Source organism: Arachis hypogaea, chromosome 13 (assembly GCF_003086295.3).
Source record: "Arachis hypogaea cultivar Tifrunner chromosome 13, arahy.Tifrunner.gnm2.J5K5, whole genome shotgun sequence".
NCBI classification, from domain to species: domain Eukaryota; kingdom Viridiplantae; phylum Streptophyta; class Magnoliopsida; order Fabales; family Fabaceae; genus Arachis; species Arachis hypogaea.
Genome location: NC_092048.1, coordinates 88,676,717 through 88,735,872, shown reverse-complemented (window position 1 = coordinate 88,735,872; position 59,156 = coordinate 88,676,717). Strand labels below are relative to the sequence as shown.

Here is a 59,156-nt window from a genome sequence, read left to right as displayed (position 1 = left end):
TAGCCCAGCATCAGCACAACTCTCTGGACGAAGTATGGGCTGGGGCCAGCCGCTGAGGGACGCATACGCGCAATGCGTGCATCCGCGTGCTTGGCCATCTGGTCTAGGTGCGCGCGGGCGCGATGTACGCGCTCGCATGTTTCCCCTCAACATTGCAGGGACGCGCACACGTACCGTGCGCATCCGCGTGGGTTGAGTTGGGCTAAAGGCTCAACGTTAGCACAAGAGGGGCCCAACTCTTTGGAAAATCTATGGGGTTGTATCCGCTCATGGACGCGTGCGCGCCCTTCGCCCCCCCCCCCCCCTTTTTTTTTTGAAAAACAGGGCACTCCCCTAATCTATAAGCATTCTAAAACAATTAAAAATCAAATTTAACAAAAATTTTTAAGTTTTTGAAAAATTTTCAAAGACAAAACAAACAAAACTTGTACTTTAAGTAACCTACTTTAACAACACTCTAAACTAATCAAAACTCACTACAACAACCTATCAATCAAAACAAAATGTATAAGAGTATAGAAAAGAAGAAAACTAGCTATAATGGCAACTCAAATCACTTATTAAGTATATATACAAGAGAATGGAAAGAGTTTACCATGGTGGGGTGTCTCCCACCTAGCACTTTTAGTTTAAGTCCTTAAGTTGGACATTTGGGAAGCTCTTTGTCATGGTGGCTTATGCTTGTACTCATCCTTGAATCTCCAAGGATCATTGTTTTTCAAATGGTTGACAGAAATTCCAACCAAATTCACCATGCTTGGGCAAAGTTCTACCCAAGATATGAGCTCCCATAGTTGGTCTACATGCTTCGCTCCGGGATCCCATATCTTGTTTTCACACCCATCTTCTAGTTGATTGTCATGATTCTTCCATCTGGGTGGTTGATACATAGAATTCTCTTGAGCACACCAAGTCTTCTTCCTAGACCCATGTAAAGTAGCATTCATCCGATCATAGTCCCTATACTTTGAGGTTTTGACCTTGATGAGTCTAATTCCAAACCTCCAACCACTACACAACTCCCTTTTACTCTTAATTCCACAAAGAGCTCTAAGTTGACCATCTTTTTCAATTAAACCATATTCAAGTGAGAAAGTAAAGCTTAGGGATAAGAATTTTACCCACTTGAATGTTGTGTTGGATGGTGACTTAGGGAGGGAGACCTTCCCACACTTAGACAATGCGAGGTCTACTTCTTTGGGCTCTTCTTTAGTTGTTTCCACATCTTCGCAAGCTTCTTCAATTTCAACATTTTTCCTTTTATCACTTGGCTTGGTGTTGTCTTCAAGAACTTCAATTTCTTTCTCAATAAGAGGTGATTCAATTTTGGATAGGAATTCATTGATGAATGAATCTATCTCTTGCTCAACCTTTTCATATTCTTCAATCTTGATATACACTATGCCAACTTTTTCTTCTTGGTAGCTCTCTTCCGATTCACTCTCTTCTTCATTGCTCACCAAAGGTATGAGAGGTTGTGCACATTCTTCTACAATTTCAACATCATGTCCAATGGGAGAGGATTCCATTGTAGATAGGTATTCATCCATGATTGAATCCATCTCTTGATAAGCCTCTTCCAAGTCTCCAACTATGATATGCCTTGGAGGTTGTGCACCTTCCTCAACATCAATATCAAGCTTCTTGGAAGAGTGCTCCATGATGCTACGTTCCCTTGGACTTTCAACATCTCCTAAATCTTCAACCACTTCTTCCTTTTCTTCAATGATCATAGGTTCCTCCAATTGCTCTAATACAAAATAACATTCTTCATTTTCCACTGGAGTTTCCAATCTCTCCTTCATGCTATGCTCTTCAACTGATTCCTCACATATAGCTATGGGAGCACCTTTAGTGTTCAAGCATTGGTAGGCTAAAGTATGCACTACCTTAGTCAAATTAGTCACAAACTCTAGGGTGTTCCTTTGCATATCTGCTTTTCCTTGAAGTAGCAAGGTGAGAGAGTCATCTATTGGGGCTTGGGGTGGATAGAAGGGTTCATCATTTTGGAGAGAGGGTTCATAGTAGGAAGGTGGTTCTTCTTGGCAAGGGTATGGAGATGGTGTGCATTAAGGTGGTTCTTGGTGGTAATCTTGATAGGGTTGTGGTGGCTCTAAAGGTTCTTGCTCATAATGGTCATAAGGATATGGTATGGGTGATTGGTCATGTGATGGGTATAGATCATAGGAAGGTGTTTGGTAATGAGAGGCTTGTGAGAATGGTTGAGGTTCATGTTGAGGATAAGAGTCATAGTCATATGATGGCGGTAATTGATTATCATAAAAGGATTTACCATAGCTGTTAAATTGACATGCATTAGGATGGAAATTATACCTATACGCATCCGGAGGTTGTTGCCAATAGGAGTGATCAATTCCTTGAGGCTCCTCCCATCTTGAAGTGTTCCATCTTTGGTACACATTGTCATTAAAGTCCACATTTCTTACAACACAATTAGAACCAAACTCATAGCCAAAGTGAGAATTCATGATAGCAAGAGGTAATGAAAATAAAATCAAATAAGAAACAAAGGAAACCAAATCCTAAAACTAGCAAGAACTAACAAAGAAGCAAAAGGCAAACATATTCACAATATTCACATATATACAATAACCAATAACACAACACCATTGCAATTCCCCGGTAACAGCGCCATTTTGATGATTTGGACTTTTGTGTGGCCTAGAATTCACAATTCAAATCTCGTTGCAAGTATAGTTTCTAAACCAATCAATAGTCCTTTCATACAAAAGATTGTTTGTCACAAGTAACAAACCCCTAAATTTATAAACCGAAGTATTGAACCTCGGGTCGTTCTCCCTAGGAATCACAATAAAGTGTCTTGTTATTGGTTATGAGTTATATTTTGGGGTTTTGAGGTTTTAGACTAGAAACATAAATGGAAATGAAAGTAAACTAATAACTATGAAAGCTCTTGGTAAGGTTGTGAGAATTAGAAGTCCTATCCTAGTTATCCTCCTCAATTGTGACCACAAATTATCCATTACTACCACTTAGTTAACCTCTAACCATGGAGAAAAGTCAAGTGGATGAATTAATTTGATTCCACAAGTCCTAGCCAACTCCCAAGGGAAAGACTAGCTTTAGTGGTATCCAAATCAATTAGCAACTTCTAATTATCAATCAAAAAGGGAATTAGATAACTCAAGCATCACTAATTACTCTACCATAGCCAAGAGGAACAAAATCTACACTAAAATCCAACCAAACATTTCATCAAACACTTGGAAGGCATAAAAATAAAGCAAAGTAAACTGATAACAACAATGAAATCTAACAACTACTTATTGCAAGGAATTAATAACAACAATCAAAGAAAACAAGATCTACATGAATTACCTCAAATTACATTAAAAGAAAATAGAATGAACAAGAGTGGATCTATAAACAAAATAGAAGAAAGAAATAACAACAAGAGAAGAATGATGAATGTAACAACATAGAATTGAAAGGTAGAAGAAGAAGAAAGCATGAATTGAAACCTAGATCTAAATTATTGAACTAAACCTAATCCTAATTCTAATCCTAGAGAGAAGTGAGAGCTTCTCTCTCTAAAACTAAAACTAAACTAGCCTAATGTGTCTTGTGTTAGATGCTCCCCCTCCCCCTTCATTCCTTGGTCTTTTTAGTCTCTTTCCCGCCAAAAACTCAGCTCCAAATGGGGCTGGAAACCCTCTAAAATCGCCAAGCACGTTTTCCTCTTTAAAAATCACGTGTGGTCATCGGCGCGTGCGCGCACAGTTCTGTGCGCGTGCGCCCCTGAAGAATTTCGTGATCTGCGCGTAAGCGCATAGTGCGCGTGCGCGCCCATGGGGTTTTCCAAACTTTTGGCTTTTCATGATTTCTCCATTTTGTATGCTTTCCTTTCACTCCTTTGATCTCTTCCTAGCCCTTTTCAACCTGAAATCACTAGCAAACACATTAAGGCATCTAGTGGAATCAAAGACAAATCAAAATTATCAAATTAAAGGTCTAAAAAGCATATTTTCACATCTAAGCACAAGTATGGAGACAATCACAAAACCATGCTATTTCATTGGATAAATATGAGGAAAGGTTATCAAAATGCTCTAAATGCAACACAAGATAAACCCTACAAAGGAGGTTTATCAAACATCCTTCTCCTTTAAAATTCAAAAAGTTTCCAAAACCAGTTACCTTCAACAACAATAGTTCTCCTTTTTACCATCTTCTTCGACTGTCATTATCACGAAGAACTCCAAGCTTCAACTTTTACTAATCTTCTGCATTTTTCTAGTATGTTCTTCTTCGTCTCATTCTCATGTTACCATTAGACACTTTTACCACCTTCACTAGTTTTCTTTAAACTTCTTATTCATAAAAAACCTAATCTTTATTCAAACTGACCAATTATTTTAGGGCTCACACATTATCAAGTGATTTTCCTTTCTCATTCTAATCAAATTTAGAAAACTAGTAATTAAATCCATCTCTATTCAAACTGTACAAAAATGGATGCCTCAACTTCCTTGACAGCATCTTCGGTGAACGCCAAAGAGAAACAACCCGCAGAACATAAAGAAGAACAAGAAACCATAAAATCTTTTAAGCAATTAAGCTTGAAATTCCTTTCAACTAAAGCAGACACCATTATCGAGGATCCAGAAGATACCACCAACGACAAAAAGACATTATTCCCTTTTTCTATCGAAATTGAACTTCAATGCTTCCTCAGTCCCTAAAATCCCTGGAACAAGCGAAAAGGGTTTTTCACTTTTTTTAGTAGCAAAAACCAAGACTTACTGATTAAACAAGACCTTTTTGTAGCCCCCTTTGTTGATCATGCTCGTTCATTTCAAATCAACCCCATAATTTCTTTAAAAAATACAAATTTTATGACTTGGTTAAAAGGCTGGAACCTTTTGAGACGAATAAATGGAAGTTTTGAGGAATCTATGATCTTGTTAGACTCTCACGCTTCCAACCATCAACACACCATTGTATCTGCTTTGTGCTTTTGGAACAAAACTACCAAGAATTTTCATCTACCATGTGGCATGGTCAGACCTACGCTTTTCAACATAGCAGCTATCATAGGGCTTCCATCAATTGGTCCTGTAATCACTTTTGACATGAAACCTTAGTACAAATACAACATTGTCGAGAAGAACTCTTATGGAGAATTCATCAGGCATAACATAGGAGAGCAAGACACACCAGTCACAGATGATGAGCATGTGGCCTTCCTATACTACTGGTTGAATACTATAGTTTTTTGTTCGAGAAGTATTTCGATGCAAAAAATATACATTCCTCTTGCTTCTCTCATTCATGAAAAGAAAAACTCAATCTGGCCACGCTACTTTTGGGAAACCTATATGATAAATTAGGACAAATGGTTGACAACCTTCGTACTAGATCATCAGTCAGTACTGGAAGGCCACTTTGGTTATTGAAACTTTGGCTCAATGCATCAATTTTTGAGAAACACATGAAGCACAAAGGGGGAATACCTCCTTTTGAAAGGCAAAGTACTGAAGGCGTTCAATTGATTACCTTGTAGCCAAACTTCATCCATTCATATTCCACCACTAAATTTTTCTGGGAAGTTTTTCGAAACTACACTTGAGCAAATATTTTAAGAATGAAGAATTAAATTTTGCTCCATTTGTTGATCGTAAATCTAGGCCAACTTGGTTTCGACGTTCAATAGTTTTAAAAAATAACGATGAAGATGCAGAACGTTGAGCGATGAAATATGGTCTTACTTCCTCACCATTCAAGTGATACCAACATGTATACCTCAGTATAAGAAAAACCAATTTCGAGTTACTCTTCATGCTCCCCATTATGTTGCAAGACAAATGGGCTTTTCTTAGGCTATCCCTATCCCATTTCCGAACAAAACTCCTCCTCTCTGCCAAATAAATCTTGATAGAAAAAAGAAATCGAAAAGTGCCTTGAGCAAAATGAAAAGTGTTGAAAACATTACTTCCCTCTTTCCTTCATTTGCAGCAGTTATGTTACCAAATCTTTTATTGAATGGTGAAATTACTATTCACACTATGATCGACCACTAGAATACATCTTCCAACGTCTCATCAAATCTTCTATAGACACCCTCAACATGCCAACTTCTAAAACTTCAAAAAGAAAAGTTGAGCCATCGCAGCATTGGAAAAGGAAGAAGGTACAAAAAGTTTCACCAAAAGTCGTCCAAAGCAGCAAGGTAAGTCGATAAACTTCTATTCCATTTTCTTATATAAATTTTCATATTTCTTTCTTTTGATTAATTATATGTTTCTTTTAACAAAAAACTCCAATCTAGGAGGATTCTTCCATTCAAGAAAACACTGATAAATCCACCAACTTGCCCATAGAAGAAACTCCCAACAATTCTAATAACTCTTCTGCTTCTTCCAGCACTTCGAGCTCTAACAATACTGCCACAAGTTTTACACACTCTTCTAGCTCACAACCTCGAGAGATCGAGGTATTTCAATAATCTTTATCTATTCCATTTAACAAAATCATACTATCATATCTTAACACTATTTTTTGATACTTATAATCTGATCACTACAGGTCGAAAAACCCACTCAAGAGCCACTTTCAGTTTCGAACGTAACACCAATCAGAACTAAATCTCCTGACAAGAAGGAGAAGGAGCCTTCATCGTCTTCCTCATCAAGTGCCCTTATTTTGTCGCATTATTTGCATGAAAAAAAAGAAGTTAATCAACCTGTCAAGAAATTTGACTCCAAAGATCAACAAGAAAAAGGAAACCCTTTGAAAACTCAGACCATCGAGAAAGAACTTTCTCCTAAAAAGATTGATGTCGATCTTACAATTCCTTCTTCTCCTTCCGTGGAAAATATCCAATTAAAAAATGAGAGGAAGACACAAAACCTATATCCAATGCTAATTCGCAAATTAATGAGACATCAAATCTTGTCGAGAGAGCTAGTCCTAGTATCAATCCACAACAAGAATGCAAACAATTACTACACTTCTGGTAGTTAGCAGCGGTTCTGAAGTAATATTGCGGCGGATAAGGAACCGCCAAAAAATAAGGTGCGGGTAAACAGTTAGAGGTGACTTATGTTAACCACTAGAATAATCACCGCGAAATAGCATTTAGTTTTGTGGTGGTTATACCCGTTGCCATAGTTGGTAACATAAATGTCTATCATTTTAGCAAACCGCCGCTAAATAGCATGTAGGCAAAAAAATTACAGTCGCTTTACAATGGCTAAGAACTGCCGCCAAATACATTTTTCCAATTTTTTTAATCATTTTATGTCAATTTCTACATGTGTTGCCTCTTTTATTTCGTTTGTTTTTTGTTAGTTTAATTTATTAGAAATTAATTAAATAAAAAACTTTTAAGCAAATTAAAAAACAAAATACTATAACCAAATATATATATATATATATATATATATATATATATATATATATACACGCAAATATAATATATATAATAAAATTATCATAAGTGCATCATTATTCCTTATAAATTAAAATGAGGTAATGTCAAGAAAATAAACATTAAATACTAAAACAAATTAAATTCAATACCATCTATTTCAGTTGACTCAAACTCATTATTTTTATTGCAGGTCATGATTGCTAGAAAAAGATGGCCTTGCGTGCGATGAAGTTAGTGCACTCCCCAAAGAATCCAACTCTGTAGCAACATCAGGTGGCAAATTGTCTCCTTGTTGTTGGATTAGATATCTCAAAAGATTTTCCATCACCTATCTCTTTTTCTTATCTTCTGTTGCCTCAACCTTTAATTCTGCAATCTATAACGATCCGCATTTTTGAAAAATCTAAATATAAATAATTTATAATTTATTTTATTAATTGGAGCTCCTTATTTTTAGAAACTAATTTACTAAGAATAATTAAATTGATTTTTATGATTATTAAAGTTTAACTTAATTATGATTTGTTCTATTAATTTGAACTATTTTTAAATATCAGTACTCAATTTAACTTAAATATCTATTAATTATGATTTATTCTACTAATTTACTATTTTTAAAGTTTAACTTAAATATCGGTACTCTTCGATGAATTTAGCTTTGTTAATATTTAATCGTATATTTTTTATCATTATGTTACTAATGTCATTTATATTAGTAACTCATCATATATATATATATATATATATATATATATATATATATATATTATTTGTGTTTTAATATATCCAATTTTTATAATTATCCGTTTAAAATATTTATAACTTGAATCGTTGACTCAGCAGTTTAAACGAGTGACACGTGGCCTTAATGCACTTGCCGCTTTATTAATCTTATCATATCAGCATCTTCCTTCTTTCTTTCTTTTCTTTTCAACGGAACCAAGATAAAAAAAAATGGAGGGAGCCATGAGTGAGAGAGAATGAGAAGCCATGGAAGCCATAACCTTCAGCATTTGATTTCTTGACTTCTGTAATTTTGATAAAAAATATAATCTGATTAAAGTGTTCGTATCTTTCTCCTCTTCCTGTTGACGTTACTTTTATTCAGGAGAAGTCGCCGAAGAGAGCCACTGAAACTTCCATATCCGCGGCTAAGAGGAGCATCGCCGTTGAGTTGCCATGAGAACAGTCAGACAAGATAGAGAGAGAACATGATGGAGAAGAGGGGAAGGTGTGGTGGTTTCCTTCACTACCGTTGCAGCCACCGAAGTCGTCGGGAGCCGTCGCTGTTGCTGTTTGAGGCTGACTGGAAGAGTGGAGGTGATGGTGGCACGACTGTATGTGACAACAAGGGTTTGCGTTGCTGCCGAAGCTCTCTGCCACTATTGCTGGTCAAGAGAAATAAAATTTTTAGACTTGTTTGGTTTTATGGGTTTGACTATTTGAGGTAGGGGCGCTTTTCTTAAACTTATTTTACTTTTAAGAATTGTTACAAGTTGTTATTAATGCAATAAATATATTTTTATGATTTTTGTAAGTCTTAAAGATTGAATTGAATTATTTTGGAAGGGTGTGATTATTTATCTGATTGATTTATTGAATTATTGAGGATGCCGGTCATTTTGATTTGTCGATTTAGTTTGTTGAGTTGGTTATTGTTGAACTTTTTCTTGAATTTGGTTTCTGAATTATAATAGAATGACTTGAGAAAATTGGAGTTGATTTTGTTTGATTTGTCGAAAATGAATTTGAGAATTGGAATTGATTTGGAATGAGTTTGAGAAAGGGTTTGGTTGGGACCCGAGAAGGGTGACAAAGTCCAAGTTTTAGAGGAGATGCTGCCGACATTTTTATAAAACTCTGAAATTTTGTTTGAAGCGTTATTTAAAAGAAACTTTAGTTTAAGAATCATAGTATTTAATTTTGATTTATTATGAAAAGATGATTTATTAGGAAGTTGATTTGAGACTTTTGTTCTGGTGAAAAGGAGTTTTATAAAAGAGAAATGGATCTGAATTGTTCTTAAAAAAGAGATTTTGATATTTGAAACACTTGGGCAATACGCAAGGATTATAGCTTAGTTCCACTTGTTCCGGGTCAAGATTTTTTAAGAAAATTGTGGTGTTGAATGTAAGTTTTGATCTGCCAAAGATCGTAGTGGTGTACTGCTCTTAAATGGTGGGGATCATGGTTATTTACTGCCCACGGGTGTGTGATTTCCAATTGAAAATCTTGTGAGGATCGTGGTGATGTACCGCTCGCAATGGTGGGGATCGTGGTGGTGTACTGCCTACCGATTTTCAAGAGGACGATATCCGAATTAGCTACCGGATATGTCAGGTTCTGGCAAAGTAACCGACACGTGAGCTCACGGCCTGTAGGATAGGCATGCAGCATGTTGCATTTGTTTGCCTTGTTTGGGTGTTTAAGTGTTTTGGTTTGCCTATTTGATGACACTACAAAAATAATCACTTTTAGCGGCCATTTATTTTACTTTTAGCGGCAATAAAAATAGCCGCTAATACATTTACCGGCAATTAGACATTAGCCGTCTTATGCTTTGCCGCTAAAAGATTTTAGCGGCAATTATAACATTTGCCGGTAAAGACCTTTTTAATGGCCGCAAAAAGTATATAACTTTTTGCAGCTATTTTTTTGGCAATTTATATGGCCACAAAAAGTATTCTAAGATTGCAATGTTATTCAATTTTTAGTGGCCATTACTATTGCCGCCAAAACCCATTTTACCGGCTATTTATATGGCCACTAAAAATAATTCTAAAATTGTAATGTTGTTCATTTTTAGTTTCCATTACTATTGCCACTAAAATATTAAAACTTTAGTTATGTTCACTCTTTTAGAAATGACAACCTATCATTTTTTTAAAATTTCAAATTATTTTTACCAACAATTATTATTATTGTACGTAATATAAATATACTAAAATTAATTAATACAAAATAAAATATTTCATTAAATTCAAAATATTTATACACAAATTTCTCTTGAAAAGTAATAAAGCATAATACAAATTTAAACAACACAAATATTACAAAAAAAAAAAGAATTTAAAAGTAAATCTACATTATATATTTAGAAAATAAAGTGGACTTTGTCCCAACATGTTTAGACCAAAATGCCAAAGTGTGTACTCCATTTGCCTGACCAAGTCTTTTATTGGTGTTGTGCCAAAGACAAGATCCTGGTTCAACAGAATAGCTGCCTCTGCTACAATAATAACCATATATCATTAACACAAGTATGTAAAATCATCAAGGGATCACTAGTCAGAACGTTAAGACATGCTAAACCAGGTATCTGATAACAAAACAAAATTAGTGAGATTTTAGAACATTAAGACATGCTGAAACACTAGTCAGTGATATCAGTTAAACCTATCAACAGTTCAGTGCGGTTAGAAATCACACCAGAACTATCTCCCAAGAAAAATGACCAGCATTTTGAGCAGCTATTCCTCTCTCAAAGCTTTGAATGGCATACGAGTCCTAACAGATATACATAGAAAAAAAGAATAGCAAGATAAATACTTGATTCAACTAAGATTTTCAATGAGTTGAAATAATATATTCCAAGGGATAGAGTAATGTTATTTGGCAAGGTAAAAAAGTGCTTACATGAGCTCAAGGACAAGTGCAGATGCTCCGCCTCCGCCATTGCAGATGCCAGCAACGCCATATCTCCCATTCTTCTGTCTCAATACCTAAAACAGTCGAACCCAAGTTGGTTCATATACATGCGAAAGTATGTAAGGGTGAAGGAATAAGATGCTTAGAGTAACCAAGATTGCAATTTACCCCTATTAATGTAACTAGGATTCGAGCCCCGCTACAACCCAGTGGATGGTCTAATGATACAGCTCCACCATGTACATTAAGTTTGTCCTGCATTTAATAAGAAATGCATGAATTATATACAATATTTAGTCATGTAATAGGGCAGAATGAAGGAATCAAATTGGAGAAGCAGCCATGCTAGCCAAAAGAAAATGTCAGATTAATGTTCAAAGAACTAGTTTAGTCACATGAACACTCACAGGACTAAGACGAAGAAGCTTCTGATTTGCAAGAGGCACAACCTGTATAGAAGAAATTAGAAGAACAAAAGATAAAGGAAATAAGAATGAATGAGTAAAGGGTGCTGTATTCCTTACAGAAAAAGCTTCATTTATTTCATAATAATCAATTTGAGAAGCCTCTAGACCAGCATTTGATATAGCTTTTGGTATTGCAAGGGCAGGAGCAGTTGTAAATAATTCAGGTTCCTGTAAGAATCATTTTGATTCAGCTCTACATGATCATATTTATCAAGATCAAAACAGTTTAGAATAATCAGTCACAAGACCTGAGCCACATCCGCGAATCCTCTTATCTTTGCTATTACATGCAATCCGAGCTCACGTGCTTTCTCTTCACTCACTAGCACTATCGCAGCAGCTCCATCACTAGTCAAATCCATAAACCAGTTCATTATCAATAAAAGGGCATGCACTTCACAACCTTGTGATTACTATATCACAGTTTTCTAGAGTGGTATGATTAAAACTAATCGAATTTCTTGCAATGTTTCATGGAACCATTCCCATGAATTCACATAAGAATAAAGAATGCACTCTAGATTTTAGAGACGGACCTTATGCTAGAAGCATTGCCAGCAGTCACAGTACCACCATTCGGCTTGAAGTTTGCTCTAAGCTTCTTTAACTTTGCAGCATCAAACTAGCCACAAGAACAATAATATAGATATCAATCAAAATGCACAAGTTTCCACCATAATCCAATGCCAAGCAAGTCAGAAAGACCATAAATCAAGTAAACTGTGAACTGTAAAAAGTCAGAAGAACTTTCGAACTAAATAACAGAAGTAATCACACCAATATTAACCATTGTATGATACCATATAAACAGAGCTTAATTTTAGGGTGTTCAAAAAAACCTTAACCTTGGCGGTACCAAAAGGCTAAATGCTGAGATAACACTGAAAACACAAATAACAAGAACGTTGAATCAATAATTACACCATTAACATCCTTTAAACACAAGAATAATAACCCCTTATAAGTTACTAGTACTATATTAATTCAAATAAATAATAAATGGTAGGGGGTTCCACATAGTACATAAGAAATGATAAAGAGTGCTCTAACACTAATGATCATTGTCATTATGCGAATAATAAAGGTGCATGAGCTAATACAGATATAAGTAGTAATATAATATATCCATAAAAAAAGATATAATAATAATATAATCGGTAGTAACTGAAAGTACACTTGTGGATAATTAAAGAATTTTCTACTAGGCCTTTAGGTTAGAGTATTTAATTTATTATTTTAATATGATGTATTGTAATTGTTTGACAAGTATCCTAATGCATTATGAGAAAATTATAATAGTAACTGAAAACTTAATTTTAGGGTATTGCATTAGTGTCTTTGTTGCTTATTTGTCTTCTTCTTCCAATCAACTCTCTGGACAAGTTTTCATCATCTTGTCGTATATAGGTGGCTACTTAACGCTCAGTAACCCGAATCAACTAAACTTGAGAAAATTGAATGAGAATTCTAAATTTTCTACTATTATAAAAACCACATGAAAGTTATATTAATGCTAAATTGTTCTGTCAAAAGACTATGGATGAAATGCCACTTTTGTTTTAGCCAGGGATGCAACCTACAGCAATCGACCTCATCCTCTCTTACAGAATCCATAACAATCAACTTCTCTTTATTTGATAAAAAAGATATAGATGTTCTACGTGATTCGCATCACATTCTATATCAATATTTCATATTGCAAAAACCCAGTAACCAAAATGAAGACCAGAATTCAATAAAAGGGAATATAAATCTAGAATGTTTGTGGGAGCAGGACATAAAAAGTTAAGCATAGGAAATAGAGTTACCTGAACCATTTCAGGGGGGGCCCTCATCCTTTGCAAAGCACCCACTTTGTAAGATATATAGACACAAGGAAGTTGAGAATACAAATAGAGATGACAAAGACAATGATGGGAGATGTACTGGCTCCCATGTAAAAGATAGTCCCAAATCCGAGGAGCAAAAGAATGAATAGAACACGGATATTTATTCCCAGGAGAATACGAAATATCTGCAGAAAGATGGGAGTGAGAAAATGGTTGAAATTAGATGATGAAGGAAGCAGTGGTAGTGGAGTTCATTTACCAGTGGGGTGTAAGGTTTGGTGCGCATGTTGGGGATAGTTCTTGGCCTGTCGTGGTAAGGCCCTAAAGAACCAGCCTCCTTGTCGTCATCAATCATCATGCCGTGGCTGGAATTGACCCTGCGCGGCGCGCGATAAGGGTTGTACTCACCACCAAATTGGGGCAAGTCACCGCCTGACCCCAGTTGCTGAATTTTGAATTCCCTTTTTTAATCCCACACTCACTCTCCACAAACTCTTACTCAGCATGCAATGCAACGCACTTGCTTTTTGGATTCCTCCCTTGTTCGCTTCACTATTTCATAAAATAAAAAAAAGTAAATAATAAACGCTCTATGCCATTTGATTGCCATTCTAATTACAAGAAATTAGATAGAATATGCAGAAATAGATCTGAAGGGATCGGCAACACGATCTATGCCTAAGGGAGTGAGTGAAACCATTAATCGTAACTGAAATAGAAATTGGAAAAGATCTAATACTTACGGGTGTCAAGAGTGGTGAATCCCAATTGACCTTCAGCTTCCTTCCTTCCTTCCTTCCATTATATTCAGAGTCCTCCAGAATGGGAACCACACCATCTCTCAACCAATTAAGAATGTGATGGAAGTGTTTACCATCCCTGTCAACAAAGACATATTCCTGCAACCAGTCATTGCAATTTTAACCAAATCAATAAACAAAGCCAAACGTGCATAATTGAGGAAACCATATACAAGTATAAACAAAGAAACAAAGAAAGACAAAATTTGACATTGCCTTATCAGAATCTAGGAAGAGAGTATGGCGACCATTGAACATAGCAGCCAGCATTGAATCAGGCTCCCGCTGAGTTAACGTATCAGTGGTGGTGCAGAATTTCTTGCCCTCTGCGAAAAATTTTCACGAGTAAGGACCAAAATACATAATTATGACAGATATTCATCTTTCCTCAACCAAGAATTGAACGGTCCAAACTTCAAAATAATAAATTCGCAATTACATAAAATCCCTAATTCTAGAGAATTGGGGAAAAAAGGATTGGAATGAATGAGAGAGATAAGAAACATACTGATGTGAGGTGAACGACAGAAGGCAAATGAGATTCGGAGTCCTTCATTGTAAGCAGAGAAAGAAGGAGAATGAAGAGTATCGCAGTCGCAGGACTCACACCAAAACTACGAGCTCAAGCTTCCATGGCACAACACTGACACTATTTTTTGGTTTTCCGATTTGGATCAAAAGAATCAGGAATTTACAACGCAGATCTGAGGTGGAGGAATAGAGATGCGATTCGAAGTGTAGGATGATGGACGGGGGCTGTCAGCGGTGGCAAGGCCTATGGCGGTGATGGTCGATGATGGAGGGAAGTGAGTTCCATTAAGGTAGTGACGGAGGGAAGTGAGTCTTCTGAAGAACCAAACCCCCAACACAAGAACAATTTTTTTTCTTTTTCTTTTTCAATCAATTTAGTTTAAGAAAATAGGAATATGCTTACTAGCAATAATAACAATGGCCGTTATTAATTTGAAAAAATAAATATTAAAGTAAAAGAAGTAATAATTTAGTGACAATAATAATAATTACCATTATAACATATATTAATAATGGCAAATGTATAATGGCTACAAAAATATAAGTTAAATAAAGGAAATAGTAGCCATTGTATTATTGCTGCTAAAAGTTTGTCGCTAAAAATAAATTTTGTTGTAGTGTGAATTTTGTTTAACTGGTAACTGTGATAATTGCTGTAACTGTTCTTTAAATGTGTTTGCCTTGTATTTGTTTGTGCTTATGATTGATTTCTATTTTGAGTATTTGGTGGTAGATTGATGATAGCAGTGATGGATTTTGTTGGGCCGGAGGCCGAGATTTGATTTAATTTGGGCCAGAAGCCATGATTGGTTGGATCAATGGTAAGTTTTGGTTAAATGTTTTCTTAGTAAGCGGTGAAATGTGTGGAATGTTATTTTTCTTGAAATTTTTTTTAAGAAAAATGAGTTTTAGATTTGGATAATGAACTGACGATCACTGCGATTGAAAATACTTTTTTTTAAATATCTTCTTATAACAATTCTTAAACCCTCTATTGAGAACTAGCAAGGACGATGTTCTCACCCCCTACAGAATTCTTTTTTCAGGACCGACGAGGAAGCTTGCGGAGTTTTTTGTTAAGTTCTTAGATACGCTACTTCTGTTTGTATATATATGTTATAGATTTTCCTCACCTTTATTATTATAATCTTGTAAGAGGGACAGGAGTTGTATGTTTCGTATGTATATTATATTTATAGGCTACTTGTGTAAGAAGTTTTGTATATATGTATATGTATGTTTGTATTAGTGAAAAAGAGCTTTCGGTTTTTCAAAAAAAAAAAAACGATACGGTCTTGAGTAAAAGTCTCTTATTTTATTATTAAATATATGAAGTCGTCGTAATACTTCTTGCTATCAGAGTGGTGCAGTCGGAAATATGACAGTCTAATAGTAAGGGTGTTACATAATCATCCTCTAATACTCTTCAATTTGCACATCAGAATCCGATTGTTTTGTAGTAGTATTACCAGAAAGTTGAGTGGGACATGGTCCAACACCTAAGGTATGAACTCGTCCTGGGTGATCCTTTCCAAGAACTTGTCCAAGCGAATTATTTTGTGAAAGCTGCTTGGAGGATTCATCTTGGCTTTCAATATTCGCAGTTGCTTCCTACAGATATACTAGAATTAGGGTTATAATGATTTAAAATTAGCACAATAAATATAATAAGAGAAGTAAAAAATTTTAAAACATTCCTTACACCAACAACAGGCACATCGTCATGGATATACGAGTCACTTTTTTTTTTATGAATTATGGTCCATAACTCTCCTCTATGAATGGGCTTTCTTTGTAGTTTCTCCTATAATATTGATGTCGACACAATTATATAAATAACAACACTATATTTAGGAAAATGAAGCAAACTCTGAAACACAATAATTATTTGTTACCTCTTCGTCTTTTCATCTTGTCAATGTTTTGGAGCCACCAGTATGTGTGTGAATTTGCATTGATTGATTTAAAGAATTTTATTTACACTTTTTCTATGAACAAATAACAAAACAAATACAAATGAGACTGGACTAAATATTATAAATTTATCTTTTACGTAGACATATATATTTTAGGGGAAATAAATATAAAATACCATTTGTTGCCTTTGTTTCTTCCTTCAAGCGATATACAAGAAATCATTTCCAGTGATTTTCATCTATTCCTGATGGGAGATGCTTAACATTTTTTTAAAGAGTCTTTGTTTCATCGTAAAACTTATGATACAAGTTGTGTCTTGTATCCTTCTAGTTTTTTCATATCCTTTGCATAATTCCCTACTTTATTTTTCCTCCGGTGTCGTTCTCGTAGTGAAAGACCTGCTACAATTATTTGCCATTGTTAGTAACCAAAACCAATCAATAAGCATAAGACTATGGTAATGTGAAGAATATCAATAACAAAAAAAAGGCTAGTTTAAAATGAAAAAGTATAAGAATATAAGAATCTAGATGGCATTTAGTCGTTATTACATATAAGATAGAAATGCTGATTTAAACATATGAAACACAAAATATGAAAATTTAACCAGCAATATAATTTATCCATGTCGAAGTTTTCACACAAAAAAAATGATAACTAAATTGCCTTAATATGTCGAAATTAAAAGATCTACCTTAACTATGTTGTATGCGTGTTCCTTGATAGCTTTGTTCACTGTCTTCCAACTCTCTTCACAGATGAGAAACTAGGAATAGTCAATACCCAATTGGTTGCAACTCTTTGTTAAATAGGAGTATGATCTTTCTATTTAGAGGAAGTGCTATAGCCTCATTGACGCTCATCTTCATCCCTTTTGTCAAGCCATCCTCTAAGAATTGTTTAAAAAAATTGCAAGATAATCGTTGCACAAAAGAGAAATAGAAGTAAAGGACTTTAAAAATTAATATTAACAAAAATAGGAGGAAGAAAATTTACCAATGATAGTAACTTTCCAATTGTAACGACCCAATTAAACGTTATCAAAAGGCAGAACAATATCTACTACTCTTCTGCATGATCATACGTTGTCATAGGACGTCTCACTGGTATTTCATCAAGTAGCCTCATTACAGGAGCCTCGTAGAAAGGATTTAGGTTAAAGTTCGTATTTAAAACCAGTCTCTCAGTATTTACATATAAACAGAGAACGGAGTTTATCCTAGACTCAGAACACTACCTAGAACAGAATCCTCTTTGCGGAACGATCACTCGCAAGTCACGGAAGAGTACTCCTGCCTCCATTTGAAGGGGGGAGAGAATGGATAAGAACAGGAAAGTTCTTAGTAGAGTCGGGCTAATTAGTCAAGTTAATCACTTCCGTCGTGCTTATTAGTCAGTAATATATTTTCTAGTAAACAGAAGAAAACATAGAGAATAGATAAATAGAGAAAACGGAAAAATAGAATACAAATATAGAAATACAAGATAATAGCACATAGTAAATACAGAGAATAAAATACAAACAAAGAAAGTATATATCCATACAACAATCATAACAAAAAAATGTGCAACCAAGTATGATGCATGTCTGTCCTATGCAGGTCATGAGCTCACGTGTCGGTTTACACCCTACAGCCCGACATTACCTAGGAACAAATCTTAGATATAGTTTTTTATTGTGTCCTTCGTGCATACATGTCGGTGGTTAAGAATACCACTCTTTCGTGACTACCGGCAGTCGACACAAAGCTCGCTACGATAATATACACACAAAGGGAAATAACAGTCCTCAGTTTGTGTGCATCTTAGAGATCAACACACAACAAAATAGCGATCCTCAATTTGTGGGCTATCCCCAAGATCAACACACAATAAAACAGCGATCCTCAGTTTGTGGACTATCCCGAGATCAACACACACAACAGTTTGTGGGTTATTCTTGTAATTAATGATTATTAATTCGTGGGTTTTCCCACATTTTAACATTTTTCATTATCCTTTCTAAATCTCAACAATTCATATAATACCTAGCCCTAAACGCAATCAAGCACTAACTATGTTGCTCCTAGATCACTTTCCTAATCGACATTTATCGTTGCATTTAAAGCTTTACTTACTTTTTCTTCTTTCTTTTATCTTTTCTTCAACTTTTTATCTTTCTTTTATCTTTTCATCACTAACATGTTCTTACCACACCCTAGGTATTTTATGAAGGTAATTATGAGATTTTGAGCTTAAAGTTGTCTTCCTAAAACTTTTAGAAAAAATTGCCTTTTCACTATTATTTTATTATTATTTATTTTTTAATAATATTTTAATCCAAATTTCAAAAATTTCATTTTGATCCCAAAAATTTTATAAAAATTATATTTTGACCCCTTAACTTTTGATTTTTATACTTTAACTCCCTAAACTTTTAATATTTATACTTCTCCCAAAACATAATATTTACACTTTAACTCCAAATGGATCAAAGAGCTGTTCTTGAGTGTTCTTGATAAAACTCAAAGTGTTCTTCGTAAATTCTTCAGACTCTTTCTTTAATTCTGACCCGTTTTTCAATCTTTTTGGTAACCGTTTTTTTTTTAATTCAAATTAAATTTGCAGCCACTAAATATCCATGATTTTCACTTGATTTCATCACAATTTCATCCCTAATTTAAGGGTTAGGGTTTGATTTTCCAGCTGCACCCAAGAACAACATTCATAGCTTGAATATCAAATTTTATCAAATTTTCACCAAAATTTCACCAAGAATCTCTCATAAACAATCAATTTCAAGCATAACCAAACCATACAACAATCACACAACTCAAACACAATTAATCAAGATTAATTTCACCAGACCTACCTTAATTTGTTTTTCCAAATTCGGTTGCTCTTTGAAGTGTTCTTAAAGCACATTTTCCTCCTAATATCAATCAAGAACAACTTTAAACCTCAAGATCACCAACGGGCCGAACCTTAGCAGCAGTTTAGGAAGGGATTTCTCATCTCAAACTTGCTGGAAATTAAAGTTCCTTGGCCCACAAGTCAAGTTAAATAAGAGATCTAAGGAAGAACATCAAGAAAACACATGTTTAAGCATGGTGTTTATAACCGAACCAAAGAGGAGAGATGAGCAGCCACCTAACCTAATTTTGATCCATGAAAAGTGACATGGATTTGAAGAGGAAGGAGAGAGGATCCCTTTAATTGGTTTGAAATTTTGGTTTGGAAGAAATCAAGATTTGAAGTTCTATGTGTTCAAAATTTTCTCTCTTTTCTTTCTCTCTTATTTTCGGCCGTTCAAGGTAGAAATGAGCAGCTTGGAGTGTCTTAGGGGTGGGGGAAAATGTGCTTGATGATAATTTGCTAGTTAGGGAGGTGGTTGAAAAATATCTCAGGTATATAATTACTGAAACTAGATATATTAGAACACAAATAACAACACTTATAGAGATTAATATATGAGCTGCTAATATAGATGACACTAGTAACATGATTAACATGAGAATAAAAAATATATGAGGAGGCATTAGCATTGCTAAAGTCATCAAAGAGTGCTGGTGTTAACCTACACTAGTAGACTGTGAGTCCGGTTAAACTTATCTCCTGTTTTTTACTAAAGCAGATCAAATAAAATTATAATATTACTTAAGTAGCTCTAATATTAATATAATAATAATTTTATATTACTATTTCTCTTCTATCACGAATCGAGTTCGGCTCGTCAAATTGAGACTAACTATAGAAACTAGAATATGAAATTCCTAACCTAAGCGGCTCAAAAACTAGGTTCTTCGCGACTATGTCGTCGAGCTTAACTCAGTAGAGGTTATTGCTTAGCAATGACATAATGATGATGTAGATTGGGGTTATTGATGATGCAGTAGAGGTGCTTGGAGGTGCTTCCTTCACAGAACTTCCAAAAAACTCCGTTTTGTCAAAAACTAGGTCGTTACATTCTATCCTCCTTAAAGAAAATTTTGCCCTCAAAATTTCAGCCACGTGCAAGAATTCATCTTCAAGCGATCTATTTCTTTCAAGCCATCCTAACAAAGATACCGGTCCGTTCCTTACAACATCCAAATCTCACATAGACATAGCCATGGAGATCATAACAACTTTGAAGAAAGCTATGCCTCACATCGATTCGTCGTTCAGAGCTCAATTAAACTATGCCTATTCGCAGTCATTGAGGTCTTATCCGCACCAAACAATCAACATTAAGGTGATCAATCTTAATATCTCAAGTTAATCACGAACATTCCCAAAATGAGCACTCATAGACATTCATACCAATTGTATCTCAAAGATACCCTAACAGCATGAGACACACATACAGAGCATGCAGTGAAGCATGATTCAGTCCACTCCCCAGGCTCTACTAGAAATGAACTACTCTGATACCAAATTGTAACAACCCACTTTTCAATATGTCTATATTATATCGGAAATTGAGTGCTATCAACTTGTCTTCCTAATTATTATCTATTATTTGTTATATGAGCCTGAGTCGTTGTTTAAAGTGTAGTTTTTTGCAAGGTACTTTTCTTTGAAAATGTTTGGATTAATAAACGAAATAATCATAATTTATATACAAATAATAACAAGTAAAATAGTTAAAGACAACCACACGTATATACATCTCATACAGTTATCAACATTTAGTTATCCATCCTTTATTAGAGTATATATCTCACTTAGAACACCCCTAGAAATAGATAGATAATAATTATATATATATAGGCCCTGACCTGTTCAAAAATTCCCTAAGCCAGCGCCCAGGCTAGCCTAGACTCTATACTCACCTAATCCATCTAAACTACGAAAGCGGAGGAGAATACATGCTAGGTCTTCAAAATCCGGGTCAGGTTGAACGTCATCAAAAGGCGGAACATCATCTACTACTACTCCTCTACACGATCATACGTTGTCATAAGACATCTCACTGGTATTTCATCAAGTATCCTCATAACAGGAGCCTCGTACAAAGGAGTTAGGTTAAAGTTCGTATTCAAAACAGGTACAGATGTCAGCTAGTCTCTCAGTATTTACATATAAACAGAGAATGGAGTTCACCATAGACTCAGAACATTACCTAGAGCGGAATCCTCTTTGCAAAACGATCACTCGCAAGTCACGAAAGAATACTCATGCTTCCATCTGAAGGTGGGAGAGAAGGGATAAGAAGTGGGGAGTTCTTAGTAAAGTCGAACTAATTAGTTAAGTTAATCGCTTCCGTCGTGCTTATTAGTCAGTAATATATTTTCCAATAAGCAGAAGAAAACATAGAGAATAGATAAATAGAAAAAATAGAGAAACAGAATACAAATAGAGAAATACAAGATAATAGCACACCGTGAACACAAATAATAGAATACAAACAGAAAAAGTATATATTCATACAACAATCATAACAAAAAGAATGTGCAACCAAGTATGATACATGTCTGTCCTATGCAGGCCATGAGCTCACGTATCGGTTTACACCCTGCAGCCCGACATTACCTAGGAACTAGTCCTAGATATTGTTTCCCATTGTGTCCTTCGTTCATACGTGTCAGTTATTAAGAATACCACTCTTTCATGACTACCGACAGTCCACACAAAGCTCGCTTCCATAATATATGCACAAGGAAAAACAACAATCCTCAGTTCGTAGGCGTCCCCGAGATCAACACACAACAAAACAGCGATCCTCAGTTTATGGGCTATCCCCGAGATCAACACACACAACAGTTCGTGGGTTATTCCCGTAATCAATAACTATCAATTCGTTGATTTTTCCGCATTTTAACATTTTTTGCTATCCTTTCTAAAACTCAACAATTCATATAATACCTAGCCCTGAACGCAATTTATCTTTGTCTTTAAAACTTTACTTACTTTTTCATCATTTTTTTAATCTTTTCTTCAACCTTTTATCTTTCTTTTATCTTTTTCTCACTAAGATATTCTTACCACTCCCTAGGTATTTTATGAATGTAATTATGAGATTCTGAGATTAAAGTTATCTTCCTAAGACTTTTAAGAAAATTGCCTTTTCACTATTATTTTTAATAAAATAATATTATTAATAAAATAATATTATTTAATATTTTATTATCTTATTTAATAATATTTTAATCCAAATTTTTGAAACATTTCATTTTGATCCCAAAAATTTTATAAAAATTATATTTTGATCCCTTTAATTTTTTATATTTATACTTTAACCCCTAAACTTTTAATATTTATACTCCTGCCCCCAAAACATAATAATTTTATACTTTGACCCCAAAATAGATAAAAGGGTCGTTCTTGAGTGTTCTTGATAAAACTTAAAGTGTTCTTCGTAATTCTTTAGACTCTTTCTTTAATTCTAACCCGTATTTCAATTTTTTCGGTAACCAATTTTTTTCTAAAATTCAAATTAAATTACCAGCCATTAAATTCCCATGATTTCCACTTGATTTCAATAAATTTTCATCCCCAATATAAGGGTTAGGGTTTGGTTTTCCAGCTTCACCCAAGAACAACATTCATAGCTTGAATATCATCAAATTTTATCAAATTTTTACCAAAATTTCACCAAGAATCACTCATATAAACAATCAATTTCAAGCATAACCAAATCATATAACAATCGAACAACTCAAACACAATTAATCAAGATTAATTTCACCAAATCCTACCTTAGTTTGCTGCCCCAAATTCGGTTGCTCCTTGAAGTGTTCCTAGAGCACTTTTTCATGTTAAAAACAATCAAGAACAACTCTAAACCTCAAGATCACCAACAGGACAAACCTTAGCATCAGGTTAGGAAGGGATTCCTCATCTCAAATGTGTTGGAAATTGAAGTTCCTTGGCCCACAAGTCAAGTTAAACAAGAGATCTATGGAAGAACATTAAGAAAACACATGTTTAAGCATAGTGTTCATAACCGAACCAAAGAGGAGAGATGAACAGCCACCTAACCTGATTTTGATCCATGCAAAGTGACATATATTTGAAAAGGAAGAAGAGAGGATCCCTTTAATTGGTTTGGAAGAAATCAAGATTTGAAGTTCTATGTGTTCAAAGTTTTCTCTCTTTTCTTTCTCTCTTATTTTTGACCATTCAAGGTGGAAATGAGCAGCTTGGATTGTCTTGGGGGTGAGGAAAAATGTTTTTGATGATGATTGGCTAGTTAGGGAAGTGGTTGAAAAATATCTCAGGTGTATAATTACTAAAACTAGATGTATTAGAATACAAATAACAACACTTATAGAGATTAATATCTGAGCTGCTAGTATAGATGACACTAGTAACATGATTAACATGAGAATAGAAAATATATGAGGAGGCATTACCATTGCTAAAGTCATCAGAGAGTGCTGGTGTTAACCTGCACCAATAGATTGCAAGCCCGGTTAAACTTATCTCCTGTTTTTAACTAAAGCATATCAAATAATATTATAATATTACTTAAGTAGCTCTAATATTAATATAATAATATTATTATGTTATTATTTCTCTTCTCTCATGAATAGAGTTTGGCTCATCAAACTGAGACTAACTACGAAAACTAGAATCTGAAATTCCTAACTGAAGCGGCTCAAAATCTAGGTTCTTCGCGACTGTATCGTCGAACTTAACTCAGTAGAGGTGCTTGCTTAGTGATGACATAATGATTATGTAGATTGAGGTGCTTGGTGATGCAGTAGAGGTGCTTAGAGGTGCTTCCTTCATAGAACTTCCAAAAAACTCTATTTCGCCAAAAATTAGGTCGTTACTCCAATAATATGTATCTTTGCGTTTGCTGTCATTGTTCTAATCTTCGGGTTCGTGGGTATTCAATAAGTCATTAATGTGGTCATCAAACGACTCAACTTCATTCGCCTCCAGGTCATAATCTTCATCATCTAAAGATATATCGGCCACTTTATAGCGATGCCGAGTCTTTATGCATTATGTGGGAGTTTGAGGGTCATCACTTCGACTTGTCAATGCTAGCCGTCTATCAGTGCACGGTTCACGAAATGGTCATTAATACGGGATGCTGGAGCACTATTAGCTGACGAAAATGGAGGAGCTCTATCACGTGGTTGCTCACATGATACCTGAGCTCCTTTAGGCATTGTTCCAACTTTAAGGCAAGATGAAATCATTTAGAATGATATTGCACAAAAAGATTTAATTTTGAATTATTAAATTCATAAACTAATAATTTTTCGTGAAAAAGTTACAAAAAGGCTCAATGATATAATTAAAGGCTACATAATTTTTACATAATCTTATGTAAAAAAATGTTAAGGACGATCACTCATCATAGTATCCTTAGTTTCGGTATTAGTTCCGACATGATTTGGGGTTCCTGTATAATGTTGTGCTAGACAAATATTAGCAAAACAAAAATAAATAAAAAAAAGCATTAAAACAAATACAAAATAAGAACTACAAAGCAATACAAGGAAAAAAAAACATATACAATAGCTTAATAATTAGATCTAATGGTTATTAAGGAGTGCACATTGCCAACCACATTCTTTTTTTAGCTTTTAGCTTTGGTTCCGTTGAGTACAAATTTGGTTAATAATATATATACCTTATATTAGATCACTTCCTACATACACAAAGATGCGAATTGAGAAGAAACTAAAACATAATTAACAGTTATTGAATTTCGTTAAACTAACTCTGTAACGATTGTGAGTATATATACTGTGTGAAGTTTAATCCTAATTTTTTCGGAGGGGATTTGATATTCGATTTTATCTTTCTTGTCCCATATGCATATGTTTGTTTTTTCTAAGATTTGAAGCTAAAGTTTTTTCGTATAATATATTTATCATCTTAAGTAGTTTTTACATTAAATTATTATTAATATTATTATTATTTAATAAAAAATGAATAAAAAACTCAGATGTCTATTAATATATTCATTTCTATAACGTGTTTGTAGATGTTATAATTGTGATGTGTTTGAGTAATGCTCAGTCTAAGTAAGTGTAAATTGTTTTGGGTCTAACATGTATATAATTTTGGTGTGTGCAAAATCAGTCAATTTTTGTAGTATCTTTTATTATCTCATTGGAAAGTTATGAAACATATTCTTAAATACTTGCAAGGAACTAAGAATTTTGGTTGAGTCTTCAATAAGTCTGATGATTACAGATTGTATGGGTTTTTTGATGTCGACTAGGCTGCTAATTTTGAAGATCGAAACCTTGTAACTGGTTTTTGTACATTCTTTAGCATTGATCTAATATTTTGGTGCTGTAGCAAACAAATCACAATCTTTAGATTGTCTACAGAAGCAGAATTCAGAAGTTTGGCTATGTATGAAGCTAAGCTTGTGTAACGGCAAAATTTTGTCCAAGAACTAAAGATTAATCTCCCTATAGCACCTATAATCTTGTGCGATAATATGAATACTATAATATTGAAAGCAAATTCAATATTATATGAAAAGACAAAAAAATCTCAAATGGACATGTAGTCGAAACAAAATTAATAAAAAACAGCTCAATGTTGTACATATATTAAGAATAGATCCTGAAATTCTAACAAAACCATTGAATATAGCTTCTTTTCTAAGACTGAGATGCAAACTCATATTGGTTCCCAAACCTCTCTTGCGTTTGAGGGGGGATATAAAGGAAAAATAACTATCACTCTAGTTAGTTGTGTTATACGTGTACAATTTCTGTTATAGGTAGTTAGAGGTGTTCAAAATTTATTCTTGATCTTTCTTGAGCTTCTCTTGTTTATTCAATACCTATAAATATTGCCCTTTCTTTAGATGTGAATGACATTTACTTTACAGTTTCAATTCTGTATTTCTTTTTTCGTTTACTATCTTTTTTTCCAAAAAACTACAGATTTAGCATTCTATTTTCTCTATAACTTTTAAGATCATTTCAAGCTTAAATTTTTTGTGAAAAGTGATTTTGTGATATAATATCAAAATTTTTATGATCAAAAAGTTTAAAATTTAAAATTTGGTTCATTAGTAGATTTTCCCCTTCAGCATTAGGGAAGAAAGAGAGTTTTTTGTTTGCTCTCTCAAGAGTTTCAATCGGTCCGAGGAAGCAATGCGTATCTGTACCGATTGTGAAGGAGAATAGGATACTGGTGTCATTGACCTGCAAATGGGGATCGTCAATGATTTCATCATTTACTTGGTTAAGGATGCGAAGAGCTGGTGGAGATGGTGGTGCTATTATGGGGCCTTTACCCTTGCCTTAGGTGGCAGCCTAAGAAGAAGAACCAGCCTTTTTTCCAGGAGAGGAAGTAAGAATGAAGGTTGAGGGTTTCTGTGAGGAAATTTTTGGTACAGAGAAAATTTAGAGGATGATGAAGTTCGAGAAGTTCGAACAAAGGAGAGAATGATGAATTTAAAGTATTGCCGTAGCCGTTACTGTGGAAGGAATGCGAATAGAGGTAACTTCGTGAGGAAGATGAAGTAATGGAGAGAGAAAGCGCAAGTCTTGGGAGACGTGTCGAGTGGATCAATAGTAATGGAGAGTTTAAATGACAATTATTACTGGTTTGAAAACTAGCGTCTTTTGGATTAAGTGCTTTATTGTTCGATAATGATATCGAAGGCAACCACATTAATCCAAGGGGGCAATTTTTTGATCGAAAAATATTTTCAATAAAAGTGAGTTGAATCGAAATAAGTCAAGTGTGGTTTCTCGAAAAGACGCACGCATAAGTATGAAATTGGAGGTAATCAGCGCTGATTTGGATTTCGATTGTTTTGTTGATCAACTGAGCCAAATCAAGTAGAAGACTCGATTCGAAGAATTGAGTAAGGCCTTCGAAAGAGCTAATCGAATATTTGTGAAAGTGGGAAGTTAATGGCTTTTATTGAACGAGGAGATCATGGGGAATATCTACAATCATGCGGCGGGAACGCTTACCAAGAGAGACTGCAATTCAAATTTGAAATGTCATATTTAATTGTAATTAATTGTGAATTAATTGTCAGTTATGTAAGATTAGCCTATAAATACTAGGAAATATTAGTGAATAAGGGTTGGAACTTTTACTCAGAAAAAATACTCAAGCACACTCACATCCCAGCGAATTCCTGAGTCTGCAATCGAGTTAACTTTTCTGTAGGGTTCCTTCCATCTTCATTTCTTTTCTTTCAATTTACTTTACTTTTCTGTAAATTTGATATTTCAAGTAATTCTATTATCTCAAGTGTTTTATATTTTCTTTGTCCAAGTTATCTTTCTACACTTTAAAATTCTATGTCGAAGTCCGTTGATTCAATCAATTGCATTTTTATTGTTCTCCTTTAATTTTAATGCAAACTCTACTGTTTTTTGCACATTCATTCTTCGAAACTTTAATTATTTGTATTCCCTTTACAGATTTACAAATTTTCTTTACTTTATTTACAACACGTGTCTAATCGAAGACGCTTTGATGCGCTTTTAGAAAACGGGTACTCACACAGAGGAGTAGGTTTCGCTCCCAGATCACTAGATATCAAACCACCATCGATTTGCTAAAAATTAACAAAACAAATTAGCACGCCCAGTGGGACAGTTTTAAATCAAAGTGTATCAAATAAATATTTTTCCAGTATTTTTTAGTGTATTCAATTACGAAGTGGGAGGATCATTCACATGGCTGATGAATTATCGAATGTGAATGGTGGTTCATCCACCAATGATAGCATACCAGTGTCCATACAACAAGCCAACGTGTATTCACGTTCGGAAGGTGTAATTGGGACTGAAAGTATAGTCGTTACGACTATTCAAACTGAGAATGTTGGACGCAATATTCGTCCACGTGGCCCAGTGCCACCATATCAGCCTCCATTAACCGTTGGTTAGCCTCCTTATGGTCTCCCTCCTGGTTATACCCCGCTGGTGGGTGGTTTCGCGCCACCTGTCCGCTTTGGGAATGGAAATGGAGTTAATAATGTTCAAAACTCACAACAGCATTCCGAGTATTCTCGTGATTATACTGTGGGTTCCACTTCGAATGTTGCGAATTCGATGGCAGTATATCGACAACAAGTGGAGGAAAGTCATCATGACTTAGTCAATTTGTTGACTCAGCAAATGACTACAATTCTGAATCCCATGATGACTGATCATGAGTCAAAATTCGAGTATCTTGCTAGACAAGTCGATAGAATTGCTCGAATTGTTAATTATGATGAAGGTGAAAGGCATAATGTCAGGGGAAATAACAAAGGGATGGAAAATATTTTTCAAAATGAAAACAATATCCCAAATCAAGAAAATCCTCGCGTGGTTCCCCGGGGTCAAAATGTTGATGACTTTTTAGCCAGATTGCATGGTGGCGAACGCTATCAAGTCACTAGAATTGTAGAAGTTTTAAATCGGGTTGGATTGAACGTTGGATTTATGAACCAGCCGCATTTTGTCTCTGCTTTTTCCCAAGTGGTCCAAATGGCAGAAGTGCCAAGAGGGGTAAAAAAATCCAAAGATAGCCACAAAATTTGTTGGTGAAGTTGGAGAATCAACTACTGAACATGTTGCTCGTTATTTGGTTGAGATCAGAAATTTAGCTAATAATGAAAATTTGAAAATAAAACTTTTTCCTTCATCATTGACGAAGAATGCATTTAATTGGTTCTCGAATCTTAGACAAAATTTGATTATAACATGGAATCAGTTAGAAACTGCCTTTCACGCTCAGTTCTATTGAGGTGAAATGAACGTAGCAGTTACCGATTTAGTGGCTTTGAAACGTGAAGATAGTGAGACCATTGATGATTATTTAATACGTTTCAAAAATACTAGGAGTAGATTCTATGTGTCATTACCTGAGAATGAGATAGTGAAAATAGCAACTATGGGATTAGGATTCTATATGCGCAGGAAATTGCTTAATGTGCATATTCCCGATTTGGCACATTTGGCTGAAAAGGTTAGACAGACTGAACTCATGAAAAAAGAAAAAGAAAAATATAGAAATGAGCAGAGGTCAAAGAGTAGGTCTTTTACTCGAAAGGAAAATGTTGCTTATGTAACCATGGAGTCCTCAGAGGAGGAACTCGATTTCGAGACTGAAGTTGATTTGGCTGAACTTAAAAAAGGTCCTCCATATGTTTGTTCTTTGTTGAAGAAACTTTCTAACAATGAAAAGTCGAATGATTCAAAACTAAAAAGTGAAAAGAAATATAGTTTTGATATTTCAAAATCTGATCAGATTTTCAATGTGTTACTTAAAGATAAACAATTAGTTTTACCTGAGGGTAGAACTTTGCTTTCTGTGAAAGATTTAAAAGGAAAGCCTTATTATAAGTTTCATCAAGTAACAAGTCATTCGACTAACAGTTGTGTCTGTTTCAGGGACTTGATTCAAGAGGCAATCATGGAAGGACGATTGAAGTTTGATGATGGCAAGAAGGAAATGAAGGTTAATGTAGATCCCTTCGAAGTCAATGCTAGTTGTGTCGAACCTTGCCTAGGGGTGAACATGGTTGGCATGTCCTATGATTTTGATGTGGCTCTAGATAACTTTAAGTCACAGGTAAGATCTGTATATCCTAGGACAGGAGATGGCCTGCTGGATTTCTTAGTTCAGCAAAAGATCAAAGACCGGGATGTATCTCTATGTCCTCGGTGCAACGCTGTTTTCGATGCTGAAGCAGCGGCGATCTTTGAAAAGGAAAGGATGAATAAAGAATTGGCTCATAGGGAGGAACAAGCACAACAAAGACAGCCAATTCGACGTGTGGAGGGTTCTAGTTCAAAGATCCCTCAGCATGATGTGACTGCACCTTTAAGCCGATCCCAGGCTATAGGTGTTCAATGGATTAGGAATTGTCAGGAATTCCAAAGGCATGATCATCTGTATCGACGTAACCCTCAATGGGGGCATCGAGCACCTTCCCGAAATCAGTATGCCTTCTATCGGAGTCGAGCCAGAGGTTATCCAAGAGGTAGAGGTGGAGGAAGAAGTTTCAATCGGAATAAGAAACTTCAAATGGAGACAGGAAAAGAGGTAAGCAAGGGGGCAACGTCTTCTGTGCATTCTCGAATTGTCTTTCCTTCTGATGGAGAGACTTACCCTAAGGAAATTCCATCACCTGCGAAGATGGAAAAAGGTAAGGCAGTGGCTCAATCCTCTGGGGTCGACAAACATAAGGACGTTGATGTTGATGAGGAGTATTTTGATGAAGGAGATGATGATATGGTAGGAACGATCTCGATCATTCCAACTGAATACCTTGGAGAATGTGAAAGTAATCCAAATGAGGATTATGATTAAGAAGCTACAATGCCTTGTTAGGGAGACATTGGATCCATGGTGTAGGAGCTGTACCTTCTACTATGCATCAGAGCATGCTTCTGTGTACTAAAGAGGGTAAACCTGAAATTGTTAAAGCAGATTCAAGTCTGTATGTCGAGCAGACGCATGTTGATTTTAGGATTTATAATCGAAAATTGAAGCCTTTAAATGTTGATCGATCTCTAAATTCTTATAATTGTGAAGGGTGTTATTTGACTTCAGAAGGCCTTTCGGTAAAGTTGCGTTATCCAGACGTGGGCTTCGAACCGACTGGTTGGGACTGTCTTTCTTGAAGACTCTGAAGACTGCACCATGAGCCAGGTTGAGGAGGTTTACGATTACCTAGTAACATTACATAATTATTTAAATAATTTTCAGTTTTTAGAAAATAAAGATGATTCTTCTGATGAAGTTGAATCAGATAGGGTTAGTAAATTTGTTAATGGTGGTATGTTCGATTTGATGCTTCCAGTCGAATTTAGTTATGATTTCCCTACTTCTTGTAATGAAACCAATGATGCGAGTCGGACTGCCGATTTAATAACAGAGGCCCATTGTATAGAAAATAAAAGAAATGATGGCTTAATCAAAGATCAAATTTCCTCTATTTCTGATTATTTAATTGATTTCACTTTTGATTGCATCTATGATTTAGAACCTTTGGGATTTGAAAAATATTCAACCAAAGAGGATGATTATTATAAAGGGTTTGAATCTCAAGATCCCTTAAAAGAAATTAATCTAGGGACTATTGATGATGTTCGAAATACATATATTTGTAAAGATCTTGTTGATCCTTTTCGAACTGAGCTATTTAATCTTTTATATGAATTTAAAGATTGTTTTGCTTGGGATTATCATGAGATGTCTGGTCTCGATCGTTCGTTGGTAGAACATTGATTAGCATTGAAACCCAATGCTCGACTTGTAAAACAAACTCCAAGGCGTTTTGCTCCTGAAATCAATATTAAAATTAAAGAAGAAATAGAGTGCTTAATCAACGCGAAATTTATTCGAACTGCACGTTATGTGGAGTGGGTATCAAATATTGTCCCTGTTATGAAGAAGAATGAGAAGTTATGAGTATGCATCGATTTTCGAGATTTGAATAATGCTACTCCAAAAGATGAATATTTTATGCCTATTGCAGATATGTTAATCGATTCTGCCACAGGGAATGAAATTCTTAGTTTCATGGATGGATATTCTGAATATAACCATATTTTTATTGCTGAAGATGACGTGGCAAAAACTGCTTTTCGTTGTCCTGGAGCATTAGGTACATATGAATGGGTGGTTATGCCTTTCGGTTTGAAGAATGCTGGAGTAACATATCAACGGGCAATGAATGCCATTTTTCATGAGTTTATTAGGAAGTTTATGGAGGTATATATCGATGATGTAATGGTTAAATCGATTTCCGTAAGTCAACATATTGACCACTTGAGAAAGGCATTCCTTACTATGAGGAAGAAAGGTTTAAAAATGAATCCGTTGAAATGTGCTTTTGGAGTATCGACTGAAAATTTCTTGGGATTTGTTGTTCATAAAAAAGGAATAGCCATTAATAAAAATAAAGAAGATGCAATATTAGCATTGTCTGCACCCAAATCGAAGAAAGAAGTGCAATCGTTTTTGGGTAAAGTAAATTATCTTCGAAAATTCATCTTGAATCTTTCAGATTGAACTAGGGTGTTTGTGCCTTTAGTGAAATTAAAAAATGGTTCGAAATTCGAATGGACCACAGAGTGGGCAGTTTATTATCTTAGTCGAGTATTAACTGATATCGAAGCAAGATATTCCCCAATTGAGAAATTGTGTTTGTCTTTATATCATGCCTGTATGAAATTAAAGTGTTATATGGTGGCTAAGTCAGTAAAAGTTATAGCACAGACTGACATAATTAAGTATATGTTAAGTTTCTCTTTGTTGCGGGGACGTTTGGGGAAGTGGATGCTGGCATTGACGGAATTTAATTTACAATATGTTCCCGCCAAGGCTGTGAAAGGACAGGTCATTGCAGATTTTCTTGTAGATAATTCGAAAGATCTGAATGACCAGGGGACAAACGTAATCGAAGTAGAAAACGGTTATTCGAAATTGTATTTTGATGGATCCAAGCATAAAGATGGTGCAGGAGTTGGGATTCTCATTATCTCACCAGAGGGTATTCCATCAGAATTCTTGTTTGAACTAAAGTATCCTTGTTCAAATAGTGTGGCCAAATATGAGGCTCTAATTTTGGGTCTTGAAATTTTAATCATCAAAGGGGCTTTAGAGGTTCAAATATTAGGGGATTCACAGTTAGTCTTAAAGTAGTTATCGAAAGAATTTAAGTGTAATAATGAGACGTTACAGAAATATTTTGTAACTGCTTGGGAATTATTAACATCTTTTCGAAATATTTCCCTGGTGCATATTCCTAGAATTCATAAAGAAATTGCTAATGAGTTAGCACAAATTGCTTCGAGGTATCGGGTTGGTCCAGAGACTCTTAGAAAATTATCTGGTATCTATCAAATATTAGTACCAGCAAATGAAAGAGAGGTTTTGTGTATGGATGAATGGGAAGATTCTGATTGGAGAAAGCCTATTGCTCTTTATTTAAAAGATCCCAATGTTGCAGTTAATAGAAAGATAAAATTACGAGCCATGAATTTTGTCTTGTTGGCTGATGAACTGTATAAAAAAGGGATTGATGGGAGTTTGTTAAGAAGCTTAAATCGAGATGATCAGAATATTGCCTTGGGTGAAGTCCATAATGGAATATGTGGTGCCCATCAGGCGGGGAAAAAGATGAGATGGGTATTATATCGAAATCATGTATATTGGCCGTCCATGATAAAAGATTGTATTAATTATGCGAAGGCATGTCTGGAGTGCCAAAAACATGGTTCGATTCAACAAGTTCCAGCATCTGAATCACATTCGATAATAAAGCCATGGCCATTTAGAGGTTGGGCTCTGGATTTGATTGGATTAATCCATCCCCCTTCATCAAAACAACACAACTTTATTTTAGTGGCTATTGACTACTTCACGAAATGGGTTGAAGCAGTTCCGTCAGTAGAGGTTGGTCAAAATGAAATAATAGACTTCGTTGAGGAACATATTATCCATCGATTTGGAATTCCTCAGACGTTAAGTACTGACCAATGAACTATATTTATTGGCCAACGAATTAAAAATTTTGCATCTTCGAGAAGCATTAATATGATCACTTCAACTCCTTATTATACACAATCTAATGGACAAGTAGAAGCAGCAAATAAGATATTGATAAACTTGATTAAAAAGCATATCGGGAATATGCCTTGAATGTGGCATGAAACTTTAAGTCAAATATTATGGGCTTATCAAAATTCGCCAAGAGGTTCAACAGAAATTAATTTGAATACTTTAAGAGTAGCAAGACAGAATGATTTGCCAGTCGATGATTATTGGAATGCAATGTTCGATGAATTAAATGAATTGGACTCAGAGCAAATCCTGGCACTTGATAATGTAATTCAACAGAAAGAAAGTGTTGCGCGAAGTTATAATCGTTGAATTAAGGAAAAGTTTTTCAAAATAGGCGAGTTAGTTTTAAAAGTCATTTTATCGATGGAGAAGAAATCGAGGTTTTTGGGTAAATGGTCCCATAGTTGGGAAGGCCCTTTTCAGGTAATAGGGGCATATTCTAGAAATATCTATCATATCAAAGATATCGAGTCAAGGAAAGTGATTAACTCGATTAATGAAAAATACTTGAAACTTTTCTATTGTTGGCAAACATAAAAGTTCAATATATATAAAGTTCAAAAAAGACAAGGGATAATACAAAATAGAATTAAAAAGGGAAGTCAGGGTGCTACTAGACTTGCCAAATCGGAGCACAGTTTTGCTCTATTGTTTTCCAGAATTGAAAGCTCTTCTATTTGTTTGAACTTGTCGGCTTGAATCTTCTCAAGTTGTTTTTCATATTCTCCCTGCTTGGTATCGATTGAGACAAGTTCCTGAATAAGGAGATGATGTTCTTGTTGGGCTGCGGCCAGAGGTTTGGCTAAAGTAGCTCGATTTCGGCGTATAGTGGCAAGTTGTTCTTGGATTTGAATTAATTATGCTTCGAGCCTTGCTTCTTCTTGATCATGGAAAGCCTGAACAGAAATAGCATGGGAGATTCTCCAATCAAATTCTTCACGAGAGGTTTGGATTGGTTGAGCAATTGCGAAGCAATCTTCTATATTGGATCTGACCGTAGCTTTTTTATTTTCAGTTTCTTGAAGTTGGAACTGAGATGCAACGCTTTCGTTGAGAAGTTGTTTGAATTCTTTAATTGAAGCAGAATATGGTATGTTAGTTGGGAGTTCAAAAGAAGAATTTAAAAGATCAGCCAGGAGTTTGTTAAGGATTGGATCATTAACCCAGGTAGTAAGAGGATGATCTAAGAGCTTGATGAGTGATCAAAGTTGTTCCCGAGTATCAGGATCTAATTTGATTGAAGGCCTTGATGAAGCAGGTCTTGAGATTTCTGGTTCAGGTCCAGGTATTCAAAACAGAGATCAAGTCGTCCAAGGTAGCACTGGTTGGAGTGGTAGGAGCATTTGATGTTTTGGGTCTTGGATCTGGAGGGGTCTGAGGATTAGCTAGAAGGGAAGGTTTAGGTTGTAGCTCTGGAGGGGTTTTCGAAACCTTAGATCGAGAGGAAGTTGAATTGGTGGTGTCAGCAGCTTTAGAAGCAGAATCAGAGTCTGCGACTACTATGTTTTCTATGGAAGATACGGTTTGATTATTTGGTGAAATTGATTCAAGTCTATGGGTTTCTTCTGGAGAGTGCTGCAAAGGATTTGCTATCAGATCAATCACTTGTGTTATGTGAGGAAGAGGTAGATGAGTAGCAGGAATTAATTGCAGGGACCCTGTGAACTGAATTGAATCATGTGATGTGGAGTGCACAAAGGAGTAGGTTTCGCTCCCAGATCACTAGATATCGAACCACCATCGATTTGCTAAAAATCGACAAGATATATAGTAAAATCTGTTACTTATTATTTATGATAAAAGTTCTTGAAAAAAACTGTTTGTATAGTTATTATTGCCTGACATATAGCTATGAATTTCGCTTTCAACCTTATCCTAATTAAATTATAGAATAAATTACCATTTATATATATGAAAGATATAAACGCTGACAAATGTATTCATATAAGAATAAAACGATAATTGTACTCACAGAAGATAGCTTCTGTGTGCCAAGAATACTCTAACGGACCAATTGTGTAACCAACGTCTTGGTACTCTTGGCACACAAAAACTATCTTCCATGATTATAATTATCGTTTTATTCTTATATGGATACATTTGTCAGCATCTGTATCTTTTATCGGTACAAATAGTAATTTATTCTTAAATTATACTATTAAAACACCTTTCAGCATTGGGGCCATATGTTGTCATCCATTTAGCATCTAGCTTACTAGGATTCAATTTTGTAGAATGACGAGAACACTCCACTTCAATATGTTAGACAAAAGAACAATTATTATATTATTATGAGTTCAATTATGGAGCTAATTTTTTTAGTTAATATTAGTTATTTTTTATTCTAAATTTTAAGTTTTACTTTTAGATTTTAAATCTTAAATCTTAACATTAAATTCTACATCCTTCAAAGAATAAAAATTTAAAAATAATTTTACAATAAAAAATTAGCTAATATTAATTAATTAAGAATTAATTCTCTATACTTAATTTATTATTATTATGTAGCATTATTTCTTCCTCCATGTACTGTTTGAAGTCTCCCTTGACTCAAGTTTGTACCGACCATTGCATCTAGCTATTTTATTTATTTGGAAAATGACCAAACCTCAATTTTAAAGATATGTGTGACATCAATTGATGATTTCTCAAAAATCTGTGATATCATATTAGTATTTGAAAGAGTACAAATAAATATCATTAGTTTAGTACAAATTGATATCACATTCTATTTTTAGCTTTTAGCTTTGGTTCCGTTGAGTAAAATTTTCGTGAATTCTAAACCACTATCTAACTTATACATGCAAATCTTTAAAAAGATTTTTTATCTAATATATTTATGCCTTCGACTTCTGTGTTTATTATGTTTTGTTCTTCTATTGTTATTTACTTTAATGAGTTTTCATGTTGCTGTTTTCTCTTTATTGATGCAATTATTGGGTGGTGTTAGAATTTTCATTTTCACATGACCCATTATCATGTTCACAATTTTTCTACTTGTGATCAGATTTTTATTCATTTCAAAACCTTCCTTAGCTTATTTTAACTCTCTCATACTTGGTTTCGTTGAGTGGTTTTGATTGGAAAGTGTTCTGAATTCACACTGCTAAATCGCCTATATAACAATATGACAAAATCAAAATAATCAATGCATATAGAAGGGAAAAAAATCTCTTCTGCAGCATAATTAAGTCCAGGATTAGTGCATACCAAATTTTACAAGGTTGCGAGTGGAGATCCTACGTCGGAGAAGTATGCTCCAAGATCTGTATGCAAGTCATCAAGGATGTCCCTGGAGTTTCAATCAGATATATTGTGTCGGGAAAATGATTGTATGCATGGAAACAGAGAAGAAAATAGAGAAAGGAGAAAACAGAGGAGGAACGGAATTCACGAGAGAGGTAGAGCACGACGATGGAACCAGAGTTACAACTCGTAGAGGCTGAGACACGGCGATGGAACTAAAATGGCATCACTGATGGCGTACGACAATTCAAACGACGCGTCAAGACAGGGGAAGAGGTATCCTTACTGACGTGAGGTTGATGGAGAGGAGCAGAAGGAGGTTTGGGTTGGCTTACAGTTCGACTAGAGTGAGATGCTCACCTTAGAAGATTGACATTTGGCTTTTCTTAGGGTTTGAAAGGGAGAAGACTGAGAAAAGATTGAGATTTGGCAAGGGAAAAGAGGCGCTCATCCTAAAAAAAGGAAGCGTTGAATCTTGACCTACACTGTTTAGATTTAGGATAGGTTTGAATTTGGGAGGTGCGCTCGTTTTGGGGGATTTGATGAAAACAGAAACTGCTAAGATTTGGGAGGAGATCAAATTTGACCATCTGAGTTCATTTTTACCGTTTGAAAGCACCTATTATCCTGTACAAGTGTAATTATCCGTGCAATACACGTGATAAAATTGAAATTATAATTTTAAACTGTTGTGTTAAAATTAATTTCAATTATAATAATTTAACTAATAAAAAAATAACTTGTATGTATTGTTTTTCTTTTCTTAATATAGTGTTAATTTTTTTTTTACCAAAAATATGAAAATTCGAACCCGCAACCTCTTAGATGAGTATGAAAAGTTTATGCCATTTGAGTTATTACTCATTGGTTTAATATAGTGTTAATTGTATTAACTATAAAATAGTTATTTAATCTACTTTTTTTAATAAATCAGACATATATACTCAATATGACCATAAATAATCTAGTAAAATCCACCAACAAAATTTTATATGTTGGTTTACTGTGAAGTAAGAACATATCAAAATCAACTCAAAATGAAGAATAAATTAATAGAGAATACTAATGCAGAAAGTTCTGTAATAAACAACAAATAATTTAAACCTACTGAATAACAATTTCATGCTATTCCTTGATACTTGCAAAATATATACTTAAAACAACACTGTATCAATGTTAGTATATAAAATTATATGATTAACGTAATTATAAAATTATTTATTAGGAGAATAAAATAATACGAATTTTTATGATAATTTTAATATTCTCAAACTATTAATGTACAATAAGAATTCATCAATTAGCGCCTAGAATTTCTAAATTTTTTTAATTGAGAGTAATAAATTTTAATAAATAAATAAATTTAGTAAGACATTTTGTTATTACCTTTTCATTATAGGCTCTCAAAAACTTCTCTATATACCACATTCATCGTGCAGTTATCTTCCAAGTGCCCATGATCTTGCAACAGCACTCACATACCATCTTTACTCGTTACCCTTGATAACGCAACATACAATTGACTATGGGTGAAAACTGGCCTTAGAAGGTAAATTCCAACTTTGGATAGAGTTTGTCTCTCGGACTTATTTATTGTCATTGCAAATGACATGATAATTGGGAATTGTCTTCTTTAAAACCTGACCGGTAATGTTTCATTATTTGGAATTATATTCAGTCTTGGGATAAGAACAATACTCCCAACTTTGTTACCAGTTAAAATCTTGCATTCTATCACATGATTTTCCATTTTTCTAACTTGCATCCTCGTTCCATTGCACAAACCATTAGTCTGGTCTATATTCCGCAGCAACATAACAGGAGCGCCAACCTTCAGAACCAACTTGTGTGGTGGTAGACCTAAACAATTTATTCCATTTAGAATCTCCGGCGAGAAAGCATCTAACTCAAATTCCATATTTCCCTCCTCAACACACACAGAGTCTGAAGTTAAGTAGACTCTTTCTTGTCCAGGTAACCCTGCAGTTATCTTGTTGTTGACATCAGTGACACAATCCAGAGTTGGTGCAAGAATTGCTCTATCCTTGAAATAATTTTTAACGGATAAATTGGATAACATATCTGGATACACGAAATCAATGAGGTCATCCAAAGCTATCTCAGAGTTCTTAACCAAAATGTCAAATGGTATATGAACGATTGATTCATTATCTATTGTATCACCAGCCAAACCATCACCAATTTTGAGTAGCCATTCTGCAAAATCTCTGAGTTCTTGTATGTTGTTGTTTTCACTTAGTGACAATCTCATATTTTTTGTAAGTTTCAAAACCTTACAGTTATGCCATAAATATGAAGAATTAATAGAAGACTGAATTATATCTTGCCTTGAGCCTCTGGGAATCACAGGTAAAATTTGTCTAAAATCTCCTCCAAGAACAACAACTTTACCTCCAAATGGCAAATGAGCATTATACGAATCTGAGCAACTTAAGATGTCTCTGAGGCCCTTAAGATGTCTCTGAGGCATTTGTCTAAAGTTTCGTAACAATACTTACTTATCATTGGAGCTTCATCCCATATGATTAATTTGGACTTGGATATTAACCTTGCAAGAGGACTTCCCTGTTTAATGCTACATAAAGAATCTTCATTTATTGTCAAATGAATTTTAAACCTTGAATGTGCAGTTCTTCCATTAGGCAACAGAAGTGCAGCAATCCCACTCGAAGCAACATTTAAAACTATACCTCTTTTAGACCTAATCGAGCATGATATAGTTAACCATAAGAATATTTTTCCACAACCACCTTGACCGTATAAGAAGAAAAGTCCACCCATATTACCGCTAACAGCACTAATTATTTGATCGTATGCAAATTTCTACTCATCAGTTAGCCTTTCTAAATACCCACCTAGTTCATTCGCAAGAGCATTAACGTCAAAATTCAACTCTTCCATTATAATTCTGTCTTCTAAGCTGGACACCAAATTTTCTGAAGGATATGGCATTCCACAATATTCTTTCAATGACTTGTCATTTGATTGGAGCAAATCTTCAATTTTTGCAAGTGCAATATCTTTTATTTGAACTTCTGACATGATCAAATCTGTATTTTTTCAATTTAAAATAACACAATTATTTGAAAAATTATTAAATTAGTCTCTGGCAAAAAATGTTTGAAATGCATTGTTGAATGATAAATAACACTCCTTGTTTTTGGTTTAAAAAATGCTTCATTAGTAACATGTCCCTTTAAAAAATATTATTGTGATTAACATGGATATCAAAATCATTATAACATACAAAAAAAAAGGCACAAACAACCGATACAAATGCAAGTATTGGAAGTATGTGGATTTAGTTACGATTTCTTAGATGAAATAGATATGATTTACAACAATGAATCAAAATTTGTATTAAGAGGAGGGAGTAAAGAGAAATAGAAGAAGTTAAAGTGAACACCAATAAACAATTTGCCATATGTATGATAATGTTACTCCCAAAAAAGGCATTTTGTTAAAGAAAATCACTCTTAAACTTTCTTATCCAATATTTTTGTTATAATTATATGCTAATTTGAATTCTAACATGGAAAAAATTATAATAGACTATATTTACCTTCCATTTGCAGTAATTTTCTTTGTTCATATAGTACGTTATCAGAGAGAAAGTTTCAAGTCTTTTGTCAAACAAAATCTGGTCTACTCATGTTATTTAATGTTAATAAAACAACAAAAAGTCTCCTTAAAAAAGTTGCAGAGTGCCATGTTCCTGCTTCAGAGATTGCATTAATGAATTCTCTGTCATCCTGCAATAATCCTAGAGCATAGCATGCATCTTTGAAGGAGTCATAAACGACACCATCAACTGTTCTTAGATCGCTGAAACTCGTGCATCCCTTTTAAATGTTCAAAAGTAGCCTTAGATAGTAATCTTCCTTATTCATTGGTGGTATATGAGATATCCTTCCTATGGCATATCCTTGCTTTCTCTGAGTCCACATATGATGCTCTCCATTCCAAACAAATTTTGTTGAAAACTCAAAATAAGTCAGATTTCTTGCATTATTATGGACTTCATTTGCTTTGAACCATCCAATCAACATAGATTTCTTGAAAAAAGAAGTCTCAACAACCGACTGAATTGTATCGGTATCTTTGTAAACAATTGGCATATCATCAGGAAGATGGAATGGCAATCTTATTACTGCTGGTTCCTTCATTTGAATAGGATAACCAAACAATCTCCATGCAGCTTTACATGCTGATATATATCTACAATCATAATAATTACGTATTTCATCTACCTGAGATCTATTGTTTTGATAAAATACAGCTGTCACCCTGTCATTACCCTTGTGAAGATACTTGAACAGATATTTGATTGCTGAAGTTTGGCAAGTATACTCAACATTGATGTGACATCCAAATTTTAAAAGAAGACCGGCATTGTATGGAACTATGAAGGAGTTGTCAACCTCAACATTTTTCTTTGATACAGTTCGCCCATCATCTCTTCTTTGATATCTTAGAAAGCCTGCTTCGTCAATAATTGTCCTATCTCTGAATGCTTTGGGAAAAAACTTTGAGCATTTACCATTGATCATGCATTGGCTCTTACTATTTAAATGACCGCATGGACCATGAATCATATATTTCTCAACAGCAGCATACAATTTTGGATTTTTCCCCCTATTTGGAATCTCTATCTTAATAACCTTGTCTATGTCATGGTTCTGAAAACCGGACCGGACCGGCCGGTTCAACCGGAAAAACCAGGAACCGGTCACCTAACCGGTCCGGGTAACACTAATAACCGCCTGGCAAAAAACCGGCCAAAAACCGGTCGAACCGGCGGTTAACCGGCGAACCGGAAGAACCGTCCGGTTTTTTTGCGGTTCAATGGTTTGCGAATTCATAAGCCAAACGACGTCGTTTTGGCATTTTTTTAAAAAAAAAAAAAAAGAAAAACGCTCGCGACTAACCCTAATCTGATACCCCCCCTTTCTTTCCCCTTTCTTCCCCAGTTCCCTTTCCCCACAGTGTCCATAGCCACCCACAGCCACAGCCTCTCACCCTCTTCAGCCTCTTCATCACCGTCTCACCCTCTTCAGCCACTCAGTTTCTCTCACCCTCTCACCCTCCGACAGGCCACAGCCACTCATCGCCGTCGCACCTCTCTTCCATCGCCGTCGCAGAGCTCCGGTCCTCCATCGTAGTCCCCCAGCTCGCCACCTCCACCGTCGCACCTCTCCTCCATCGCCGTCGCCCAGCTTCCCACCTCCACCGTCGTCGCCCAGCTCTCCACCTCCACTGTCGTCGCCGAGCTCTCCTCCATCACCGTCGCCCAGCTCCCCACCTCCACCGTCATCGCCCAACTCTCCACCTCGCCCAGCTCGCCGGTAATACTCTTCCTTCCACCTCCGTTCATGGTTCTGTTCTTGTTCCTGTTCTTCTCTATCACAGAAAACATGTTGCTCTCTGTTCATGTTCGTTGGTGTATTCTGTTTATTCATGGTATTTGGTTGATCATGTTCTGATTCTGATTCTGATTCTGTTCATGTTCCTGTGAATTCTGTTTACTCTGTTCATGTTTTGATTCTGTTCATGGTTTATTTCTGTATGCACAAAGTGGTGTACTCTGTTTATTCATGGTATTTGGTTGATCACCACCTTGGTGATTTGCTTATGTAGTAGGTGCTAGCCTGCTAGGTGGGTTTGAAAGAGTTTGTACTTGAAATTAGATCAGTGGTTTGGTTAATAGTGGAGGACATGGTCCTGGAATTAGAACTTACACTAATGCTGATTTCTTTCAAGGGCTTGATGAATCACAAGAAAGCCAGGAAATAAGAGACTCAGAAGCCATACTGCAGATGTTGAGGAAAACTATTTAGTTACCTCAGAGTGCTGAATTGCATTGGCACTAAAACAGGTACGAATGTCTAACTTTCTAATTGTAAAGAGTAAAACTTATCTCAGCTAATGCACATGCACCTGGTGCTTTGTTAACCATTACTGTCTAAATATTAATCAATGGCAGAAGGGAGCTTTATCAAACATAAATTGTGTCATAATTGTGCTTATAACTCAAATAAATCTACGTACGGTAATAAATCTACACTCGCCGATGATTCATAATCCAAGTACTCTAGATTGGTAAGCCTAATCATATCCTTATGTTATTTGATCCTGTTAATGTATTAAGAGGTTAATCATATTGTCTCATCAGGTGGTTTTCCTTGTCTTTGATCCTGTTAATGATAATTATGATTTTTGATGAGTTGAACCTTTGATTAGTTGAAAATTTGCTAGTAATTGTATCTTTTGAATGTAGAACACTATGGGTTTGTCATTATGTACGTTTTATTTTTTGTTTAGTTATAAACTTTGATGTTTGAAGTTGTTTGTGAACCTCTAATCTTAAGTAATGGATAATTTATTATGTAAAATATTAAATTTTATTAAGTTATAAATTATTGAATTTTATTAAGTTTAATAATTTTATTTAATATTTAATTAAACCGGTTGAACCCCGGTTCAACTTCGGTCGAACCAGTGAACCATTGAACCAGTGACCTCACCGGTTTATTGACCGGTCCGGTTCTCGCAACCTTGGTCTATGTCATCAACAGTTCGTGGTTTTGATTCCGGATGCATGAACAAAAGAAGATGGGTGTGTGGTAGACCTCTCTTCTGAAACTCTATGGTTAGACAGTCTGCAAATTTAAAGATATGATATTACTAATAACTTGGACAAAGTAAATAAATATTTATTCGAAAATCTAAAGCATATAAGATCAAGTGCATTGCAAACAAATCAGATGGTGTGATTTAAAAAATAATTGATTCTAAACTAAACTATATAAACCCAAGCGTGTAGTGCGAATAAGCATGATAAAGTAAATAGGAAAAAATTATACTAAAATAAAATCATATAAAACTATATAAGTGTACCATACAATGAGCTTGAGTTCATACAAACAATATAGATGCACTGTAATACACTCAAGATAGTACACTATCGAATGATCATACCATGTATGTGCTATATATATAATTGTTTCTTAATAACGATAGTGTACTATACAATGAGTGTACTATAGATAATATAGATAGAGTAAATAAAAATTCGTAGGAAGATTAGTTATACTTACATCCAATAATCTTTCTAAAGAATGTTCCTTTCTTCAATTCCTTAATTAATTTATCAACCTTCAACTTGAATATTCTACATAAGATGTCTGGTCTATCCTCTGCATGGAGTCCTTGGGATGTTACCTCTCTTTTTATCTCATTCCATTATGGATTACATGTCATAGTGAGTAACTTGGATATCCATCATATTTACATATTACAAAAGCATCCTTGCAATTGTTGAACATGTACCTTGGACCACCGGTAAAGCTCTTTGGGAGAATAATTCTTTGTCGAGTGTTAATGGCATTAGTTTCACCACGAACCATACACTCATGCAATTGCTTAAACTTGCCTACCCTCAAGTTTGGTTGTTTCAATCGTAAATATAAAAGCCGTTCTAACTCAACCATAGTGTAGGTATCTACTATAAATTGTTGCAGTAATCTTCTTGACCACAAAAGGATCTGAGACTCATTAGTCCTTCTTTAAAGTCTGTATGTGAAGAAGTCTCTCATGCTTATTGTTAGTCTTTTCTTAGTTTTTCTGACATTTGGTCGAGAAACAGTAGCTATATGTAATCTGTAACCATCCTCACCGTATGGAAACAACAAAGGATATTGAAGAGCAAGGTACATTGGATGTACTACTTCTATCCTCTGTAAGATTCTTGATTTTGTCTCAATTATTATATCCCCATTAACTCCGCTCTCATCAATATCTCCAACTATCAGTGCAGCAACTTCAGATGCTGTTGGCAAATTATATGTCCTTGTATCAGTATTTCTTCTGGTTATTAACCGTAACTTAACATCAGCAAAGCCATCAACTTGGTATATATCCCGTGCTGAACGAAATGCCTTTACTAAGACATTATTTTCATCCATCATGACTTTCAAGGACGAAACAATTTCAGTTTCCATCAATTATGCACTGATGTTTGACCTGTTAATATATAAACAATATATGAGAACTTCAATTCATTTGTTAACCATCGAGAAGATCGCATGAGAATTTAACTCCTCATAATATATTACTATAATTAGCGTCTTAGATAAAGTTAGGAAATAAAAGATTTACACGCGTGAGTCGAACAATTACCTAAATGTAATGGCCACTTTTTCCTGCTTTTGACCATGATATAAGTTCTCCTTTTTTTGTTAAGAGTTCAATAACATCTAATTAAAAAAAATGAATTAAAAGCATGAAATTAAAGACAAATAATAATAACAATAATAATAATAATAATCAATATTGTTTAAGTAATTTGGTTTTAATATTAGTATTTGATTAAATTAGTATTAGAAAATTTTAAATTATTGTCTCAAATTATATATTATGAGTATTTTTCCTGAATGTGCTATTTTTAAATATTTTAATAAAATGAAGTACTGTAAGATATATTTAAGTTTATTTTTATCCTTTATTTCTTTAGTTGTATTTTCATTAAATTCAAAATAATAAATATGGAGGTGACATACACACGTATATTAATACAGAAAGAATATATATTCAAATCACAAATTTATCCTTTATCTTCATTAAATATTTAGATTAATTCAGTTAAATGATAATACATTAATTGATAATTAGTTTAATAATATACTAAATAAAAAATATCATTAACTGATAATTAGTTTAATAATATATTAAATATTAATTTGATATAACTATAATGAGAATATTTTCTCAAAATAATATAATCATACATTATTTATGAACTAATTATAATGCAATTAAAGATATTATTATGACATAATATTTACTTTATTTCTATTACACTTTGTATATATCATCAAAAGATACATGTTTCATTATTTTTTTTAGATAAAATCTGTTTTTTCAACAAAAAAATTGTGTTTAGGTCAACGATTTACTATATGTTTAGGTAGAATTTTTTTTCGAATTTAACGAAAAAACAACTAAAGAAATATAAGATAAAAATAAACTTAAATATATCTTACAGTACTTTATTTTATTAAAATATTTAAAAATAGCACGTTCACGAAAAATATCCATAATATATAATTTGAGACAATAATTTAAAATTTTTTAATAATAATTTAATCAAATACTAATATTAAAACCAAATATTAATTATAGAGACTTACTATAATTATATCAATTTTAATTATGACTGTAAATAAATAAAATAGGAAACAATCAAAACTATTTTTTTTTCTTTTTATAGTCAAAATTTACTATAAATGTAAAATATAAAATCACTAATGATTAAAAATTTGATTTAGAAATAAAACTCCATAATCTAAATTTAATTAGTTAACTAATTAATTTTATGTCCATATAATATTATTATTATTATATATTTATTAGAATTATATCAATTATATCAATTATATGAAGTCGAAATTATTATTATTATTATTATTATTATTATTATTATTATTATTATTGCATAATAGGTTATTAGTCACATGAATTATTATTATGAAGTCACGTTAATTATGCTTGAAATTGATATAATTGCTATAATTGTCATATACTCTCAATCACATTGATTATATCAATTTAACTATATTAATTATATTCAAATTATTAGTCAATTATTTTAATAAAAATTGTTGCTATAATTAGGTTATTCTTATATTATTATCTTGTATCAGTTGTTATAATTAATTCAATAAAGATATTTATTCGATATATATGTTATTTATATTAATTATATGTCAATATTTATAAGAATGAGTTAAAAAAAGTAATATATAAATATATATAATATAATTTTTATATAAAAAATAAAAATAAATGGACATAAACTGTATTATAAAAAAAATAAAGCCTATATATAGGAATAACGAAAAACTCAAGTAATTATTTATTAGTTTTTTTGGTTTTTATTACGCTTAATAAAAATTGAGTGATCTAAAAAATAAATATGAAAGTGACATGCACACGTATATTAATACATAAAGAATATATATTCAAAACACAAATTTATCCTTTATCTTCATTAAATATTTAGATTAATTCAGTTAAATGATAATACATTAATTGATAATTAGTTTAATAATACATTAAATAAAAATATCATTAATTGATAATTAGTTTAATAATATATTAAATATTAATTTGATATAACTATAATAAGATATTTTTCCAAAATAATATAATCATACATTATTTATGAGCTAATTACAATGCAATTAAAGATATTATTATGACATAATATTTATTTTATTTCTATTACACTTTGTATATCATCAAAAGATGTATGTTTCATTATTTTTTCTAGATAAAATCTGTTTTTTTTTTTGGACAAAGAAATTGTGTTTAGGTCAACGATTTACTATATGTTTCGGTAGAGATTTTTTTCGAATTTAATGAAAATACAACTAAAGAAATAAAGGATAAAATAAACTTAAATATATCTTACAGTACTTCATTTTATTAAAATATTTAAAAATAGCACATTCACGAAAAATACTCATAATATATAATTTGAGACAATAATTTAAAATTTTCTAATACTAATTTAATCAAATACTAATATTAAAACCAAATTATTTAAACAATATTGAACTTGCCCCATAAAGTTCCGTGGAAACAATTTCTCAATCAAAAATCGAGCTCCTCCCAAGAAAGCTAAATTTAACCACATTCTATTAGGTTGGTCATAATAGGTGAGTAGATCCAACCATCCTTCGGAGATTATTCCCCCTTCTTTGAACGCTTACATCCATGTAGTTGGAACCCGAATCAGTGAAGACAACTCGATGAGGTATTTCATGGATGTGATGCATTGTAAACGATTGTGACAAAAGACAATTGAACTGGAATATTAGGCGATAAGAATAACTTAGAGCAACAACAATTAATAAATTATCAAAAGAATAATATAATAGAATGAGTATATGAAAAATATTATAAAAAAAATTATAAATTGTACCTTAAAAGGATCAACTTCAATAAAAAACGAAAAATACATTCTTACTCTATGAAGTAGTTAAAAAAATATAAAATTATGAATTGACTCTCAAATTTAGATTCATGTACTACAGAAAAACACTATATATAGACTTTAGTAAAACAAAAATAAATATGTAAATTATTTATTATTAAGGTAATTTTTTATTATATACAGTAATTTTGCATCATATATTAATTTTGTTAAAATTATATAATTTTATCATATCATAATTAGAATCATTATCTTCTATCGTGATTAGAGAAATCTTGGACAATAAATAAGAATATTATACCTAATATACACAGATTGAAATAGAAAGGGGGTAAAGATATATTATCATGGACGATATAATAACTAAAAATGTTTGAAATAAATACCATAAGAAGATAGAATTATAACGGGTTAAAGTAATAAAAAATAACTTGTAGAATTATTATATGTTAATGCTAAAAATAGTTTTACGTAACTCTATTATAATTTTTACGATTACCAGTGATAAATTATTATAATTTTAAGATGTTACTTTACCCACGTGATAATTTCAATTTTATTATTACAATTTTTTATTATTATTATTATTATTATTATTATTATTATTATTATTATTATTGAATAATGAATAAGAATTAAAATTATATCAATATTTTTATAATTAATATAATTAAAATAACTAAAAATATTTAAAATCAATGTGCATTATTAATATTATAAGATTTGATCATTTTATGATTAGAATCAAATATTCTTATCATGATTACCACAACCGGTGCCATTATTATTATTATTATTATTATTATTATTATTAAAAGTATTTTTAATTGATAATTGAAAAATAGTTTAATAGTGCATTAAATATTGATTTGATATAATAATAATAATGAAGATATGTTCCTAAATTGGTATAATTATATATTATTCATTAAATATTAATTATAATATCATTATAATAAAGATATTTTTTATAAAATAATTTAGAATAGATGGAAAATTTATAACATTTTGGAGGAAAAACGGACTCACGAGGGATCGACACGTCACCTTTATTAGTTGGGAGAAAACCCAGTTTTAGTATATTAAGTAGATATAAATTTAAATGAGTAATTACCAAATCAGTCCAAGGATTTTAGAATTGGACATTCTAATCCCAAGAAAAAAGGCTTTAGTTTGGCAGACAAATCAGTCCTCAATTCATTTTTCGGTAGAGTAATTGCTCAGATCAGTCCCCAAAGATTTTAAAAAATGGATATTTTAGTTCCCAAGAAAAACTAATGTATAAATCAATCCCCAATGTTTCTCTCTGTTAGACATAATAGTCCTCTGTCCAAAAATAAAATAAAATAAAATAATTATTATTGTTAATTCCATAATAATATTGTACTGTATTTTTTATATTTTTTGGACAAAAATAATGATAAATTTATTCATTAAATTCTTATATATAGATATAGTCATTCAATAATAATAATAATAATAATAATAATAATAATAATAATAATAATAATAATAATAATAATAATAATAATAATAAAATTATTAGAGATTATTTTACAAGAAATTCAAGGTTAAAACCATTTGATATTTTTATATTTAATATAATCAAAAGATATCCTATGTAAAAAAAAATATACATTTGTATTAAAAAAATATGTATTAAAAGAAAATATTTTAATTTAATTTTATATTAAATACATATTTTTTTAATACAAATATATTTTTTAAAATAGTACATCTTTTAATTATATTAAATACAAAAATATCAAATAGTTTTAACTTTAAATTTTTTATAAAATAATCTCTAATAATTTTATTGATTATTATTATTATTATTATTATTATTATGCCATAATTTTTATATTTTTTAGATAAAAATAATGATAAATTTATTCATTAGATTCTTTTATATATATATATATATATATATATATATATATATATATATTCACTCAATAATAATAATAATAATAATAATAATAATAATAATAATAATAATAATAATAATCAATAAAATTATTAGAGATTATTTTACAAGAAATTCAAGGTTAAAATCATTTGATATTTTTGTATTTAATATAATCAAAAGATGTACTATTTTAAAAAATATGTTTGTATTAAAAAAATAAGTATTTAATATAAATCCAAATTAAAATATTTTCTTTTAATACATATTTTTTAATACAAACATATTTTTTTTACACAGCATATCTGATCTTTTAATTATATTAAATACAAAAATATCAAATAGTTTTAACTTTAAATTTCTTGTAGAATAATTTCTAATAATTTTATTATTATTATTGTTATTGTTATTATTATTATTATTATTGAGTAAATATATATAAGAATCTAATGAATAAATTTATTATTATTTGTTCAAAAAATGCAAAAAAATATAGTACGGTATTATTGTACAATTAATAATAATAATAATAATAATAATAATAATAATAATTTTATTTTATTTTTGGACGGAGAAATGTTATGTCTAACAGAGAGAAACGTTGGGATTGATTTGTACATTAATTTATTTGGAGACTAAAATGTCCATTTTTAAAATCTTTGGGGATCGGATTGATTTGGATAATTACTTTGCCGAAAAATGAACTAAAAACTGATTTATCTGCTGGAGTAAAATCTTAGAGATTGATATGTGTATTAAATTTTCTTAGAGACTAAAATGTCCGATTTTAAAATTCTTGGGGATTGATTTGGATAATTACTCAATTAAAATTTATATAATTCAATACATGCGTTCGTTTGTTTCTGTTCAAATTATCTTAATATTTTAATGGGTTGTACTATGGTACAGATGCTATTTGGTACATATTTGAAGATATTCTATCTGCTTCAATAACATATCACATGGCATTAGTAGATATAGGTTTTGGCAGGGCTTGGATAATGGCTGTAGCTAAGCCAAGCCTGATGAATAGAAATGGTAGCTACTAAACTTGTAAAATGGACTTTAGCAGCAATGAATCACCAAATTGGATATCCAAAAAAACAAAAATGAACTTGAAGTGATTTTGATTTTGATAATAAAAAAAAAAAAAAAAATGAAATCCATCTTTATAGAAGGGCATTCCAGTTCAATTAAATAATTTTTTTTAAATTAGTTCAATTAATTTTATGCTTTTGCTAAAACATAAAAGATTTTAGTTTATATTGTTATAAAAGAAATGCACACAATGATTTATTAAATTAAACGTATTAAAAAATTTTTTATTAATCAATACTTTAAGGTTCACTAATGGTACTAATTTATTAAAATTTATAAATATTTTTTTTAATTAGTTTAATAATATTAAAAATCAAATATCAAACTACCTTGCGAGTAAATTCAAAAACTAAATTCTTGTTAATATTTATTAATCTAACCAAATAATTTATTAATTTATAAATAAAGTTTAAAAAATTATAATAATGACACCTAAGTAAATAATTTCCAAACTCAATATATGAGCGTCATATCAGCATTTTAAATTAATTTAATAATATTAAAAATAAAAATTAAATTTTTAACAACTTTGTTAATAAATTCAAAAACTAAATCATTGTTAATATCTAACAACCTAACCAAATAATTTATTGTTTATTAATTTGTAAATAAAGTTTCAAAAATTTCTAACAACGACACCTAAAAAAATAATCCCCAAACTCAACATATGATCGCTATGTCACCAAAAGAACTTTTTATTTGTATTACTACTAGTGTTAAACCCGTGCGATGCACAAACTTATATTTTAATTTGTCGTCTTCGTCCAGAATTAGAACCTTGAGACCACTACGAGACCAACTCTTAACTCTTGACAAAACAACGTAAATTTGTCCATGGGTGAACACTGATTTTGACAAATAAAGCCCTACATGTGATAATGATTGAAATAATAACCACCTAAGCAAAACAACTTAAAATTTAAAAAATAACAACCTAAGCAAATAACTTAAATTTAAAAAGTAACAATCTAAGCAAATAATAATTTATAATTTATAAATAAAATTTTAAAAATTCAAAAGAGTAATATAAAAATAAATTAAAATTAAAAAGTAACAACCTAAGCAAATATCTTCAAAATTTTAAAAATAGCAACTTAAGCAAATAAAATTTATAATTTTTAAAAATTTCTATAGTGATGACACCTAAGCAAATAATTAGTTCAACAATATTAAAAACTAAATACTTAACAACCTAAAAAAATATAATTTAAAATTTAAAAAATAACCACCTAAGTAAATAATAATTTATAATTTATAAATAAAATTCTAAAAATTTCTAATGACAACACCTAAGCAAATAAAGTGCCAAACTCAATGTATGAGCACCACGTCAGTATAAGAGCTCCCCATTTGTATTACTATAAAGATAAATGTAAAAAAATATTCATAGTAAAAGAAATTAAATTTACTCTTTCATTATATTTATAGGAGCGTAGATGATTCACATAAGAGTTATGATATTTTTAATTTATTTTTAAAGTAGTATTCATTTTTGAGTGTAATAATTATAAACTAATACATGGTGGTAATTAGTTGGGATCGAAAAAGAGAAGGTGGAAAAAGAATAAGAAAAGGAGAAAGGAAGAAAGAACAAATCAATATAACAGTGGTCGTGACACAATGATAGATATGTATATAGAGAATAGTAAGAAAAAAGAATAATAAAAATAAAAATTAAAAAGTCTAAAAGAATAATAATAGTATGGTGATAATTAATTGCGGTTAAGGTGAATAGATAAAAAAAAAACAAGGAAATAGAATAAAATAAGGCAACATAATAATGACGAACTAATTGTGAGATAATAATAGTTATACATGTATAAAGAATGATAAGAAAAAGGGATAGTATATGATATAATTGTTGAGTAGGTGTGGTCGCTTGTGGTGTGATATACTGTAATCTGGTGTGTCATCGTTGATGCTGTGATCTGAATTTTGGAATCGTGCCTGCAGTTGGGTTCATTTAGTGGTGTATCATATTGATTTGCTTTCTTTGTACTGTGACAGGTGACTGAGTTGCTGTATTATTAAAGATGGACTTTAGTTTTAATTAGCGGTGGAAAGGAGGAGTCTAATTCAAAGAGTATAGGAAAGATCTATAATTACACTTCTTCCGATACGGAGGAAGACGACGATGATAATTTATACCTCAAATTATAATTAGAGAAAGCATAATAATAATAATAATAATAATAATAATAATAATAATAAATTTGTGAAAAAAACTCATTTATATAAACTTCAACTAAATAAGTTCATTATTTTATAATAATGTTTCAAAAATTTTTTTTTTATTAAATTTGGTTTAATATGTATTTTTATCTTATATTTTAAGATACAAATTATAGTTTAATTTCGATGTACTAACAATATAAAATATTTTCATACAGTTATTCGATTACATTTGTTCCTTTGAATGAGACAACATAAGAATTTAATTGTATTATTTTTTCTAAAATAATTTATTACTCTTTCATTTATGCTCTTCCAAAAATATAATTTTACTATCTTATTATTTTTTGTTTCTTAACACTATTACTATCTGTTTTTTATTGTTATTATTATTTATATTATTATTATCATTATTAAATCAAAATAAAATATACATGAAGAACTAGTCAATTAGTCAATATTTTAAGATATTTTACTTCAATAAAAATTATTTATTCAACATAAAATTAATTGTTATTGGTTTATTTTTTATAAAAATACTTATTTTGTATTGAATATCTAATATGAAATATATATATATTTAAAAGAGAATTCGTTAAAACCTCTTTAATTTCTTAAGCTTAACATTCTTAATTTAAAATAAAATAATTTTTTGTCATTTCATTTTAAATATTTACATGCATTCTTAGAATTTCATAAAAAATAACAAAAAATTAAATATACATTTAATATAATATTTTTTTTCAAAATAAAGTTCAATCTAACCAAATAAAAAAAATAAAGAAAAAAGCCTATCTAATTAAATACCCACGACCCAAAAAAAAGAAGAAATTCTATAACAAAAAAGAACGGTTCATGACCAAATATTAAAACAATAGGTCACCTCCTTTGCAAGCAGCTGGTTATTCTCCTCTAAGCCGTGGCTCTCCTTGCAAGTCCGACAAATGTCACAATCTTTCCGAAGCCTATTTCTTTTCAAACATTATAGTGCCATTTGTCACATAATTCATTAATCTGTATAGACAAATCTGTACGCTATAATTACTCTATTTTAATAAATTAATTTAATAACATTATTTATCTCTTCTTTAAAATATTAATCTAAACAAAATTTTAAATTCATGAGAATGAACTGTTATCTATAATATTGGATAATATATTTTTAATTTAAATTTTATTTTGAACTAATCAGTTACAAAATTTTGTTCTTGCAAAGGTTATATATATAAATACGTCAGATCAATTTAATAAAATTCGATGTTAAATAGTAGAAATACGATTACACATTGTCATTAGAAATACTTTCACAAGTATTACACATTCATTTGGTTCTCCTTCTTTTTGTCCTTCTCTCAAGGAATTCTTAATAGTTAAATTGGATCTATAATTTTTATATTTTTTCGTGCTTTTCTTCTTTTTTCATGTTTCTTAAACCATTTTTTCAACCGAATTGTTTTGATTTTTCACACAGAATTTTCTATATTTTTATTAGATATTTTAAGGCTTCAATTTTCACATTGAAAAACTCAACAAAAATACAATATATACATACATAAGGTGTCAACAATAATAGACAGTTAAGTTATGGAATTCAATTTTTATATTAAGAATGAATGTTATATGATGTCAGGTTCCAATAGAAAGTACACAGCATTTGAAAGAAATGAAGATGTTTGCATGCAGTCCCATGTGTTTAGACAAGATATTTTAGGGTATACAACGTCAATGGGTACAAGTTTAGAATTATCACTAAAAAAAATGGGCTGAAAACTCAAAATAGTGGAGTTTATGTCTCTTCTAATACAAGAAGTTATGCAAGCATGCGTGACAATAGAGTGGCTATTAGTAGTGTTCCATATTATGAAAAAATTATGGACATAATTGAATTGAATTATAGCTGCTATTTCATAGTGTTATTGTTCAAATGTATTTGGGCTGATACAACTACCAGTAGAAGCATCAAACAAGACCATTTGGGCCTTAATTGCTCTTGTCTGATCCACACCAGTGATCGAGAAGACAATGAACTGTACATATTGGCATCAAAAGCTCATCTTGTATACTTTGTGGATGATGAACTAGATAAAGAATGGAGTATAGTGGTTCATGTGAAACCACGAGACTTGTATGACATAGGGGAAGAGAATGAAGAAGTTGAAGTTGGTTTTTCTCCACAGCTAAAGTTGAACATGTCAACGACAGGTGGAATTAGAGATTTACAGTTGAAAAGGGATGATGATACAGAAGACCCCACAAACAATGCTTTTGAGAATTTCGATGATGTTGCATAATTGAAATATGAAAAAAGTGTACGTCATTAAAAGAGGATCTTTGTGTGATTAATAAGTTTAATAATCTTAATGATGTATGTAGTTTGTTGGTTACATTACGATCTGAATTTTTGTATTTCAATTAAGTCTTTACTGAATTCTAGGGCTACACACAGATCGGATCGGATTGGATATAGCTTATAATTTTATCCGATCCGCACTGCACTCATCGAATCGGATCGATTATGATATCCGTATTTTTTCAAGTCGGATCGGATATTGGGTATATCTGCATAATTCAAAAAAAGTGTTTTAAGGACCTGCTTGGCTGTTTTTACAAAAAATATCCAAAAAATCTATTTTTTCACCTGTTTAATCCTATTAACTCCTAAAATATTATCAAAAAAAGTTCTCTTGAATAACAAAAAAAAAATAATAACACAAGATATACGTTTAATTATTCTAAGTTGAAGTACAACATAAAAAATTAAAAATAAAATATCATAAAATTTATAAAACAACACATTAAAATTCTTATCACATTAGGGTTTACTTTCTTAAACTATGCTATTTATATGAGACGTGCGGATCTGCGGATCGGATCTGCAGATATCACTACCAAATCCGTAATCCGATCCTACCATGGTGCAGATTGGATAATATCCACACAATTCGGATTGGATGCAGATAGTTTTGTGGATATTATCCGATCCATGTGCAACCCTACTGAATTGTTGGTTTTAATGAATAAAAGCAGTTTCCCATTTCTTTCAACATTTTCTGTAGCGAAAGTTAGTTTACAATAAAGTATTAATGTCGTTATTGTTGTTGTTGTTCTTAATGTCGCGCTGATGATAATCATGATACCTAATAATCATTATCAAGTTCACTAATATTGTTATCACTAATAAATATTAGTGAACATAAAATTATGGTGTAATAGGACAAATAAAAACAGCGGAATTTTTATCATACTGTGCAAGCACAATACTCGCTAAAGAAATAGCTATGGCCTCTCCATTCTCTTCATTGGAACATGCAATTTCTGTTGCTAGAGATGTATGATTTCGTAAAGTGACGGTTAGGTGTTGGTTGGAGGCTATATCAGGACGATGTTGTTCTAATCAATACTTGAAAACAGTGAACAAATCTACTATACAGGTTTGTTATTTAGGCATACCCTTAAAAACTTGTGTTAAACTATATTTGAATAATATATATTTTAAGTTGATATATGCTAACAAATTTGTTGCAATTGTAAGAACCGGAGTTTTTGACGTAAAACTGCTTTAATAAAATAATAATTTTAACTGCCCAAAATAGGTTTAAAAATATAAAAATGTTCTTTTAAAAAATAAGGTGAAATTTGAATTCAATGAATTTTTTTGGGTTGAAAAATGTATATTTTGCGAAAGATTTTTGTAAAAATGTGTGCCGGTGCTTAAGCCGGCAGTACCGGCTCTAGTCTGTCCGGTACCGCGTATTTTAGAAAATAAGATTTTGAAAATTGATTTACTATTTTGAAAGGACAGAAAAAAATAATTTAGAATTTAAAATCGGGCACTAATCTTAAAGGTTTTGGCCCAAAGTGGGACAAACGGGTTAAAAACGCTAACGGATTGGACCCGACCCAAGGTCCAACATATATATACTCTATTAATTTTGATGGGAAGAGAGAGAGAGAGCTCGGATAGATGAGAGAGATGGGTGAAACTGAAACCAATTGTCACTATTCATTGTTACCTTCAGGAGCCATAACTTGAGCTACAGTGCTCTGATTGACGAGCCGTTTGCGGCCACGCAAAACTCTCGTCGAGCTCTTCATTTTTAGCTAAGATTTATTGGTAAGAAATTAAAACTCAAACTCCAGTATCCAGCCCCAATAATTCTACATTTTTGGGTTTGGTTTTTGAGTAAGTTTTGTGATTTTGTTTATTTAGGGGTGATCTAGCATTGAAATATTATTGGATTTTGCCCCTAATCTCTTTGGATAAGGTAAGGTCTCACTAAACCCTTGTGTTTAGTTATTTTTGTGAATCCTAGATTTAATGTTGGTATGTTATATGATGTTAGATTGAGTTTTGGTGTTTGTTGAAGTTGGATTGAGACTTTGGATCGAGCTTGGTGGCTTTGTTTTGGTGTTTGGTGCATTTTGGGAATCGGCCAAGATATGGTTACAGTTTTTTTATGTAATATATAATGTGTCTAAATACTTAAACTAGTGGACCATAAGATAGGATTGAGTGATGTTGGTTTATGCTTAATTATATATGAGATTATGTTGTATAATGAAGAGGAGTATATGGAATGTTGGAATGTGCAATATATGATTATGATGATGATGAGTGTTGATGATTATTATGTGTGATGATGGATATCGATGAGTATAAATATGCAATGTTGTAAAGATAGTATTTGTGATGTTAGAAATGGATTGGTGAGAATTGTGAATAATGATTGAGTGTTGATTAATGATTTTGAATTAGAAATCATGGATTTATGGTGATTTATGGTGTAAGGGTTGAGTGAATTAGGTGTGAATTGATGGAAGTGATATGAAATGGTAAGTTGTTGTGTGTGGTGGTGTTTTATGATGTTTGAGTAGGCTTTGATTTGGTTTTAAATTGAGAGTTTTGGTGAAGTTGAGTTTTTAGTGTTTTTGGTAAAAATGGGTTTTAGGCCAACTTTGGCGGATCATATCTTGAGCTACAGTTTTTGAAATTGATTAAATTTTGTATCAAATTAAAGATAATTCAAAGATCTTTAAAATGGTAAAGATATCGTAGAAATTGGAACTTTGTAGAAAAAGATATGATCGTTGGAAGTCGGTGTCAAAAATCTTATTTCTGTGATGTTGCAGAAATTATGAGTTCTGGTATGTGTGCGCACGCACACTGCTGTGCGCGTGCTCTAAATAGTGGCTACATTTTGACTTGTCACGCACAGCCTTGTGCGCATGCATACCATGTAAAATTTTGAAAACGTGCGTACGCACACACTGGTGCGCACGTACACACACAGGGTGATGCCTTCTATTGATAGCGTTTGCACACTCTGGTGCGCTCACACACGCTGGGAAGTGCCTTCTATTGGGGGCATTTGCACATATCTATGCGTGCACTCAAATGAAAACTTCTACCTTCTGTGTGTACGCACACCTCTATGCGTACGCACAATGCCCTGTTTTTTTTAAGAAAACCTTGTTTTTAACTGTTTTACCTTCCCAGCAAGCTTGTGAACTTCCGTGAAGCTTATCTAGGGTTTCTTAACTTGGTTTTAGGCTTTGAAACATAGAGAATACTATAAGTGAGTTTAACTAGATATTTTTTGTATAAAGTTAGAAGACGAATACTTAGGTTTCTGGAG

At 32.4% G+C, this 59,156-nt stretch overlaps 2 protein-coding genes and 3 long non-coding RNA genes across 7 annotated transcripts; 1 reads left to right on the top strand and 4 right to left on the bottom strand.

The window, feature by feature from the left end:
- Positions 1-10,365: 10,365 nt before the first annotated feature.
- Positions 10,366-15,100, bottom strand: LOC112732345 (acetyl-CoA acetyltransferase 1). 2 transcript variants are annotated; one of them, XM_025781046.2, is made up of 13 exons: positions 14,667-15,100; positions 14,375-14,484; positions 14,102-14,257; positions 13,618-13,910; positions 13,338-13,543; positions 12,066-12,151; positions 11,778-11,877; positions 11,587-11,697; positions 11,470-11,511; positions 11,231-11,317; positions 11,051-11,136; positions 10,844-10,921; positions 10,366-10,643 (listed from the first exon to the last, which is right to left on the bottom strand). In XM_025781046.2, the coding sequence occupies exons 5-12, from the start codon at positions 13,362-13,364 to the stop codon at positions 10,885-10,887; spliced, it is 576 nt and encodes a 191-aa protein (XP_025636831.1). In that variant the 5' UTR covers positions 13,365-13,543; positions 13,618-13,910; positions 14,102-14,257; positions 14,375-14,484; positions 14,667-15,100; the 3' UTR covers positions 10,366-10,643; positions 10,844-10,884. The 2 variants fall into 2 exon arrangements, with proteins under 2 accessions (XP_025636831.1, XP_025636832.1); XM_025781047.3 differs by having other exon boundaries at positions 10,366-10,640; positions 14,667-15,090.
- An 884-nt stretch (positions 15,101-15,984) lies between these two features.
- Positions 15,985-17,495, bottom strand: LOC140177974 (uncharacterized). Its single transcript, XR_011869802.1, has 5 exons — positions 17,301-17,495; positions 16,782-17,004; positions 16,585-16,677; positions 16,392-16,493; positions 15,985-16,300 (listed from the first exon to the last, which is right to left on the bottom strand). It is a non-coding gene; the product is annotated as an uncharacterized lncRNA (long non-coding RNA).
- Positions 17,496-24,731: 7,236 nt separating this feature from the next.
- LOC140177973 (uncharacterized) lies at positions 24,732-37,899 on the bottom strand. Its single transcript, XR_011869801.1, has 3 exons — positions 37,476-37,899; positions 37,292-37,373; positions 24,732-24,926 (listed from the first exon to the last, which is right to left on the bottom strand). It is a non-coding gene; the product is annotated as an uncharacterized lncRNA (long non-coding RNA).
- A 3,294-nt stretch (positions 37,900-41,193) lies between these two features.
- LOC140177645 (uncharacterized) lies at positions 41,194-41,898 on the bottom strand. The gene has a single exon (XM_072210788.1). The coding sequence runs from the start codon at positions 41,896-41,898 to the stop codon at positions 41,194-41,196; it is 705 nt and encodes a 234-aa protein (XP_072066889.1).
- A 386-nt stretch (positions 41,899-42,284) lies between these two features.
- Positions 42,285-43,740, top strand: LOC114925069 (uncharacterized). Of its 2 annotated transcripts, XR_011869800.1 has the most exons (3): positions 42,285-42,693; positions 43,109-43,223; positions 43,332-43,740. It is a non-coding gene; the product is annotated as an uncharacterized lncRNA (long non-coding RNA). The 2 variants fall into 2 exon arrangements; XR_003813099.2 differs by having other exon boundaries at positions 42,303-42,693; positions 43,109-43,354.
- Positions 43,741-59,156: the final 15,416 nt, after the last annotated feature.

Coding starts and splice junctions, on each gene's coding strand:
- LOC112732345 (XM_025781046.2), bottom strand. CDS start 13,364: ATGAGGGCCCCCCCTGAAATGGTTCAG. Junction 11,878..12,065: donor GGCAATGCTTCTAGCATAAG/GTCCGTCTCTAA, acceptor GGATTTGACTAG/TGATGGAGCTGCTGCGATAG. Junction 10,922..11,050: donor GCACTTGTCCTTGAGCTCAT/GTAAGCACTTTT, acceptor TATATCTGTTAG/GACTCGTATGCCATTCAAAG.
- LOC140177645 (XM_072210788.1), bottom strand. CDS start 41,898: ATGATCAATGGTAAATGCTCAAAGTTTTTTCCCAAAGCATTCAGAGAT.